At 43.3% G+C, this 61,307-nt stretch overlaps 1 protein-coding gene across 2 annotated transcripts; it reads right to left on the bottom strand.

Moving 5' to 3' along the window:
* Positions 1-10,163: 10,163 nt before the first annotated feature.
* On the bottom strand, positions 10,164-60,364 carry Tm9sf4 (transmembrane 9 superfamily member 4). 2 transcript variants are annotated; one of them, XM_076851680.1, is made up of 18 exons: positions 60,270-60,364; positions 38,546-38,659; positions 36,119-36,218; positions 30,089-30,257; positions 29,858-29,987; positions 28,681-28,804; positions 27,305-27,423; positions 27,097-27,208; positions 25,804-25,874; positions 23,267-23,399; positions 22,369-22,450; positions 22,198-22,273; positions 20,108-20,191; positions 17,953-18,128; positions 17,418-17,481; positions 15,973-16,092; positions 14,706-14,795; positions 10,164-12,164 (listed from the first exon to the last, which is right to left on the bottom strand). In XM_076851680.1, exons 1-18 carry the CDS (start codon positions 60,282-60,284, stop codon positions 12,015-12,017), a joined length of 1,929 nt encoding a protein of 642 aa, XP_076707795.1. In that variant the 5' UTR covers positions 60,285-60,364; the 3' UTR covers positions 10,164-12,014. The 2 variants fall into 2 exon arrangements, with proteins under 2 accessions (XP_076707795.1, XP_076707796.1); XM_076851681.1 differs by lacking the exon at positions 60,270-60,364 and adding an exon at positions 52,257-52,313.
* Positions 60,365-61,307: the final 943 nt, after the last annotated feature.

The raw sequence follows: 61,307 nt of genomic DNA, 5'->3' as shown, positions 1-61,307 counted from the left end.
CCACCTCACGGGCTTCTCTTTTTTAAATTAGAGTTTTGCTTTAGCATTCACCACAGGATCTTATCCAGTACTTTCATTTATGCATTTGCCTTTTTCTCTACACTCTTGGGACTTTATTTTGTTCACTGCCGAGTCTCCCTCCCCTCAGGCTCAGCACAGCTAGAGACTCAGTAGTTCTTTATGGAATGAATGAATGCTCCACATCCTTGAGGCTAGAGAGGAATTTTCAGGTGGGCAGAGGGAAGACAGGTCACCTGACAGGAGACAATGTTTACAAGGCACGTAAGCCTGTTGAAGGACCTTCTGGGCCTGACTCTCTAGGGATAAGAACTCTAAGGCTGGGGCTCAGTGACAGAGCCCTTGCCTAGCATGCTTGAGTCACAGGGTTCGATCCTGAGCACCACATAAATATAAATAAATACAATAAAGGTATTATGCCATCTACAACTAAAAATATTAAAAAAAAAAAAAAAAAAAAAGGAACTCTACCGAGGCGCATGGTGGCACACTCCTGTAATTCCAGTGACTCGGGTGGCTGGGGCAGGAGGATCCCAAGTTCAAGATCAGTCTCAACAATTTAGCAAGGCCCTAAGCAACTAAGCAAGACTCTATCTCTAAATAAACAAATAAATAAATTTTAAAAATAGGCTGAGGATGAGGCTAAGTGGTTCAGGGCCTTTTGGGTTCAATCCCTGGTAACCAAAAACAAAACACTCCTCACCATCCAAGGGGCAAACATTTTCCAGGCAGCCTTGGTTGGAGCAGTAAATACCTCTGTCCCCATTTTTGATCCCTACTACAGAGAGACGTCCTGTGGCTTACATGTGTGCCAAGGGTGGAGGAAGGTGGCAGGGTAAGGAGGGGACTTCCTGCTGTGGTGTGGAGTTCAAACAAGAGATCTGGATCCCAAGGTTTTTCTCATCTCATCTCAGCCGTCTGCCCTGTTCTGTTGGCCTGGAAAAGAACTTTGGACAAGTTATTTTTCAATCTGAGATGTCTCGAAACTGGAGTAATTACTTGTAATCTGCAACTGCCTTGATTATAGCTCAGGGGACTTTGATATTTTCCTCTAAGGACGCTATTTCAGCACAAAAATTCAAGGAAGTCCCTGGTGTCTGCTTGCCTTTGCTCAACAGAACTAAAAGTTGACCTGAGTTGCTAAATCCGAGGGCCTTCTACAGGCGCCCCCATTGGTGCGACCTGGGCACTTGGGCTCCTAGGCACCAGGCTGTGGTGGAACAGGCCCTACTTGGAAGGCTAATAGCCTGAGAGCAGCCATGGCCTGCTCTCCAGGATTCTACATACTTCACAGCCCTTAGCCTGTTTTCTCATCCAGAGAAGAAACTTGGAATTCCTTAGCAGAAGGAAAAACTCCCTTCAAGCTGTCTTCCCTCTCCAGTGCACCAGCCATTTAGGGGGCTGACTGTGGCAATGCTTTTGTTGACAACCATCGGAAACTCTTTTTTTTTTTTTAATATTTATATTTTAATTGTAGTTAGACACAATACCTTTATTTTGTTTTATTTATTTTAAAATATTTGTTAGATGTTAAGGACCTTTATTTTATTCATTTATTTATATGTGGTGCTGAGAATTGAACTCAGGGCCTCACACATGCTAGGCAAGTGCTCTACCACTGACCACAATCCCAGCCTCACAACCCCAACCTCATTGGAAACTCTTTGACTCAACAGATTCCTGTTGTTATTGCTTCTGTAGTGCTGGGAGTTGAATCCAGGGCCTTATGTGTGTTAGGCAAGTGCTGTACAGTTGAGCTATACCTTAAACAATATTTTTTTGTGGGGAGGGGACCAGAGATTAAAGGCAGGGTTGCTTTACCACTAGGCTACATTCCCAGCCCTGTTTATTTCTAAGTTGCCCAGGCTGATCTTTACACTTGGCAATTCTCCTGCCTCAGACTCAACTAACTGGGATTACAGGTGTGTGCCATTGTTTCCAGCTCTATATATGTTTTTTAACCTTCTATGAACATCCAGAGGTGGGACAGCCTATGTAATTTTCAGTTCAATGTTATCTTCAAGGACTTGGGCCTTCTTCTCTGATCTGCCATCCTTTATGTTGGTGTTGTCCTTGGATTGGTGCTAAGTGGTGACCATACCTCTAAGCATTACAATGGGATATAGCAGTTACTGTTGACTTCCCTTAAAAAGAAGAAACCTTTCCAGAACCTACTGTTACTTTCCTGGCCCTGTATCTGAATTGGCTAGAACTGGATCACCTGGCCACTCCTGAATCGACTCTTGGCAACGGGGGGAGTGTACCTTGATCTGCTTAGACCAAGATCAGGAGTGAGTTTTTGTCTGTTCACATCGGTGATGTATCTAGACTGTTGTCTGTGGGAGGTCACACTCACAACTCAGTCCTCCTATGGGAGCATCGGCATGGCAATTTCATACTGTGATGGCCTTCAGGGTTCCAGGGTGCTGACTTCTGAGCCAGCATGGGTCCAACTTCAAGGTTTCTAGGCCTATACATTTCCTTATATTGAGGGGCTGGGCTGTGGTTCAGCATTAGAGCACTCACCTAGTGTGTGTGAGGCTCTGGGTTCGATCTTCAGCACCACATAAAAACAAATAAATAAAATAAAGGTGTTGTGTCCAACTACAACTAAAAAATAAATATTTAAGAAAAAATTTCCTTAAGTTTGAGTCATTACCAAACTAAGATTACTAGCCTTTGAGACTCACCTTTGATGAGTGAGAAGGGAATAGGTGATTGAGCACCTACTACGTGAGGGACTCTGTCATTTAACATGATTCGTAATCCTTTATGGAGCCCTGTGGTCTATTAGGTTAAAAAGGCAACTGTGGAGGCTTTTGTTTTTGGCCATGATGGAGAATGGGGATCAGGTTCACCTGCCAATGAAAATACCAGAAAAGAGACAAACCAGGGGCTGGGGATACAGCTCAGTTGGTAGAGTGCTTGCCTCACATGCATAGGCCCTGGGTTCAATCAAATCCCCCCAAAAAGAGGCAAGTCTTTGAGGCCCTGGATATTGAACAATACAGGACAGTGATTGCAGATAGATGGACATGAGCCCTGTGATTGCCCCAGCTTAATGCCCTGGGAGAGTTTTCAGGCTGCAGCACGGGAAGGAAAAACTGAAATGTCACCATGAGCACCATGAGCTGAGAGAAGGAGCTAGGAATGGGGAAATCAAGGTGTTGAGTCTCAGGACCAGATAGTAGAGAGGACAGCACTATATAAAGAAAAGCCCCTGGAGAGCTGCCGAGGGTTCCGCTGAGTTCTTGGTAGAATGAGAAGTACTGTATGCATGTGAGGAACCTACCTGAGGCCAGGCAAAGAACCATCAGGAAGGGTGGGCAGAAACAGGGCTTGCTGCTATTCCCGCCAGCCATGGTATTGGGCAGGGTGCCATGGGGATTAGGAGAGTACCCAGAAGGTCTTGCTGCCGCAGTGGCTACTAATTAGCTCCAGAGTGAGCACTGGGCTGGATTTGAAAAAAAAATAAAAATCTTGTGAGCAAGGCTCCACAAGATTAAACTGTGTCCAAGAAATTCAACTGTATCAGAACAAAGCTCAAAAGAATTTACAGATTATAATAATATCAACACTCAAAAAGATAAAATTCACAGTGTCTGGCATCTAATCAAAGATTATCCAGCCTTGAAGACATTATGCTAAGTAAGGCAGGCATATATGATTCCACTCATATTGAGGTAACTAGAGTAGTCAAATTCAGAGACAGAAAGAACAGTGGTTAGCACGGGTTGGGAAGAGGGAATGGGAGCTACTGTCTATGGGTATGGAGTGACAATTTGGGATGAAGAAAAACTTCTGGAGATGGATAACAGTGATGGTTACATATTATGAATGTGCTTAACACCACTGAATTATACACTTTGAAAAAACAGTTAAAATAATAAATATTATGTTACATTTTACCCCCAAAAAGGTAAAGACGTGGAAGATATGAAATAAGATGTAAACAATGTCTGAGATGAAAGATACACTGAGGGATTAATGGTAGGTTATACACAACAGATAAGTGAATTTGAAGGCAATAGAAACTATATAAATAGAAACTATATAAAGCTAAATACAGAAAAAAGGATCAAAACAACAACAAAAATGTGGAGGGAGAGAAAAGAGCATCAGTGGGTAGGATATTGGTGGTGGGATAGCTCAAGCAGCCGAACACATGGGTAATCAGAACCCCTGAAGGAAAGAAGAGACTGGAGGCAGAAAACAGATAAAGAGATAATGGCCCAAACTTCCCAAACTTTCTTTTTTTCTTCCTAAATTTATTTTTTAGTTGTAGTTTGACAGAATTCCTGTACTTTATTTATTTTTATGTGGTGCTGAGGGTTGAACCCAGGGCCTCGTATGCGCTAGGCAAGCCCTCTGGTGCTGAGCTACAACCCAGCCCAAACTTCCCAAACTTAATGCAAATATCTCAGAAGCTCAATAAGTCAAAAGCAGAAGAAACATGAAGAAAACCACACCAAGGCACCTCCTAATCAAATGGCTTAAAACCAGTGACATAGAGCAAATCACAGTCAGAAAAGACTTGTTACATGTGAGTAAACAAAGATAAAGACAATAAAGCTGGACACAGTGGCACACACCTGTAATTCCAGCAACTTGGGAGGTTGACGCAGGAGGGTTACAAGTTCAAGGCCAGCCTCAGCAACTTAGCAAGACACTTAGCAACTTAGTGAGACCCTAACTCAAAAAGTAAATTGTAAAATCAACTATAACAACAATAAAAAAAAAAAAAAACTCCAAAAGAATAAAAAAGACAAAATCAAATTTGTTGTTGGAAGCAAGTGATAAAACAGTGCTGGCCGGTTGTGGTGGCGCACACCTATAATCCCAGTGGCTTGGGAGGCTGAGGCAGGAGGATCAAGAGTTCAAAGCCAGCCTCAGCAAAAGCAAGGCCCTAAGCAACTCAGTGAGACCCTGTCTCTAAATAAAATACAAAATAGGGCTGGGGATGTGGCTCAGTGGTTGAGTACCCCTGAGTTCAATCCCCAGTAACCAAAAAAAAAAAAAAAAAAAAAAAACCAGTGGAATAACTTCTTTAAATTATTTAAATTACTAGAAAGAATTAAAAATAATCTGTCAACCTAGAATTCTAGGCCCAGCAAAAATATCTTTCAATTAATGCAGGCAAAATTGAGATATTATAGACATATAAAAGCTGAGAGAGGGCTGGGGTTCTGGCTCAGTGGCAAAGTATATGCCTGGCATGAGAGGCACTGGGTTTGATCCTTGGCACCACATAAAAATCAATAAATAAAACAAAGGTATTGTGTCCATCTACAACTAAAAAAAAAAAAAAAAAAATTAAAAAGCTGAGCAAATTCACAAGCAGCAGATCTCCACTATAAGAAATATTTAAGGACATCTTTCAGGTGGATGGAAAATTATATCAGACAGAAATCTGGATCTATACAAAGTATTGGAAACCACTGGAAATGGTAACTATCTGGTTGGGTATGTATATGTAGATTTTTCTCAATAAATTCTTTAAAGACATCTGTGTAAAAATAACAATAGCATATCATGTGGTTTATAATACATGTAAAAATAAAAAATGAGGACCCTAAGGGCTGGAAGGGGAAAAATGTAAGTATATTATTTCAAGTTTTTAATCTTTTTTTTTTTTTTTTTTTGGTACTTGGTATTGAACTTGGGTACTCAACCACTAAGCCATATTCCCAGCCCTATTTTGTATATTATTTCAAGAGAGGTTCTCACTAAGTTGCTCAGTACCTTGTTGTTGCTGAGACTGGCTTTGAACTTGTGATCCTCCTACCTCAGCCTTCTGAATTGCTGGGATTACAGGCATAAGCCACTGTGCCCGGCTCAAGTTTTTTAATGTTATAAATGAAATGGCATATCACTTGAAGATGGAACATGCTGAGTTAAAGGCATATACTAGAAACTCTAAGGCAACCATTAAAGTAATAACAAGTTTTAGCTAATATACCAATAAAGGAGATCATAAGGCCAAGTGTGGTGGTGTATGCCTGTAATCCCAGCGATTCGGAAGTCTCAGGTAGGACACTGCAAGCTTGAGAACAGCCTCAGAAATAGAGTGAGATTCTGTCTATAAAAAAGGGCATGTAGCTCAATGGTAGAACACCACTGGGTTTAATCCCCAGGGTCCCTACCCGCCCCCCACCAAAAACACACAAAAAAAAAAAAAAAAAAAAAAAACCCAGAAACCCAGGAAGGCACAACATACTTGATTTATCCAAAAGAAGGCAGCAAAAGAAGAAAAAGGAAATAACAAATGGAACAAATAGGAAACAAATAGAAAGATCACAGACCTAAATTTAGCCAAAGCAATAACCACATTAAATATTAAAAGTCTAAAACCACAAAAAGGCAGAGATTTTAAGATTGGATGAAAAAAAATAAAGACCAAACTATATGCTGCCTTTAAGAGAAATGTTTTAGGCTGGATGTGGTGGTGCACACCTGTAATCCCAGCAGCTCAGGAGGCTGAGGCAGGAGGATCATAGGTTCAAAGCCAGCCTCAGCAACTTAGTGAGGCCCTGTCTCAAAAAAATAAATAAATAAATAAAAGGGACTGGGGATGTGGCTCAGTGGTTAAGTGCCTCTGGGTTCAATCCTCAGTACTAAAGAACAAAACAAAAATATCCCCCCCCCCCAAAAAAAACCCACCACCAACAACAACAAACATATTTTAAATATAAAAAAGGAAATAGGTTAAAAGTAAAATGAAGAAAAAGATATACATTAACATTACTCAAAAGAAAGTGAATTTTAATATTAGACAAAGTAGAACTGATCAAGAACAAAGACTATTACCAGAATAAATTCATTTAAAGGATGATATGTGCCTAAGCAAAAACAAAACTATAGCCAGCCATAGCTTGGGAGGCTGAGACAGGAGGATCATGAGTTCAAAAGCCAGCCTCAGCAACTTAGTGAGGACCTAAGCAACTCAGTAAGACACTGTCTCTAAATAAAATGTAAAAAACGGGCTGGGGATGTGGATCAGTGGTACCCCTGGATGCAATCCCTGGTACGAAAAACAACACAAACACACACACACAAAAAAAAAAAAAAAAAAAAAAAAACAGGGAGAAACATACAAATCTACAATTATACTCAGAGCTTTCAGTATCTGCTCTCACTCACTGATAGAATAAGCAGGTATAAGTACCAAAAATAAACAAAAAAAAAAACTTATGAAAATGAAAACACAAGCCACCAGCTAAGAGAAAAATCTTTGCAAAGCATTAATCCGATAAACAACTTGTATGCAGAATATATAAAGAACTCTCAGAATAAAAAAACCAAAATCACTCAATAAAAGATAGGCAAAGACTTCAACAGCTGCTTCATCAAATAAGTCCATGAAAAGATGCTCAACACAATGTTATCAGGGAAATATAATTTAAAATCACAATGAAGCATTATTATGTTACCTGTTAACTAGGCTAAAATAATAATAATAATAAAAAGACTGGACCATATCGTGTTAGGTTGTAGAGAAACTAGAACTCTCATATACTTCTGATAGGAATAGGAAATGGCACAAGCACCTTAGAAAAGAGCTTGATAGCTTTTGACAGGTGCGTGGTGACACTCCTGTGAGTCCATCTGCTTGGGAGGCTTCTGAGGATCACAATTTCAAGGCCAGGGTTGGGGTTGTGGCTCAGTGGTGGAGTGCTCGCTTAGCACGTGAGGCCCTGGGTTTGATCCTTAACACCACATAAAAATAAATAAATAAAATGGAATCATTGTGTCCATCTACAACCAAAGGGTAAAAAAAAAAAAAAAAATCAAGGCCAGCCTGGGCAGTGACACACTGTCCTAAAATAAAATAAAATGGTTTAGGGATATAGCTCAGAGTTAGAGTTAGAGCACCCCTGAGTACAGATCCCCAGTACAACCTGCACCCTGCTAAAAAAATAAAAAAGACCTCGACAGTTTACACTATATCTACCATACGATCTCACCATTCCATTGCTTCTCCCATTCACAGTGACTTTACTCGAAATAGCCAAAAGTGGAAAACGATTCAATTGTTCATCAACAAATGAATGGAGATGGGCATGGTGGTGGTATACATCTGTAATCCCAGTGACTCCAGAGGCTGAGGCAGGAAGATCCCAAGTTCAAAGCCAGCTTCAGTAATTTAGGAAGACCTTAAGCAATATATCAAGACCCTGTCTCAAAAAACAAAAACAAAAACAAAAAACTAGGGCTGGGGTTGTGGCTCAGTGGTAGAGCACTTACCTAGCATGTGTGAGATAATTGGGTTTGATCCTCAGTGCCACATAAAAAATAACAAATAAAGATATTGTGTCAGTCTACAACTAAAATTTTCTGCATAGTGTGTGTATATATAAAGATTTAAAAAATAAAATAAAAAAATACTCTAAACGAAAAAAGGAATGGACCAAGTGTGCTGAATGAAGTCAAACCAAAAACAAATACAAACAAAACCAACAATAAACTGCCATTTATTTAAGTTCTAGGAAATACAATCTATTTTATAGGGACAGATGAATGGCTCCTTTGGGGTAGAGGGGCTCCACTGCAGGACTATAACTAAGTACAAGGAAACTTGGATATTTTTACTATCCCGATTGTGGTGATGGTTTCTTGGGTATAGACGTCAACTTATCAAATTGTGCAGTTTATGTTCATTACCTATAATTTTGTACACTCCTAGAGGTACATATAGGTCTTCAAAATAGCGGCTATGTAGTGGCTGGAAGGACAGGTTGGAGTTCAGCAGAGGATCCTTGACAGCTGGACCTCCACTGCTTGGTGCCTCAGTCACTTTGCCTGTCAAAAGGGCTAATGATAGATAACTGAGACAAGTTATGTTATTGTGGATCATATCCAAGAGTAAATAGGCTAAGGCATGGAAAGTGGTGTAGCATGATCTGGGACACAGGAAGTACCCTATACATGGCAACCTGACCCCTTCTCACTGCAGATGAGAAACTTGAGGCTTGGAGTAGGGTTTTATGTAACTATTATTTTTGTCTTTGTTATATCCCACCAGGAATTGAACCCAGCTCAACCACTGAGCCACATGCCCAGCCCTTTTTGTTTTATTTAGAGACAAGGTCTTGCCGAGTTGCTTAGGGCCTCGTTAAGGTGCTGTGGCTGGTTTTGAACCGGTTACCCTCCTCCATCAGCTTCCTGAGTTGCTGGGATTACAGATGTGCACCAGAGTACCCAGCAAGAAATTGTTCTTTTCCATCACTCATTCTGATTGATTCTAGTGGGGCTGAAATTCACAGTATCCAACATCTTTGGGGAATGTGTTCCATAACAGTACTCTATCCCTCTGGAGATAGTGATTGGTACAAGATATGCAAAACCAACAATGTTCTTCATGACCTCCAAACTAATCAATTCCACTTGAGACTTAAGCCAGTTGACCTATGTTTCTTTTAAAAATTTTTTGTGATACTTAAGATTGAACTCAGGGGTGCTCTACTATTGAATGACATCCTCAGTCTTTTTATTTTTTTATATTTTTAAAGATATTGATGGAACTTTATTTTATTCTTTTATTTATAAGTAGTGCTAAGAATCAAACCCAGTGCCTCACACATGCTAGGCAAGTGTTCTACCACTGAGCGACAACTCCAGCCTCTTTTTTATTTCTTGAGACAGAGGCTTGCTAAGTTGCCCATGCTGGCCTTGAACTTGAGATTGTCCTGACTCAGCCTCTCTATATATCTTTTTTTTTTTTTTTTTGATGCTAGGGATTGAATCCAAGGCCTTTTCAAGTATGCTAAGCACATGCTTTCCACACTCCCAGCCCTTAGACCTAAATTTCTATTGCTTCATTTGAAGATGCCCTACATGATAGAGGGTAAAATGAGCTGGCAATAAAATATTGGAGCTGGGAATCCAAAACCAGGACTGCTTCCAAAACGCACACCTGATTGCCATTTCCTGCTTGTTGGATCAGAGGGTGGTGCAAATGCTTACAATTTGGTGTGGAGGAGCCGAGCAGATGGCGCAAGACTATGGACTTGTACCAGACAGGAAACAGTGTTGGCCTGAACCCTAGAAAGCCAGAGAGGAGACTGAACATCAAGAGCAACACTCAGTTCATTAGGGAAGCTATCACAAATTACACCCCAACCCCTGCATGTGACTTGAGACATCACAACAGGACAATGGCATTTTTATTTACAATTGGACCAAAAAAAGGCATACAGGCATTTAATTAAAAATAATGATGATGATGATTAAAAAAGTCAGAAAAATCGACAATGTTTGAACCCTTTGAGGAGTCCATTTTCCCACTCCCCCCCAAATAAGAATTTCTTAGGGGGAAAAAAAGGTCAAGATTTGAACTATCAATAGATTCCAAATATCATTCCCTACAGCTTGGTTCCCTTTTCTTCAGCCTGATTCTTGATGGACGCCGCTTGGCACCAAGGAGTTGCTATGTGGTGAGGCTGGGAAGTTTACTGGTTTGACTGATGGGGAGCTGGCAGGGCCCTGGGGGACTCTGAGGTGGAGAAGGGAGGGGGTATTCCTGGCTTCACCAGCATCCTGAGCTTAGTCTCGTGGTTGGAGCCCAAGGACTGGAGCAAGGGTGAGTGGCTATTACTTAAACACTCATCCCAGGTGGATTTGGTCTCTTACAATTTAAGAGCAAACATCTGTGACTTCAACAGGGTGGGCATGGGCAAGAAGAGTGGGGGTCTGTGGAGGAGCCAGGCCAGCCACATGAACAAACTCCTTCCAGCTCGGGGAAACTAAACGTCTTGCTTGTTCCTGGTGGAATTTGGGAAGGAAGGACAGAACTTACCATCTTCCTTCTCACAGCAGTTTTCTGGGTGCCCCCAACAAGAACTCAGGTGAGAAGTGGAGGGGATGGGTCCAGCTAAAAGAACTGAGTATAAACACTGCGGCCAAGAAGGCCTCTGCCCAGCCACCTAAAGGAGGAATGTGAGTTCTCCAGGCTCCTTGCTCTGCCCTGGGAGTGGGGGAGAAGGTCCACCACTACCACATGTAAGAAAGAGTGGCACCCCCTGAGAGGAGGACTGGGGGCAGTCCTGAGGGGTGAGGGTCCCAGCGGCCTCTGCCACCCTTCCCAGACACAGACATGTGGGTGCTTCACTCTGGAAATACTTGGCTCCAGGTCCAGGGTTTCTTGGCACAAGAATAGTTCACTGCTTGTCTCTCCTCCTCATTGGTCAGTGCCTCTGGCTGTTCTTCTCAGGGGTGCTTCCTGCTGCCTTGGGGAACTGACCGGGTACTTCCAGGGGATCTCCTGCATCCACCAAGGTGTGGGCTTGCTCGTGGTGAAAAGATGACCCAGAGGCCTGGCTGGAAGCCCTGCCTAGAAGCTCTGCCTTGGGCAGCTCTGGGAAGAGGTTGGGAAAGAAAGAAGAGGAAAGGAGAGGGCAGGCAAAGGCTGGTTGGCACTGAAGGTGCTGTCCAGGCTAGAACTGTGTTGTCGTGGCATCAATGGTGAGGACAGGCGGTGAGAGACTTGGAACCCTCACTGCAGCCCTGGCATTGCCTCTTCCAGTGAGTCGTGGGGTGGCCACAGCCCTGAGGAACTGAGGTGGAGACAGTGACCAAAACCCAGTTATCTTGGTGGATTTATCCATCCTGGATCCATTGGTTAAAAAAAAACTAAGGAAAAAACAAACCCAAGCCAAAAAGAAATCTGAATAAACACATCAGAGAGTTCCAGTTGGAGGGAACTTTCTTAGCACTGAAGAAAAAACAACGCACTAAAAAAAAAAAAGAAAAAGAAAAAACAAAAAGAAAAACAAAAACAAAAAACAAAACCTCATCCCCACAGAATTGCAAGATGAAGAAAAATGCAAGATTTATCTACAGGCCCTCCCACCCTCCACACAGCCCCAGGATCCAGGAACACTGTGCCAGGAGTTACATTCCAAACGAGCAGGAGTTATTTTATTTTGCGTGCCTGCAGTTCCCCACGCAGGTGGCTTCCTGTCCGAGGATGGAGTGGGCGTGGCCATGGTCCACCCCAATCAGTCAATCTTCACAGCAGCATAGATCTTACGGACAAACATGTAGGCTGCATAGAAGCCGATGGTGCCTGTGAGCAGCCAGAAGGACAAGACCATGAGGGCCGTGTAGCCGAAGTAGAGGAGAGAGGGGATGAACTCAACAATGTCCAGCTGGGGCAGAACAGGGAGAGAAGACAAGAGACAGCACTTAGGACCAGCAGCAAGGCAACGGGTCCCACCCTCTTCCTCACCTCACGGTCAACCCACCGCCTGACAAAGGGAAGGGACTCATAGCACAGCTGACCCTCACTGGCACTAACTACGACTGGTACGTCGCCTGGGCTGCTCATGACCTCAGGGGCCAGGGCCAGAATGTCACAAGACCGAATGGCCACAGCAGTGCTACTTCCTGGTCCTGCACAGTCCCCAGAACAGATGGCAACACTCCTGGATGGCTGAAGGAGCAGGAGGAAGTGGGGAGGCAGGCAGAGGAGAGAGCAGTCCACAGCTTCCAGTTTAAGGTCCAGAGCTACCGCTGGCCTGTTTTCTTCCTGAGAGTTCTCATCATTTTTGTTAACATCTCACAGCGTCTTTCATCGTAGAGCATTTCAGACTCCTCTGTGAAAGGGACAGAGTTTGGAGGCCTTGGCAGAGAGGATAGGGATTTGTGTTGCAGTGTTTGTTGTGATAAATGAAGCTAATCTGGGGGCCTGTTCTAGGCTCATGGGCAGCTACATGATCATACAACTGCCAGGAGCCCGGAAGAAAATAAAGGTCACTGTATGAGATCTTCTCCTACGCTTAAGAGGTGACGGCCAGGTTTTCAGGTTCAATTACCATCTCTCATCACAAGCACTCTTGTAGCTGCATATGGGGTAGGAATGATGGCGGGGGGAGGGGGGCAGGACAGTGTTCAAACCAGAAGAAGGTGAATAAGAAGGCAGGTCTGGAAGGGCCCCGAGAGCTCAGGGGGGCCAAGGCCCTCATTTTACAGACAAGATGACAGGGCCAGAGGAGGCAGCTTTAGACAGAGAAGCAGTATGTGTAGGAGAGGCAGGCGGCAGCTGCCATGAGATCTCTGGCTTTGTTTGCCCAGCACTGTTTCCTGTCCCCAAACGCGAGATGTTTTGAGGAAAACATTGGCTACTTTGTGATTCTGTTGGGGTCAGCAATCCTAGTACAAAACCTAAGCTAGTCAATCAGGATATTCCATCCCATTGCTGAAATGAGGAGACCCTGGGCACCAGGGGCTAGCTTTCTACTCTGTGTACAGATCCCACCTGTAGAAGAAGTGAAAAACAGACATACAGAACCAAGGTGTGGACACAGAGCCCAGACTTAACCATGCTTGAAACGAGAAATCCAAACTTCTCAAACTGTCCAGTTATATCAGCTAGTAGATTTTCTTTGTTTTTGAACTGGGTTTTGGTCATTTGCCACTTACAAGAGATCTCTTCACATGGGTTGTAGAAAAGGGAGATCCAATTTATTCTGGATGCTCCAAGGACTGTGATTAAGGTCTGAATGTAGAGGTTACAGGGGGCGACCTGTAATCTAAATCAAGAAGGCCCTTGAAATGACAGACATTGTCCAGAAAGAGAATGGGGAGGGTCAGGAAGAAATGTCTTTTCTGTTACTAGATGTGCAACAGAGGGGTCAGCATGTTTTTCTTAAAGGGCCAGATTATAATTTTTTAGGTTTTATAAGCCACATGGTCTCTGTGGCAACTATTCAATTGCCACTGCAGTGTGAAAGCAGCTGCAGATGATATGCACATGAGCACGGCTATATTCTAATAAAACTATTTCAGGAACACCTCTGCTGGTCCATGGGCTGTAGTTTGCTGACCTCCTGGCTAGATGACCAGCTGCTGGAATTGAAGAGAGAGGCACGGTCACCAGACTGAAAACAGGAGTGTAGCACTGCATTAAATGATCCTCAGAGTCTCTTCTGACATGGAATTTTTGGGAAAAGGTATTCCAAGCTTCAACCTAAGGACCTACAACTCTATTTTGCAAATGTACTCTGATTGCATACAGAGGACTGCTTGCTTTTAGGCTCTGGAGACCCAAAATACTGTGGTAAGAGTGAGTCTTCAGTGTTATCCTTGGAGGTGAGGGGCCTCCCAGAGCCTCCTAAACTCTTCCCACAGTCTGTCTGCTTTATGCGTCATGTAGCAGTCTACCAGTACTGTAGTAGTGCCAGGGCCAGTACTGTGGGGATCTGTTTGCATCCTCACTCACGCCACTCAGAGACAATGAGGTCTGTGAGTCTGCCCTAGTCAGAGAGGCTGGGGTCCTGTTCATTAGCCCACACTTACCTGTGTGGGATCCTGCAGAAAGGAGGTGCTTTTTAACTCTCCTATCACCTACTTTTATTCTTTCCTGTTCTTTTATCTGGTTCCCTGGGAGATACTGTATTATCAGTTTCTCTCACTTCCTATTTAAAAGTGATACAGGTGACATACTGCCTGTAAGTACTGTCCTAGGGGTATCTTACAGATTTCATATGAAGGCTTGACTCCTACATGTACAGAACACAGATTGTTCTTTCCTAAAAAGGCACATTCTAGAGTAGAAAACAACCCTAGCTGACTGTGGTTCTCCCTGCTCTTGGTGAGAAAGATTCAGACACTGAGATTTCCCCCCAGCGTTCTCCTCTCTACCATGCTGCGTGAGGGCACTAAGGGGATCCCCTCAAGGAGGGTGGTACCTTATTAACAAAATAAAAGATGGCATAGACCAGGACGTAGAATGCAGATCCTCCAGAAACTAGGAAATTTCTCCACCACCAGCGGTAATCCTGAGGAGGAAACAGAGCAGGGGTCACTGCTGTCTCCAGGGCCTCTTCCTGCCACACTGCACAGCTGGCTGAAGGGCTCAAGGCTCACAGTAAGAGTCACATTTAGGTGAGGAAAATATTTTATACCTTTTTTGTGACAGTGGTTACACAATTGTGTACATTTCTAAAAAATGTAAAAGTACAAAATAAAAAGGGTGAATTTTACTATACATAAATTATACCTTGATTTTAAAAAACTCAACAACAGAATAAAAAAGTAATAACAATTGATATTTCTTGAGCAAATACATCCCATGTATTAAGTACTTTTTTTGTTTTGGTGCTTAGGATCGAACCCAGGACTTACACATGCTAGGTAAGTGCTCTACCACTGAGCTACATCCCTAGTCCTTTTTTTGTTTAATTTTTTGAGACAGGGTCTTAATAAGCTGCTGAGAATCTCATTAAATTGCTAAAGCTGTCCTCAAATTTGTGATTCTCCTGACTTAGCTGGGAGGTCACCATGCCAGCCTTCAGCCCTTTTTTAAATTTTTATTTTGAGAGAGGGTCTAGCCAAGTTGTCCAGGCTGGCCTTGAACTTGCGAACCTAAAGGCTCGCCTATGAATAGCTGGGACTACAGGCTGCACTATCCAGCTCAGCCTGTCAGGCACTTCATAAGAACTACATACGAATGAACTCAACTCATTTACTACTTAATAGCAGCCCTCCAAGTTAGGTCTATTATTATCCATGTCACTTGGAGGAGCAGCAAAAGGCGCAAAGGTTAAGCAACCTATTCAAGATCTAGAGCTATTAATGCAAGAGCCAGATTCCAGCCCACACTGGTAGTTCTAGGGCCAGACTTACCCACTCTGCAAGAGTTTACTCCTAAAGGAAGGGCAGATTACTAATCTGCATCAGATGGGTGGAGAAACTACTACTAGAGAGGACTCGCACTGATACCATCCTTGTATCAAGTGGAGGGCACACAACTATGCAGTGAGGGAGATATCACCAATCCAGCCTCAAGCTGAGAAATGCAGGCTTGGATAAGGAAGCAACATATTGGTCCAACATTCACGGCCTGAGGCAGGGACCATGGGAAACCCAGACCCAGTTCCCAATGCAGCCTCACTGACCTGTTGCATGCTGGACCCAGCTCCCATACTCCCTGCTTCCTGGCCCCATTCCCCTCACCTCTGCACAGAGCTGGAAGTATACCATGACGATGCTGATTTGTGAACAGGATACCACCAGGATGATGAAAACGAGGAACAGGAAGCCAAAGAGGTAATAAAACTGATTCTCCCAGATTGCCTGTGAACACAGCAGAGCGAGCTTCAGCTGGCCTGCCTCTACTCAGCTGCCCCTTCCCTTGGCATCCCACTTCTAACCAGAGCAGTAATGAGACACCATCGTGACATCATCACAGCCTGTGTGCCTGGCATGTGGCTCTGACTGGCCATTCTTCTCTGGAGCAGGAGGTGAGCCATAATAGTGTTCTTAGGGAGGGGCTATGGCTGATGTAGGTGGCCCCAGCCTGAACATAGTAGCATGAGGAAATAATCAAAAGTACACAGCAGCCTCCGCCACTCAGAGTCAGTTTACCACATGCTGGGTGCTGGGCTCTGTCCTTTATGTTCATCTACAGATACGAGCCCATGTAATCTTGCCTATTTATTTATTTGGTACCAGGGATTGAACCCAGGGCACTCACCCACATACCCAACCCTTTCTAAAAATTTTTCTATTTTGAGACAGGGCCTCGCTAAATTACTGAGGGTTGGCTTTGAACTTGTAATCCTCCTGTCTCAGTCTCCCAAACTGCTGGGATTATAGGCATGGACCCCCACACTGGGCAACCTTGCCCTTTTAGAGCTGAGGAAATTAAGGCTGAGTAAGGGTGGTAATTGGCCCACGGTCACACAGGACAGAATAAACGGGATTTTCCTGGGAGAGACCTAGGGGCCAAAGGGCAGTCACCTCATCCTCTGACCCTTTTCCTAGGCAGGTCTGGGTGCACCAGGGTTTTGGTAGGTCTTGGCTGGACCATTACCCTGAAATAGTAGAGACTTGTCCAAAACTGACTTGGGGTATGGCACCATCTGTGCTGGGCGCCCGGCTGGGTCAACTAGACTTCTGCCGACTTTCCCCCTGGCACTCCTAGCCAGCAGTCATTATTGTCCCAGCAGCAGCACTTTATGCATGTCGAGCGCCTTGACAGCCCACAAGGATCCTGACAACTAGGGATCATTGCCTCCACTTGCCTGAGGTTTTGGGAAATGTTGACAGGTATTCCTGTCTTTATGGGAAGGGCTCAGAATGGAAGCAGATGCAGCAATGCTATTACTCATGGTGCTAGATGATGGAGCATCACTGAAGCAGCTTCCATGTGCGGCACCCTTTACCGCACCAGATGCCGTACAGATGTATGCTGGCACATCTCCTCAGTCTTCTGACTTTTAAACTATCCTGACAGCAGCTCTGTGACTCAATTTCAGGGTAAGAAAGGGGCTTCCAGAGGTTAAATGACCCATCTGCAATTTCACAGGCAGTGAAGAGGCAGAGTGCTGAGGTGAGAGGGAGGGATCATGCTCAAGAGGCAAGGTGGCATGTGGGGGTGGGGACGGGCCAGTACTTACACTGAAGATGAAGAACAGCTCAATGAACATGGCGCCAAAGGGCAGGATCCCAGCCATGAGGATGCTGTAGCAGAGCATGAGTGTTAGAACCGCCTACAACCCAGCCACTGGGAAGCTCAAGCTCCTCCCAAGCCAGTGTGAAGAGAGGGTGGTGGTTCTCAGTCTCCCTGCGTCACTGGGCCACTACAACCTTTTGAGAGAGAGCCACGGTGGGCATCATTCTCCCCAGTTCACAGATGGGAAAATGAGGTACAGAGAGGTGAGTGACTTGCTCAAGGTTCAAATGTAGGTCTTAATTTGTCTCATCACACCGTCCTTCTGACCCCTTCCCTGTCCTGTTTTCTAGGCTGACACTAAGTCTGGTTGCAATCTGGGCCTCTTATCATGGAGTGAAGTTGGGCTTTGTCAAGGCTACTGGTATGGCTGCAGCCACTGCTGGAGTATAGGTCATAGCTCCCTGTGGGGCCTTCCTAAGTAGATGTCTCAGGGGAACATTGGCCTTTTCCACCCAGAAGGCCCCTGCCCGAAGACTCACCCCACAAATCGGTTCATGTACCACCGCTGTTCAGGGATCTGCCGGGGAATCTGGTTTGTACGCACAGGGTTGTCGTATGGTTGCTTGCGAAAGCCAAAGTAGTAGCCCAAGTAGACAAGGGGCAGGGAGATCCCAAACCACATACACAGCAGAGCCACCATGGTGGGAAAGGGCACCTGTGGACATAACACTGTGAGGACCCCATGAGGCCTGATGCCCCATTTGGGGTCCATCCAAGGTGGAAGGTGACCTTTTAGGTTCTAGAGAGGGAAAAGCCACACACACAGCAGGTCTGCCATCTTGGAGAAGGTTCTGCAGATGCCCACTCTCTCTCTAGGGCTCCTGGCCAGAATCTCATGGGGCCAAGAATTTCCTGGGGGTGGGGAAAGCAGAGTGCATGTAGCAGGCCATTTGGGCTCCCAGTGAAGAAGGAAACTTGGCACCCCAGAGCTCATCACCCCGGAAGGAAGTGGGGAAGAACAGGGAAGTAAAGGACTGAGAACCTAAAGGGAACATAAAAGGGCCAGAATGAGAGGAAATTACAAGTGGTCCATCAAATGTAAAGAGAAGTGAAGAAGAAAAGGGAAAAAACAAAAAGCTGCACAAAGCACTTTCAATTTGGTTGAAGTAAAATACCACTAAATGCAAAAAAGCACTTTATATCACTGTATGTACAGTGCTTTTTTTGGTACTGGGGATTGAACCTAGGGGCTCTTAACTACCGAGCCACATCCCCAGCCCTTTTATTTTTTTCTAAATTTTGAGACAGGGTCTCGCTAAGTTGCTTAGGGCCTCACTAAATTACTGAAGCTGGCTTTGAACTAATAATTCTCCTGCCTCAGCCTTCAGAACAGTTGGGATTACAGGCATGTGCCATGGGTCTGGCTGGACTCCATTTTAATGAAAACATAATATTTACACATATATGAGCCTTTAAAGGACTCAAGCAAAAACTTAACAGTGCCTCCTTGGATGGAGTGTGGGGGATTTTCTTCATCTTCTTTTGTGATTTAAGTTTCTACAAAAATCATGCCAAAAGAAATGAATTAATATACATAGTATTTAGAATATTACTTATTACAAAAAATTTAAGTTTCATGATTTAAGTTTCTACAAAAATCATGCCAAAAGAAATGAATTAATATACATAGTATTTAGAATGTTACTTATTACAAAGTAAGCACCATATAAATATTTGTTATTATTTTATAATTTTTAAATTATGTAATTCCACTTAAAATATATCTATAAAAGGAAAGAACAATAAAATAACATATATTTAAATATCTATAAAGTATTTATCTCTGGATGGTTGGATTATGAGTTATTTTTAATTTCCTTAATTTCTCTGTACTTCTCAAAATTTCTATAAGTGTGAATAATGTACAATTGGCATCAGGAGTAACATGTTGAAGAGAACATAAATCCAGGTATGGGAAAAGAGAGACAGGCATGACTCTATTTCCTGAGGGCAGTTTCCCAAGCTGCTGGGAAGAACCCCGTCCTCTAGCTTCCTGAGCTTGCAGCCTCACCAGGGGACCTTTAAAAGGCACCGGCAGTGAAGGGGCAGGTGGTTCTACATGCTAAGGCTGGGGTGGCAAATACCTGCCCTCTAGTACCACAGCCCTGCTCTCCTACCCTCCAGAGTCCAAAGCCATACTCAGTGAGCCTCAGTGTGCACAACTCCCATGTGTGGCTGCCGGCAACACAACCGACTGGTGTGGGTGGGATCCCCACTCGAAGGATAAGACTACCTATTCCTGCCTACCCTTGCTGCTCTACCTGCAGGGGCTAGCTAGGGCAGGACACTAGGTAGGAGAGTCCTATTTTGGGATACTGACCTAGCATATTCATGCCAGGCAGCTCTGCTTTGATTGAGACAAAGGGGAATTCCCCAGCTAGCTGCTGGACCATGAAAACCTCCCTTTAGAGAAGTAAGCTTTGGCCAACTGAGAGCCTACAGAGGCCAGTGCCCAGATACATGCAGAAAATGGGCAGTGCTAGGGAAACCCCAGCCAGCCCTTGACCCCTAGGGCTGGGAACACAACTTTGGGGACTTAAAAAAGGGAAGGGAACAGCAGGAAGTTACCCTGGGGAGTGGGACAGAATACCACTGGCCCCCCCCTTGCTGAGAGGGAGTGGACAGGACACTTACCGCTCCAGATGAGTGCTTTCCCCAGATGAAGCAATTCAATATGAAGCAGATGCCAAAGACCACGCCAGGGTACAGTGTTGCCGTCTGGGAGCAAGAGGGGCCAGGCTGGGGAGCTGTATCCAGGGAGTTCCCACCTGTTCCCAGTGGGGCTTCCTGACCAGTTTCAAATCCTCCTTGTCCTTCAAAACTCAGCTCAAGTATCATTCTTTTTTGAAGCATTCCCCCAAGAATAGTCAGTTCTTGGTGCTACACCTTCTTAGATCCCTGAAATGGCTCCTTCCTTACTTTCATCCCAGTGAGCAATTATAGATAGTCCCCAAATTACGAAGGTTCTACTTCACAATTTTTTGACTTTATAATGGTGTAAAAGCAACAGGCATCCAGGAGAAACCATGCTTGACATTCTGAGGGTTAAGTGTGTTAAATGCATTTTTGAGTCAAGATATTCTAAACTTATGATGGGGTTACTGGGATGTGATCCCATTTTAAATCAAGGAGTGCATTTTTGCTACCTGAGAAGGTGCATGCCTCCCTTTCCTCAATAGTGAGTTCCCTGGGAGGAGTAAGAACAGCATGTTCTCTGATGGACTTCCATCACTTAGAACACAGAGCAGAAAATATACTCATTAAATAAGAAAATGAATAAACTTTCACAAAACATGTATGCCTAGGCCCTGGCCCAAACCACCTAGAATGACAGTTAGCTTTGAATCTTAGGGATAGCAAATGCTGGGACAGGCACTATCTCACCCAACCTCACTATAGGTTTAGAAGAAAAGGACTAACATTACCCCCTTTAAAGACAAGGACACTGAAGTTTGAGGGTTGAACAGAGGTTCACATCCAGGCAGTCTGATTCCTAAGCCAGACTGTAGTTTCTAGTCAGTCAGAATCTTCGGCTGTGTGAGTACAGGGAACCAAAACCTCAGACTTATACGTAAGCCTCCTTCTTTCCATGCTGGGCCAACAGCCAGCCAGGATTTCCAGGCAAGTCATTGACCACAAGGACCATGGCTCCCTACAACCTGGCACTCAACTTCCACTTCCAGTTTCGTTTTGGGGTCACAGTCCCTCCCACCCAGTAATTGGTTGCTGCTCCTTCATGTTCCTGCCCCTGGGCCTTTATACAGTCATCACCTTGAGGTATCTGCTTCCTGCCTAGGCTTCTGCTATCCCAAGGCCCTTACGTGCACAGTCTCTTTCCACCCGTACAACCCCAAGAGGTCGATGGAATTATCCCCACTGGAGAGATGAAAAAACAGGCTCAAAGGGCTTCTCATGATTATCAATCTGGGAAAAAACAGATCCGGGACTGGAACTTAGGCAATCTCAGAGCCTGCGGCCCTTCTGCTGGCCGCTTCCCTCTGTCTGAAACTCCTCTCTAAGGACCAGCTCAAAGGTTACTTCCTCTTTTCATGTTCTCCTTCAATGCAGGATATTCCTCTTCTGCCTTCCTGGCTGAAATTTACGGGCTAGGCACTGTGTCAGTCACCAGTAGTATGAACAAGGAAAAATGTTCCATGGAGTCGGGACTCAGATCCCCCTAGGTGAGATTCACCCCTAGGACTGCTCCTATTTCTATGATCTTTTCTGTTGCTAAACTCTTTCCCCGATCCCCCGGAGGACAGGGAAAGGCAAGGGCCATCCTCACTGCAGATAAATGAAGGCACCACATTTGGGAAACATGCTGGCAGTCATGTGGGCCTGACCTCTTCTGTCCTGGTAGGTGATTCTCTCTACTACCCTGTTGGGCATAGTGTTTTCCTGTGGCATTGCCACTGAAATCCTATCATTCTGTGTCCCCTATTTCTTCTCTTGCTTGAGCCATTGAACAATGTAGACTGAGAATAACCCAAGTCCAAACCCTTACTTTATTATGGGACAACCAGGGCCCTGAGAGGTCCTTCTGTGAGCCTACAGGTAAAAGCCCAGAACTGCTGAACCTCAGACCTGAGTCCTCCCTGCTCCATCATGCTGCTGTTTAGTCCCTGCCTGATCCCCACCAGGGTCTGCCTATGCTCCTCCTGAGGAGCCCAAGAAGGAGCCCCTTTGTTCCCATTAAATGCCAGAGGGGGGTTTAGGAAACTTACACAGAAGGCTCCTTTCTTCCATCGATGGCCTTTTAGAGTGCGGTATAGACGGCCAGCAGAAAATCCACCAAACACCCTGTGGGAAAAGGGCAGAGGGGCGCACACCAAGGGGGGCCTGTTAGTAACACGAAGGAAGCTTGTGCCAGCCCCTGGGAGCATGCTCACACCTACCCCATGAACATGAAGAGGAAACAGGCTGTGGTCATAAGAGCTCCCCGGCTGGAGGGTGACAGCATCCCAAGCATGGCCACGACTGAGGAGGGAAGGGGGACAGTCAGGGTGGCATATTTGCCAGGTCCCCAGTTCCTGCCTCGGGCAGGATGACAGGATCCTGGGTAGATAGGATCAGAAGAGTCTCCCTGGGCCTTCTCAATATCCCTTCCTCTCTACAGGAAAAGTCTAGGTCTTAGCTGGGGCTCACAGGGGTACGGCAGCTTCTGGACCCTGGCTGGCCAAATCTTAACTATAGCTTCTAGTCCAGGTACTTGATCCAGGTACTTGACTGAGAAATGCCACTTCACTGAATGTGCATTCTTGACTTTGCAAGGGGGAGATTAGTTTCTCCATTTCTCAGATGAGAAAACCGAGGCTTAAAATGATTAGGTGGCTCATCCAAGGCCATAAAGCCTGGAGGCATGAGGCTGAGATACAAATTTAGGTACAGTGACTCTAGAGCTGTTTATGACTATTATACACTAGTATTTTTTGTTTATTAAAGAGTTCAGTCCTAATCCTGGTATTGACTTTGGGTCAGTCACTTAACCTGACTGCAAAAGGAAATCAACCTCACAGCAGTGATATGAGGCTTTACTGATAGAGTGGACATAGTGGGGCTCCATAAATGAAGCTAGAAAGTCATGAGGAGATTACCATTCCCAGGGACTGGGTCTGCTGCTGGGATGCTGCCAGCAGTTGTCTGGCCCAGAGAGGTGGAAACGCCTGCTTTTTGTTGACTGCTTAGATCGCCCCTGGAGGCCCACCCTTTTCGAGGCACATGGAAAAAGAGCTAAGCTTCCAGATCAGGTCCTTGGTCCTCTGGGCCCCAAACTCAGCCTAGTGGCCCACTCACAGATGACGATGAGGATCATACAGAAGAGCTGAATGCCTGAGCCCAGCAGGGAGCTAAGAATCATGGGGTACTGGGGTGGCCTGAAGACGTCACCATGCACCAGCTTCCACCCAGATTCTTCCATGGTGTCTTCCTGTAGCAAAGGGCCAGAGAGTGAGACAGGTTTGTGAGGATGAGGACAGCTCCTACTGGAGTCACCCCCAAGGACCCAGGCCCCCAGGACCCCAGACCTGGGTTGAGAGTTCCTCAGGTGTCAATCATTACTGTTCTGACACAGGAGTGTAAAGTGATATGAGAAAACGCTTCTCAGAACTGTCATACAGGAAAGGGATGCCACAAACATGATGCTTGTAGTGCATGGAAAAATAATAAAAACATACCAGCACACTGAGATGGCAACTTAGTCATTTTTAGGTAGTGAGATTTAGGAACACTTTATTTTTTTTTTTTTTGACTACAAAAGAAATAAATATTTGTGTAAAAAAAAAAAAAAGAGGTATATATCTTGAAATTCAAGTAAACAAAAAACAATACTATGGAACAATTTTTTAAAATACAGATAGATATAAAAGTAATGCTCTATACTTAAGTAATGTTTAAACATTAACATAGGATAATGATACTTCTCCCCCACACACACCGTGCCGGGGATTGAATTCAGGGGTCCTACACATGTTAGGCAAATGCTGTACCACTAAGCTACATCTCCAGCCTGATACCATGTTTTGGTATATTTCCTTTAGTCTTTTATATATGTTTGTGTGCCAAGTATACATATGTTTTAAACATTAAAAATGACACCTTCTGTGTAGTTTTTTACTTTCAGTTGGTATTTGATCATGAGCATCTCAAGTCAATAAACACTTCTTTGAAATTATATTTCAAAGCTGCAATAAATGTTTCTAGACCAAGTGTTTGGTTCTTTCCTTAGGAAAATTCTATAATTACTGTGGCAAAGCAAGCTGCTATTTTATAGTTTTTGAGAAGTACTATTAAATACTTTTCAGAAAACTACCAAATTTCCCTTCCATGGGTGGAACGGGAAGGTGCTTTTATATTAATCTTGCAAACAATTAGTACTATTAAAAAAATTTGAGAGCTGAGGATGTAGCTTAGTGGAGAGCCCTTGACTAGCATGTATAAGGTCCTGGGTTTGGTTCTCAACGTCACAAAAAAATCTATGCTAGGGGCTGGGGATGTGGCTCAAGCGGTAGCGCGCTCGACTGGCATGCGTGTGGCCTGGGTTCGATCCTCAGCACCACATACAAACAAAGATGTTGTGTCTGCCGAAAACTAAAAAATAAATATTAAAAATTCTCTCTCTTTCTACCGCTCTATCTCTCTTGCTCTCTCTTTAAAAAAAAAAAAAAAATCTATGCTAATTTGATGGACCAAAACCATTTTCTCATGATTGAATCTGCCAGCTGGGGGGTTATTCCTAAAGCAAAAACAATTTTTCATAAGCTTACTGGCCATGTATTCCTCGTCTATAAATTTGATGTTTAGCATTATATTAATGTTAGGTTTTTGAGTTCTTTAAAAGAATTCTGTACAATTTGTTGTTGTTGTTGTAGCAGTCTGGGGATTGAACCCAGGCCCTTGAACATGCTAGGCAAGTGCTATACCACTGAGCTATATCCCCAGCCCCTCTGTACTTTTTTTTTTTTTAAATAAATCTCTAAAAGTTTTGGCACCAAGCTGATCTTTTTTTTTTTTTTTTCAGTTGTAGCTGGAAACGATACTTTTATTTATTTATTTTTTAAAAATATTTTTTAGTTGTTGATGGACGTTTATTCCATTTATTTGCATGTGGTGCTGAGAACTGAACCCAATGTCTCATGCATGCTAGGCAAGTGTTCTACTACTGAGCCCTAGCCCTGTACTTGTTTATAGAAGTTTGTGAGAAATATTGTTTTGCCATTTCATTTGTTTGCTTTCTTGTATATCTGACATGCAGTTTTAAATTTTTTAATGTCATATTAATCAAGTTTTATTCCTGTGACTTCTTCCATTGCTATTATACTATGATATCATAAATATCAAGCCCATTGTTTTGTGTAGTTAAAATTTTTTGGTGGGGGGGCTAGGCACTGGGGATTAAACCCAAGGGCACTCTACCAGTGAGCTACATTCCTCAGCTCTTTTTTTTTTTCTTATTTTAATATCTTGTTTTTTAGTTGTAGTTTGACACAATACCTTTATTTTGTTTTTACGTGGTACTGAGGATTGAACCCAGCGCCCCACATGTGCTAGGTGAGCACTCTACCGCTAAGCCACAAGCCCAGCCCCTTAGGCTCTTTTTTAAAATTTTGAGACAGGGTCTCCCTAAGTTCCCAAGCTGGCCTTGAACTTGCAATCCTTCTGCCTTAACCTCCATTATAGGTATGTGCCACTGCATGTGATGAGGTCGTTTAACACTTTTGAGGTTTACTGCCTGAATGACTGCAGTCAGAAATTGTGGGCGCGTGCACGCACACACAAACGCACACCCCAGACTGCCCTCCCTTTCCCAGCCCATCCATCCCAAGACCTCATACAATGTCATCCTCCTTGTTATAGTTGGCGATGTCCTTCCTGAGGGTCCGAATAATAATCATGCTCAGGATGCCTGAAACGGGAGGGAGGGAGAGTTTTGAGTGTGGTTAACAGCTGTCTGTATTCTGCACCCTCCAGCAGGACTAGGCCATGTGGCCACTTCAGCTCCTCCGCTGGGCAGAATTCCATTCCAGCTGACTAGAGAGAGGTGTGCAGAAACGAAGGGCTGCTACGATGGGTGGGAGAGCCATAGGACACTCTTTTTTTATGTCAGAAAGGAGAGTATCTCAGCCTCTCCATGGCTTAGTCCTCCTGGCTTCTCTGGCTTCATCTCTCCCAGGCTCGCTCTCACCCAACACTGAGTCCAAGCTCGTCTCTTCCTCACCTCCATGCTGTACTCCAACTGGGAATACCCATGCTGCCCTGACAGCCTCCTACGCACTTTTCAAGACTCATCCCGGGCATCATCGCCTGTTAGTGCCCCCAACTAGCTCGGAGACACCCGCTGCCCCTGTCCTGATTTGGCCTTTCTACCTCCCAAGGCAGCAGTATAGCTGTTAGGAGAGCAACCTCTATGATTCTGATTCACTTAACGCTTTTAGGCTTAGCTCATGGGGATGAAGGACTGAGATATTTGTAAAGTACTAGGATAGCAGCTGGCCCCTTGGCAAATGTTTAATAAATAGTAGCTTGCACAGTCTTTGCTTCTCATGACACTGAAATGATCAGTGTCTCTTTACCTCTGTCCACTGCCCTCTCACCATCAGGCTTCCTGCCAAGCATGTCTCACTGCAGGGCTGCAACCCTGGTTGGAAGAGTTCTTCCCTAGGTCTCTAAATGGTGGCTCTTCCCCTTCATTCAGAGAAGACTTCCCTATAGTAGACTTCACCTTTTCTTCCACTTTTGAATACTTGATCCCTCTCTTTATCTGCTCCATGAAGCATCTGTTACTATCTGGAATACCACTACTTATTTGATGTTTTGTTTCCTCCCATCACTAGTTTGTAGATTCTGGACAGAGAGGACTGATTGGTTGGCTTGCTCAATACCTTATCACCAGCATCTGGCACTGCACCTGGTACAGACTACGCAACAATAAAGTGTTACTGAATTTTCAATGAATGTGTGTGCAAACAGATCCAATTTCCTCTACTGAGCTCTCAGCAGAGACTGAATCTTGTTCATTTCAGTATATTTGGTGCCTAGCATAGATCCTGACCCACACTGGGCCCTGAGGACAAATCAGAAATCCCCCCTCTGGGTCCTCTCCACCTGTTGACCCACAGAGCTCTCACCTGACAGGAAGAAGACCACCACAACAGAGTTGATGATGGAAAACCAGTGGATCTGCACATCGCTCATGGTCAGGTAGGTATCCCAGCGAGAGGCCCATTTGATGTCACTTTCCTGATAGCAAGAGGAAGCAGAGTCAGGCCTCCTGCTCTTAAATCCAGGCCCAGACTAGACCTTCTCCCCTGCCAGTGAGCTCTGGTTCCTTCTCACCTCCCAGTGCACAGAGTAGGTGAAATACAGCTGATTCTCCTTGGTGGGGTCAATTTCTTGGGGTGAGGAGTTGGTACCCTCAGGCAGGGTACATGAGCTCTTCTCATCTGCTTTGAGGTCTGTGAGAAACAAGAGACTCAGTCTGTTCCCATGGTGGCTAGTACCACTATCCAAGGGCTGTTCTGGGGCTCTCCTCAAGGCTACTTACTGCTGGGACTCTGGCCTCAAGGGTCTGAGAGCTTAGCAGGCAACAGTGGCTTTTAAAATTATATCCCCTAGGGCCTGACCTTCCAAAGGGCCTTTGGGGCTGCGAGAGATGTATGCATGGGGGGAGGGGAGGGGAAGGGGGGAAGAGAGGGGTCCAAGTCTAAGCCCCTCCTTTAGGCAATCAATCTCTTGCACTTGATTCAAACATCCACTTACTTATTCAGTCAGGCCCATTCAGCACACGATAGTGGCTCATTCTATCATGTTTGCTCATTCACTCAGTCTGCCCCCATGACTTTAATCACTTAGGTGCTATCTCCATTCATTTAATCGTTTTTTCATTCTGCCATTGCCCCATTCATTCAGCCAACAAACATATGATAGGTACTAAGTATGTGCTAGGAACTGTGCTGGGTGCTAGAGATAAAATGGTGAGAAAAGGAGACAGAGACTCTAATCTCAATGAGTCACTGATAGAGCAGAAACCTCAAAATAATCAAAATAATCTTTGAGCGTGTCCATCATGCTCACAGGAGAGGCAGCATGGTGCCCTTAAAGTATGGGATCTGCTTTATAAGGCTTCTGTATATGACTCTGGCCTGCTGCTTAATTGAAGACCTCCCTGTGGAGTGAGGGCCTACAGGGGAGGGGGAGCTGGATCAGGTCCTATAAAGCCTGTCAGGACTGGGCTAGGATCTCAAAATCCCACATAACTGCTGACCCTGGGCAATTTTAGTCTGTACCAATCACTCACACAGAGGGGAATAAGACAGCTGCTGCCCAGCAGCTTTGCCTGCATCCTTACTCCTTGTACTGCAACCCAGGGTGAGCTGCCTGGTTCTTGTGAAGAGGCTCAACAAAGCCTCACTTGCTGATTGGTCTCACCCAAGTTACCAACCTCTCTGAGCCTCTGACTCCTCATAGGTAATCAACACTCTCCTGGGGTTGCTAGATGGTGGTAAGCTGGTGGGTGCCCAGCCTATGACATAGCAGATGTCAACTTTCCCTTGATACCCACATTCTCTTCTGGGAATACAGTGACCCTTCTTGGCTAGACCCATACTTTACACCTGGGCCTACTGGCCAGTTCAGGGGTGAGAAATGAGAAAACTGAGTGGGAAGCACAGGCCCATCCAGCCCTGCCCCACTGGTCAGACCTCCCCACTCACCCTCCAGCCTGATGCTCTGGGGAATCACCTCGAAGCGGACGACACGGTATGTATGCTCCTGGTCCTCCTCCATGTCCTCCCGGTGGTAGTAAAGGATGAACGAGAGGTGATTGTGAAGGTAGATCTAAAAGAGAGCAACAGAGAGAACAATACAGCTGGCAGCCAAGAAATAATCAGAAGCCACTCAGAGAGACCAGCCCAGGCACTAGGTCCCTCCCCTCGTCCAACATGCCTGGTTGTACCAACCTTCCAAAAACACTGCTTTCTTCTTATCACCCTCCAACTCCGAAGCTCTCCAGGGCTCCCTGGGGCTTATCAGATAAAAGTCCTATTTCCTCAGCCTGGCACTCAAGGCCTTCTACCCTCTGACTGTAACAGAGCTGGTCATCAGCATCTTCTAAGACACACTAGTCCACCTGGCTTCCCTAGCCCCTGCCTGCCTCACAGTCCTCCATTCGCATATTCACTGCAGCTCGCAAGCCAGCACCACTTCCTCTTAGCTCAAGCCTGCCTATTTTCCAAGGCCTACCTCCCCTGTGGCACCTGGATGCACAACAAGCTTCCCTGGTAATCAACCGAGAGGACCCAAGGCCTCACACTGTGAATTTGCTCCCAAATAGGAAAGAAGTCCTTTAAGTACAAGGGCTGCACCTCAAATGAAATCTTTTTGTCCTTTACTCCTTAAGTAATATGTTTTCAGTTTAGAAAACGGGATACCATGTGAAGAGAACAGTTAGTCACTGTCGCCACTATTAGCTTATTCCTGGGGTCTACATCACAAAGCGCTCACAGATTTACCCTGGAGAACAACCCCAGGGGGTGAATATCATTATTATACACATTTACAGATCCAGAAAAGCAGGCTGCCCACCTGCTCATGCTTGCTACATGGCCCTCTTCTGTACACTGAAGAACTTCCAGATTTGTCTGGTTGAATTCCATAAAAACAAATTCTAAAATTTTAGCAACTGGCCTTCTGCACTTTACAGAATTACCAGAGCCTTATCCAAGGCTGCAGATTTCCGACAGAACATCTCCTTTAGAAGTGATGGGAGAAATATGCCTTGGACTGACCCCATCTTTCTGTCATAAGCCTAGAAAGGAATGTATCCCTCTTCTCTGTGGCCCCCAGTGCTTGTGGCTCCCCAGCTCTTTGAACACACCAAAGACACTCTACCTTGTTGACATCTGTGAAGCCGAGCCGGTAGCCATGTTCAAACTGCACATCTTTTTCTTTCTTCTTGTCATCACTGTCGCGGTTGGAGTAGAGCTCCAGCCGGGTGGCCACAGGCAGGTTATCGGCAATGCTGGAAACCCAAGGCCCCACTCAGTCCCTCTGGACCGCCTCTCCCATCAGCTCCCTCCCCTAAGTGACTGTGAGGCCAACAGGAGGCAGAGGACAACTTACAGGTGGACATAGTAGTCTTCCGTGATGCGCTCAGCCACCAGCCGGCTCTGCTCTACTGTCAGGGTCACTGGCTTGTTGGCCTGGCTGCACAGAACTTCACACTTCTTCTCACTGTTCATGAGAACCTGGAAAGGGGTGTTGACAATCCGGTCCCCTCTCAGCACCTCTCCTGCCATAAGAGAGACAGATCGAGCTCAGAGTCTCAGCCCTAAGTTTGCTGAGGTCAGCAGAGTCACAAGTCGTGGGACGGCAGGGCAAAATGGACTTCCCAGGACTTCAGCAGTGCCTTGACCTGGTCAATGCTCTGTCTCATCTGTTTGTGCCCAGCCTGCCCATCTAACAGGCCCTCTGTCGTCCTTCCTTCCTCCTTTGAGTTCTATTACCAGCCTATCAGAGCTCATCACATGACCACACACCTGGACCTGGGGTGCCATGCCCTGTCCCACATGCCTGGCTACACACTCAGCTTCCCTTACACCCTCTCTGAGATGCCCTTCCTGACCTCATCAGCACAGTGTTCTTTACTCTCCCCCAGTCTCCTGTGCAGAGCAGAGGCAGCATCGTGTACTAAAGAGATAACTGACTTCAGGCTATTTGCTGTTGTGCCCTGCCTCTGCCACTTACAAGGTTAACAGTCAATTTCCTTATCCATAAAATGGGATAATAACAGTACCCATCTCACAGAGTTACAGTGAGAAATGGAGTTACAGCGAGACAAGTAAAGTCCAGGCACAGAGCAGGCAGGCCAAGGATACCACTTTTTTAAAATTTGTTTTAATTAGTTACACATGACAGTACAATGATCTTGACATATCATACATTTGAATCAGATGGGGTATAATTTCTCATTTTTCTGAGTGCACAGGTTGAAGAATCACATTGGTCATGCAGTCATGTATATACCCACAGCAATAATAATGTCTATTTTATTCTGCTGTCCTTCCATTCCCCCCTTCCCCTCCCCTCCCCTCCCCTTCCCATCACTTCTCTCTACCCAATCTAATGTGACCCACTTTTTTTTTTTTTTCCCCCTCACATCATCATACCTGTATTCTGTATAACAAAGGGGGTCTCCTTCCCTCTTCCATGCAATTCCCCTTCTCCCTCCCTTTCCCTCCCACATCTTTTCCCTATCTAGAGGTAATTTTCTTCTCATGCTCTTCCTCCCTATCCCATTTTGAGTTACCCCCTTATATCAGAGAAGACATTCGGCATTTGTTTTTTTGGGATTGGCTAACTTCACTTAGCATAATCTGCTCTAATGCCATCCATTTCCCTACAAATGCCATGATCTTGTTATTTTTTAGTGCTGAGTAATATTCCATTGTGTATAAATGCCACATTTTTTTAATCCATTCATCCATTGAAGGGCATCTAGGTTGGCTCCACAGTCTAGCTACTGTGAATTGTGCTGCTATAAACATTGAAGTGGCTGTGTCCTACAGTATGCCGTTTTTAGGTCTTTTGAGGACAGTCCAAGAAGAGGAATAGCTGGATCAAATGGTGGTTCCATTCCCAGTTTTCCAAGGAATCTCCACACTGCTTTCCAAATTGGCTGCACCAATTTGCAGTCCCACCAGCAATGTATGACTGTACCTTTTTCCCTGCATCCTCACCAGCACTTGTTGTTGACTTCATAATGGCTGCCATTCTTATTGGAGTGAGATGGTATCTTAGAGTAGTTTTAATTTGCATTTCTCTGATTGCTAGCAATGGTGAGCATTTTTTCGTGTATTTGTTGATTGATTGTATATCTTCTTCTAAGAAGTGTCTGTTCAGGTCCTTGGCCTATTTGTTGATTGGGTTATTTGTTTTTTTGTTGTTTAACTTTTTGAGTTCTTTGTATACCCTAGAGGTTAGAGCTCTATCTGATGTGTGAGGGGTAAAAATTTGTTCCCAGGATGTAGGCTCCTTATTCACTTCACATATTATTACTCTTGCTGAGAAAAAACTTTTTAGTTTGAATTTGTCCCATTTGTTGATTCTTGGTTTTAATTCTTGTGCTATAGGTGTCTTATTAAGGAACTTGGGGCCTAACCCCACATGATGGAGATTAGGGCTTACTTTTTCTTCTGTTAGACGCAGAGTCTCTAGTTTGAGTCCTAGATCCTTGATCCATTTTGAGTTAACTTTTGTGCATGTGAGAAATAGGGATTCAATTTCATTTTTGTTGCATATGGATTTCCAGTTCTCCCAGCACCATTTGTTGAAGACGCTATCCTTTCTCCATTGCATGCTTTTAGCACCTTTGTCTAATATAAGGTAGTTGTAATTTTGTGGGTTGGTCTCTGTGTCCTCTATTCTGTATCATTGGTCTACCAGCTTGTTTTGGTGCCAGTTCCATGTGTTTTTGTTACTATTGCTTGTAGTATAGTTTAAGATCTGGTATAGCGATACCACCTGCTTCACTCTTCCTGCTTAGAATTGCTTTAGCTATTCTGGGTCTTTTATTTTTCCAGAAGAATTTCATAATTGCTTTTTCTATTTCTGTGAGGAATGCCGTTGGGGAGGATACCATTTTTATCATCAGCAATACCCCTGAACCTTTTCATATGTCAGCAATGTTATTTAAAAAAAAAAAAATTTTTAAGTTGTAGTTGATTCAATATCTTTATTTATTTATTTATTTTTATGAGGCTGAGGATCGAACCCAGTACCTCACACATGCAAGGCAAGTGCTCTACCACTGAGCTACAGCCCCAGCCCCAGCCCCAGCAATGTTATTTTGTACACTGTGTTAATATATTTGTGATTCTGCCTCTTCTATCTGATCATGAGCTTTTTGAGGGGAGACACTATTTCCTGTTTATCTCTGTGTCTTTAGATCCTGGTTAGGCAGAGAAGAAAGCAGGGTGAAATCAAGCACTTGACATTTTTAGCCAAAACATCTTTTTGCTTAATGAACCGGCACACCCCTTGCAAGACTGTCTGTCTTCAGTAACCTGCTGCTAGATGTCATACAGACAGGCACTGAGCAATTAGGAGGTCACCTAAACTCTACTGAGCTTTCATCCTGAGCTGCTCAACAATTCTACTGTGATGATGTGAAACTGGAGCAAACTGAAGGAGAGTGCCCAGTACCAATAGGCAGGACGAATGCCCCCATGTGCGCTTGTTCTAACACTTGCATACCAGTATGGATCTGCTTGATACAGCTGTCTGCCTTGTCACCTAGTCATTTGTTTCTCTATCATAAACACTTACTTACTTGCCAAGGCTTTGAAGCTACAATGTTAGACAATGTTACGGTATGCGGGAAGTTGGACCACGATCAATAATCAGCAAAATGAGAATATACTGAACAACTGCTATGGAGAGTGGAGTGGGTCTAGGAAAGGCTCCATGAGGAAGTGGTGCCTGAAGTGACTTTAAAGGAAGGGAGGAGTTAACTAGTCAAAGAGGCCTGTGTGGCTGCAAATCAAGAGAGCTGGGGAAGGACTAGAGTGAGCTGGAGAGATGGGCGAGAGATGGAATGAAGCTGGACCCAGAAGGCCTGTGGGCCACCCACAGTTCGATCTTTATCTAGAAAGCAATGAAAGTCAGTGAGGGATTCCTGATATGATGGGGGAGATGTTTATCTGACTCTGGTCACAGAAAAATCACTCAAGTTGCTTTGTGCAGAAAACAGAGGATGTGAGAAGATGGTGGGGGCAGTGGCAGCAGTCGTGCAGATGATTGAGGATGCAGCAGGAGGTGAGCATGAGGGGAGCCTGGAGCAGAGGGCACAAATTGAGGAGCTACTGAAGGGATAAATCTAGGGGCCTGCTGCAGACTGGATACGAGGAATGAGGGGGAATGATGCGTGTTAGGAAGACTCGCAGGTTTCTAAGACCAGGCAGAACCTGAAAGCAGGACAGGAAAAACTGCAAACTCAGATGGAAGGTATTTTCAGTTTGGACACACCAAAGAGATATCAAGACTTAAGGCCTAGAGGAGAGATCAGGACAGAGATGGAGGCCATGAGTGGCTGGTACAAAGGTGGTAAGTACAATGGCAGTGCTCAATGAGCAAGGCAGCAGCCTGGCAAATGAGCACCCTGGCAAATGACACCTCAAGTGTGGATGGGTCACCCCTGAGGGGAATGAGAAGGAGAAGCTGAGCCTGGATGAAGGCCTCTCCCCCTTGTGTCCTATTTTAGAAGGTGAGCCTGCAAAGCTCAGGGATGGAGTGACCCAGTAGACAGCAAGGCCATCAATAGGACATCTGTACGGCTACAGCTAAAAGGTCATTTTAAAGACTGAGGACCTAAGAGGGACAGTGGCTTGCCCATGATCATCATGGAGTTGTGATGGTGCCAATGTCCTGCATTCTCTCCCCACACCCAATGCTACTGCTCACTTTCTTGAAGGTCTAGTAGGGAGCTGGCCTGAGGAGAGGAGAATCTGCAGAGAGAGGAACAGACCATGTAAGCTGGTACACTTCCTGATATTTAGAAATTAAACTTAAACCAAGAAAGAGGACATACTAGTCTGAAATGACTCATTTCTAATATGGAAGCATTTTTTTTTTTTTTTTTTTTAAATGGGGGTCTCCCTATGTTGCCCAGGCTGATCTTAAACTCATGGACTCAAGCAATCCTCTCAAGTAGCTGCGACTATAGGTGTGTACTACCATGCCCGGCAATAAGTATTCCTTGTTCACAATGAACCACAAGCCATGACATGGACCTGCTAAGAGCACCTACTACCATACCCCAGCAATGCCACAGATGATCCAACACATATGCCACAATATAAATCGCCATCAACATTGACAGACACAAGCCCAGTCTTCAGATAGCCCTGGTGAATCTTTCTGGAGAAGGCAGCTGGGACAACAGAAATAACTCTGGCTTTAATAAACAAAAAATGAGTTAAAAGCTCAATTTCTCCACCTATTGGACATACGATACTGAATGGGGACAATTATACTCAGCTAGCAGAGTTAATGGAAAGATCAGGCAGGACAATGAACAGAACATGGTGCTCAAAGGTGAACTGGAGCCACAGCTCCCAGGGTTCTGTGTAAGTGGCACTATTACTAGGTGGTCTACTAGGCAAGAGACTTAGCTACTTTGTGCTTCACTTTCCTTAAGAGATTATACCTCATAGGTATTGTGAGAATTAATAAGGTGAAGCACACAGATAATTAGAACACAGTGCTTGGCCAATGCACAGGTGGTATTTAGGGGAGGGGATGCAGCCCACTTTTGGTTAAACTAGCTCCATGACCTGCCTGCAGCTGGTTCAGGACCCTCAAGATCTGGCAGTAGACAAACTTGTCATCTGGGGGTTCTGGAAGTATCTGAGCCATGAGAGCCCTAATAGAGAAGACAGCTCTTTCAGAGGCCTGATCAAGAACCAGTTCTCTTTTTCTCCTTCCTAAGGTATGAGAAAAGGAAAGGCTCTTAAGGTCCTAGAGGTCAGGGAAAGCATTTCCCCAGTCTTAGCTCCAGGACTTAACACACAAGCCAGGCAGAGAGGAAGCACTAAAAACTGTCCTGAGCAGGCACCTTCAAGTGTGGATGCCAAATGGAGAATTACTTAACTTAGAATGAAATGGCTACCATTTATGGAACACCTGTGTCAAACACTGTGCTGGGTACTTTACGCATTATTTGAGGCACCTCTTCAACAGCTTAGCTAATATGGCAACATCTCTGCTTGCTTTAGAGCAAAGGTAATCGCTCCCTCTTTCAAAGAAAGGCAGAACAGGTGACAGAAGCCACCAGAGAGAAGGGGATATTTAGAAATAGAGGGAAGCCAGTCTGAGTAGAAGCCAAGTGCTCCAATTCTGAAAAAGACCAGCTGGGTGGGTTCAAAGCTCAGTTTAGCCATTCACGGTACCACCAAAGGCAAATCACATAATCTGCAAAATGGGAATGAAAACTGCAACTCCCCTCCCCCAAGAGCTGCTATGAAGATTAGATAAGCTAACAGGCACAGAAACTATGAGCAACAGTGTCTAGATAAGGGTCAACGGCTATTATCATTGCAAAAATTGTTCTGGGTTCCCTTTTGGGGCAGGCTGCAGCAGTGTGAGAGAACTTACCCAGATTCTCTGCCTTGTAGGTTATTTTGCTGGGCTGGCAGAAGGGCAATGAGTAGTATTCATAAGGCAGCTGAGTTCGAGAGCTGGTAAGCTTCACAGCCTGGTAGGAGAAGAGAGGCTGTTATTCCTCAACCCAGCAGAAACCAAGATAATTGCTCTAAGAATCCTCCCCACAGCCACACATATTCAGTACACTTGGTAGTATCATCCACCAAGCAAACTAACTGTAGCAGACGTGAATATGGCCTACTATAGTGTCCATAACCCTGGATTATTTCACTTTTCAGTAATTTTAGACTGCAGTACAGATTTAGTTTAAAAATCACAACTAATTTAAGACACTACGAGTCTTGAACATTTTACTATCCTTTGAAAAGATCATTTTATTCTGGGCCTCTTTCCTAAGGAAATATTCCAGATGAGAAAAAAAAAACCCTAGGAACAAAGAGGGCATTCCTTATTCATACCCACATGGCCTTCTTACTCCCCTGCCTCAAGAATTCATCCTGCTGCTCCTCTCTGACCCTTTCTAATGACTTCATGCATTTTGAATGCCCTCATCTGTGAGTCCTTCCCTAACTAATCCACCTAAAGGAATTCCCCATCTTTCCCAGTTCCAACCCTCTCAGTTTCCTTTACAACATATCAAATAAAAATGCAATGATTCAGCTTGGTGTGGTGGTGCATGCCTAAAATCCCAGTACACCTGTAATGCCAGAGTGAGGCTAAAGCAGGAGGATCATCGGTTCAAAGCCAGCCTTAGCAAAATCGAGGTGAGACCCTATCTCTAAATAGAATACAAAATAGGGCTGGGGATGTGGCTCAGTGGTTGAATGCCCCTGAGTTCAATCCCTGGTTGTCTCACCCCCTGTCTGCCAAAAGAGCAATGATTCTGTTTTATGAAACAGAAGCTAAGATTTAAATTCCAGGAGGGCAAGAATCACAGGTGTTTTGGTCATCTTGTTAATAACCCTTGTGCCTTAAGAATAAGGCAGAGTAGGTGCTACTAAATGTCTGCTGAATGAGAAAACCAACCCATCAATAGGCTACCATATTTTCATTCAATTCAATACTGTGTAGCCATTGAGAATGAGGTATAAGATGCAGGAACATGAACAGGAAATGATGCAAGTACACAGAACACAGCTTCAGAAAGTGCACCAGTCACAGAAAACCCATACGGGAATCCTCAAAAATAGTGGAGCTGGGGATATTATCTCAGTTGGTAGACTACTAACTTGCACATAAGGCCCTGGGTTCAATCCCCAGCACCATAAATAAATAAATAAAATAAAGCAAAAAAAAAAAAAATTTTAATATCTAACAAAAATTATCTTTATAATTTGGAAGCTACCCACCATTCTTCATATCATCAAAAAATATAAATAATTTTAGAATTCTAGGTCTATTTATTTAAAACTCTTGCTTTGGAATTAGGCATTTTTTGAACTTCAAATAGGCAATGTGGCATGGGTTTCATAACATCCCCAGATGGGTCCGGAGTAGTACCTCATGGTCCATGACTATTTGTGAAGAGAAATGTAAAAACATTCATACTAAGTGGGATAAATGATGTGAATAAGTAGCTTCATGTTAGTTGAGGTCAGGTCTTGCCTCCAGTAGCTTAGAAAAACCTTGGGTGTCAGTGGGAGAAAGTATTGCAATGGTAAAGAGATGGGGCCTGAAATACATTCTGTATCTTTCTTAACCATGTGACCTTGGGAAACTGGTTCATTTGCCCGGGCCATGTCCGTATCTATAAAATGTACAGAAAATCTGTAAAACATACTTTGCCTCAGAGCATTCTTAGGTAGGGGACATCCTGAGCTAAGCCAGGCCCAAAACCTGGCATGTAAATAACCCTCAGTAAATGTTATTTAATTTTTATTGTTTTCTCAAGATACGAGGAGTCTGTCTCTAAGGAAGATACTTACAATATATAAACAATATGAGCAGATGCTATGAGTTCCACAGAGAAAGCCAGTAAATGAGAGGAGGATGGAGCAGATTAAAGAGGGAGTCAGAAAAGGCACATAAGAAGAGGCAAGTGGAGTGAGACAAGAGACAGAGATGGACGTGGAGACACACACACACACACACACACACACCCTTGACAGAGAGAGAAGGAGATAAAAGAGATCTGCATCAATTCAAACAGAGAGAAACAGAGCAAAGCAGAAGCACAGAGAGGTCACTCAATAGGAGAGACAGAGACACAGAGACAGAGATGAAGAGGCAGGGCAGAATTCCTGGAATGCACGCTCCGGGGCACTCGACTTTGGGTCAGGAAGCATGCACTGAGCTCTCTTTTTCTCAGTGTCAATGGCAGTCATCTGTGTTCTCCATAACCACAGGATGGACACGAACAGCTCACCACACACTCCAAGCCTGACCGCCTAGTGAGGCTCCAATAGTGCAGAGACATACCTTGATTTCTACTGGGTCGTTCTGGTGGAAGTTGATTGGTGCAACCCCAGGGACGTAGAAGGCGTTTGTTTCACACTTGAGCGAGAGAAGTAGCAGGGACCACGGCAACCATACCTGTTCAGAAGAAAAGGCACAGATGGAATGGGGGAAAGAAGTGAACTTTCTCCTACAGCAGACTACCCTCATGCCTGCTTCCAATGAGCCAGTGTCCCTTCCCCTTTGGGAAGGCTGCGCCCTTGTAAATGTTGTCTCCCAAATCCCCAATAATGGGCATGGTAGTACACAACTATAATGTCGGCTACTTGGGAGGCTGAGGGAACACTTGAGCACAGGAGTTCGAGGAGAGCCTGGACAATATAGTAAGACTTTGTCTCTTAAAACAAAAGAAAAAAAAACAAGCTACAAAATGATTCTGTACTTCCAGAAATATGCCACAGAATGGATCAGGTAATCAACATCTGGGCAACACTGCCACACAGGAGCCACACCTCCCTGCTTCTGGATCAGTGGGTTTTCTGACAGCACTAGGGATTGAACCAGGCGCACTTAACCACTGTGCCACATCCCCACTCCCTGACTCCCTTTTTTGAGACAGGGCCTTGCTAAATTGTTGAGATTGGCTTTGAATTTGCAATCCTCCTGCCACAGCCTCCCAAGACACTGGAATTACAGGCATGTGCCATTGCGCCTGGCCTAGATCACTGTTCCTTTAACCACTTCATATATATCACTTTCCACTACAGCTCACAGGAAGTAAAGCTCCATAATGTTCCCATTTCTCTTTATATCAACAGCCTCTCCTTGTCAAGATGCTCCTATGTTACCATTTTTCTATGAGCCTTCTCCCAAAATGGAATAGGCCTCATCACCTCCTACCCTTCTCAGCTCCAGCCACAGGGACCCTCTAGCTTTCCCTTGACCCCAAGCCCTTCCCCCTAAGCCTCAGGGCCTTCACCTTTACTGTTTCTTCTGCCAGAAGGCTTCTCCCACATCTGCATGGCTCCCACATTCCTTATTTCACTCAGGTATCTCAAATGTCACCTCCTCAGACAAGATTCTATCTAAAATAGTGTCCTTAGGGTTCCCATGACCCATTTCTCTAGTCCCTTACTCTACTTTATTATTATTCCTGGATTTATCTACTTGACATGGATGATACAGATTTCTTTGTATATTATATGTCCCCTCCACTTGGACATAATCTCTCCAGTACCATGAATAGTGCCTGGCACAGAGCAGGCACTCAGTAAATATCTGCATGTAGGATATGCACGTGGGAATCCAAGGCAAGCGAGACCAATTTCTGACCTCAATAGGTCTGCCCATCAAAGCTTCCCTTTCCCTCTATTAATATCAGCACTTCACCTGTTCCAGGAACTAGAAGAGTTGCCTCCTTCTGCTCCTCTGCCTGGTCTAACAAGAAACTTTCATCATCCACACATCTGAGTCACCAGCTTGATTGTTTCTGTATCTGCCTTCTTTTTCCCCTTCACTGCTACTCTATTTCAGATGCTAGTTTCTTCCCACTCAGACACTGGCTACAGCTGACTCATTACTTTGCTGCGGCAGCCCCTCCATCCACCAAGTTATTCCCAGCCCCCAAAGACATACTTATGAATCTTTCTGAAGTCCAGTTTTGCAGGCAGTCACTGACTGCCAAGAACACACTCATCTGTGTCTTTACCTGAACTATAAGTGGAAAAACGATGGCCTTAGAAGTTTCAGGTTCTAGCTGGGGGCAATGGTACATGCCTAAAGTCCTAGCTACTTGGGAGGCTGGGTCAGGAGGACTGCTTGAGCCCAGGAATTTGAGGCCAGCTTAGGTAACATAGAGAGATTCCATCTCAAAGACAAAAAAAATTAAGGTTCTGAGTTCAGTGCACTTTCTGTAGATACACAGCTTGGTCAAAGTCTTAAAAGTACCAGGCATGGTGGCATACGCCTGTAATCCCAATGGCTCAGGAAACTGAGGCAGGAGGATTCCAAGTTCAAAACCAGCCTCAGAAACTTAGCGAGGCTCTTAGCAACTTAGTGAGACTCTGTCTCAAAATTTAAAAAAGGGCTGGGGACGTGGCTTGGTGATTAAGCACCCCTGGGTTCAATCCCTGGTACCAAAAACAAAAGAACAACAAAAAGTCTTAAAAGCAATACATTCACAGTGTTTCTCTTCAGGTTTGATGTACATTTTTATTAGTATCTAATAGCATTATGAAATAAAAGTTTGACCCTGATAAAAAATAGCAACATTGGCCAAGATAGGTATACTGTATTTGGTAGTTAGGAAGTAGACAGAATAGGAGAACAGAAAAATCTTTAAAAGAAGGTAGAAAATTGATTCAAGGGACAGAATTCCACACTGAAAGGCAGAACCCCTCCCCACCCCTCCGACTGAACCCAGTCGTGGTGCTCTCCCACTCAGCTCCATCCCCAGTTCTTTTTATTTTGAGATAGGGTCTTGCTAAGTTGCTAAGGCTGGCCTGGAATTTGCGATCATCCTACCTCAATCTCCTGAGTCCTGGGATTACAGATAGTGGTTTCGATCCTACCTTTTATTCTTAAATAAATTTAGATTTACAGAAGAGTTGCAAAGACACCGTGAGTTCCCATGTTATTCTTCACTCGGTTTCCCCTAGCGTTAACATCTTTCATACCATGGAAAAAGCTATTAAGAAATAACCAGGATTTTGACTCAGTGGCAGAATACTTGCCTCACATGTGTGAGGCACTGGGTTCGATCCTCAGCACCATATTAAAAAAAAACAAATAAAATAAAGTCATTCTGTTCATCTACAACTACAAAAAATTTTTAAAAAGAAAGAAATACATGTTTTTTTTTAAAAAAGTAAAACCTATTCAATGAATAATTCAAACACTATCCATGGGAAAAATGAATCTTCCTCCCATTCCAGCTACCCAGGGACAACTGCTACCACCAGTTCTTTTAAATCCCTCCAGAGGCATACTATGTTTGCACAAAGGGAAGGTTTTCAGCGCTGGGGCTTGCCTTGACTACAACGACAAACAGGTTTTGATTCTTTCTCACAGTAATGGAAAGTTGGCTTCAATGTCCGATTTTCTCTCCATGGGAAGATTTCCTCCACTTGACCAGCCATCTGAAGATTCTAGTCCTCCTTCTTGAAAGCTTTACGGACACTCACTTAGTGGTTAGAATGTGTTTCACTTGAGAAATAAACATTGTCCTGCTTTTTTCTCTAATTTCCCTCTATATTTGAATTCTGGTTAGCCAAGATATAAGGAGGACAAATCCTGTGTTACTGGCATAAACTGCCATTCGAAAGTCGCTTAAAAAACTCAATTTTTGAAAATGCAGAAAACAATTGTCACATAAAGATACTACTAGCAAACTAATTTGTCTTAGAGGAAGGATCAAGGGAGGCAAAAAATTACAAGGAATATCTCCATAATAAACTTGAGTTTGTGAGCCAGGTACAGTGGCGCACACGTGTATGTAATTCCAGGGGCTTGGGAGGCTGAGGCAGGAGGATTGTGAGTTCAAAGCCAGGCTCATCAACTTAGCAAGGCCCTGAGCAACTCAGAAAGACCTGACTCAAAATATAAAAAAGGGCTTGTGGCTGGGCTGAGGTTGTAGTTCAGTGGTGGAGAGTGCTCACCTCACATACAGAGGGCGCTGGGTTTGATCCTCAGCACCACATAAAGAGAAATAAATAGAAAAGATAGCTAGATAAATAGATAGTCAGGCAAACAGAGTCTTTGAATACTTACACTGACAACCAAAAGCAATTCAGAAATTCAGCTTAGAATTAGAACTAATCATCATACTCATGCAAAACCGGCAGTGTTAGATTTTTTTTTTTAAATCTAATTTTAATCTAGATTTTTTTTTTTTTTTTTAGAGGGATGGGACACTTTGCCACTGAAGCCACATCCCCAGTCCTTTTTATTTCTTATTTTGAGATAGGTTTCACTAAGTTGCTCAGAGCCTTGATAAGTTACTGAGGCTGACCTCAAATTTGCAATCCCACTGCCTCAGACTCTGAGTTCCTAGGAATACAGGTGTATGCCACCACACCTGGCTTAGTATTAGATATTAAAGGTCACTGCCATGGTATTCTCACATAGTTGGAGGAATTACAAACTGGAACATTTCTGGAGACAACCTGGCATCTATATCCCAAAAGCCCCCAAAAGTATATACTCAATTCTATTTCTAGTCATGTTCAAAAACATATGGCAAGTATGACAAAATCTAAAAGGGGTTTCCCACAGCATTATTTAAGTGAATTGAGTGATGGATTTTTTTCTTTCTTTATGTATCTGTTTTTTCTAAAAAAATTATATAGTATTTATATAACTTCAGAAAAAAATGAGGCCAAAGAAAACGTCACTGTGTGCATGTTCAGGTTCAAGTAATATGATTTTGGCACGAAGAACATCTTCCTGCTGGCCCTAGGACGACTTTCCAGCAGCATGTCCCACCTTTTCTTTCGAAGCCTTGGGGAGATCCAGGAAATGTTCCTGGCCTGGAGAGCACACTGGTGGGCTCGCTTTGTTTTAGACACTCCACCTTGCTTGATCAAGTCCTACCGCCCCGTGGAGGTCCGGATGAAATGTTTCTTCCTTACTTTTCAAGGTGCTTTATAAATATCTCTATGACACTAGAGGAAAGAGAATGGAAACATCACCTGATGCCCAAGTGAACTTTCACACCTATATATACTTCTGAAGATTGCTGCTTAAGTGAGAAATACTCAATTCTCTACTTGTTTAAGGTGCTATTATGGCACTTTTCACGTTTAGTTATGGCCATTTCAGTATCTGCCATCTCTCTCCCTGCACTAGTAGCTCTTCTAGCTTTGTTGATTAGGGTGCTCAATAAATCCTTATTAAACACCAACCAAACTCTGATCTATTAAAATATGAAACCATCCATTCACACACAGGCTTAATACTGTGGTTCTTAATCTTCCCTGTTTCCCTCAAAAAAAAAAAAAAAAAAAAAAAAACTGCCAGGTATAGTGGTGATACTGACAGTAATCCCAGCAGCTCAGGAGGCTGAGGCAGGAGGATAACCAGTTTGAGTCCAGCCTCAGCAACTTACTGAGGCCCTAAGTAACTTAACAAGACCTGTCTCAAAATGAGAAAAAAAAAAAGGGCTGGTAAAGTGTCCCTGGGTTCATATCTTAGCACGCGTGCACACACACACACGCACACACACACAAACACATAAAACGAAACAAAACAACCCACCTCACATTACTTAAGGAATTGTTCACACCTCTTACCTTTCTACTTGTAGAAGCACCTAGATTGAAAATCTCTGAGAATACCATCTCTACACCTTATCTGTGTGTCTAGGATGGTGGTTCTCTGCCCTGTACATTTCAGAGTAACCTGGGGAGCTTAAAAACTACATGCTAAGCCAGGCCCATACATATAATCCCAGTTTTTTGGAGGCAAAGGCAGGGGGATCATAAATTTGAGATCTCAACTTGAGCAACTTAATGACATTCTTCCTCAAAAAAAAAAAAAAAAAAAAAAAAAAAAATTATCCCAAGCGCTGGGGACATAGCTCAGTGGTAGAGCACTTGCTTGGCATGTGTGAGGAGGTCCTGGGTTCAATCCCTAGTATCAAAAAAAACAAAAAACTACCCATGCCAAAGTCTCATGCTAGATTACTGGTCATCATGACCAATGAAAAGTCAGAATTTCTGAGAGATAGGATCCTGTCTTCAGCATTTTTTTCTTAGTTGTTGACAGATCTTCATTTTATTTATTTATATGTGGTGCTGAGAATCGAACCCCAGTGCCTCACCCATGTCAGGCAAGTGAGCTACCACTGAGCCACAGTTCCAGCCCTGTCTTCAGCATTTTTAAAGGGTCACTAGGTTCTTAGATCTTTGGAGAACAGTATTACCATTTTCTGGAAGCTTGTTAAAAAATACAGAACCTCAGGCCCTACCCTAGGACTTGAATCAGAATCTACATTTTAGCACGTTGTCCAAGTCAAAGGATCACCACTCTAGGTAATCTTTTTTTTTTTTTTTTTTTTTTTTTTTTTAAAGAGAGAGAGAGAGAGAGAGAGAGAGAGATTTTTTTTTTAATATTTATTTTTTAGTTTTTCGGCGGACACAACATCTTTGTTTGTACGTGGTGCTGAGGATCGAACCGGGCCGCATGCATGCCAGGTGGGTGCGCTACCGCTTGAGCCACATCCCCAGCCCCACTCTAGGTAATCTTATGTTTAAGGGTTAAGAACCACTGCTCAGGTGGCAGTGTCTATCCTAGATGATATACACCCCTTGGAAAGGAGGTGCTAGGTTTCTGTTTCTCTTTGGTCATGTTTCAAACTTCCTGGCTGGGTGCACGCCTGTAATTCCAGTGGCTTGGGAGGCTGAGGCAGGAGAATCAAAGCAACCTCAGCAACAGTGAGGCACTAAGTAACTCAGTGAGACCCTGTCTCTAAATAAAATACAAATTAGGGCTGGGGATGTAGCTCAGTGGTTGAGTGTCCCTGAGTTCAATCCCTGGTACCCCCCACCAAAAAAAACCCCAAAATTACATCCTGACAATCAACAGGGAGGTGGCTATCATACACTGTGGAAAGTACTGAGCCTAAGGCCCCAAAATACAAACAGGGAATTGAACCCTATCCTTCAGCTTGAAGCTTTGGGCCATCAACTTTGGTTGGCGCTGGTGTCCTTACTTATCGGGATATATTCATGCAGAAGGGGGGGTGTGGAAATGCCATTACCATCACATATGAGACATTATGATCATTAATTCTTGCTAACTAAAAGCATGTGTTCTGAGTTTCCCCTTCTAAGAAGCCTGACACCAGACCTTTTAGCCTCATCTGATAAGTGACTTAAGCTGGGGCAGAGGATTACAATCTCCTTATCAAGCCAATTAAATCTAAGAAGTTACTTCAGTTCTACCTTCTTTTGAAACAGAATCTTCCAAACTTAGATGAGAGACCCTGCCCTGGGGAACTCAAGGGCTCTCTGAGAGTTCAGGTTGCAGAGGAATGAAAACCAAATCCTGAGAGACATCAGCACACTTTTGTTCCAAGGTCTTAAACAAATGGAGCAAGTCCACACAGGCAGGACAAAAACAAAAAGACCACAGTGAGAATAATACTCACCCTAAGGGGAAGACACACCACAAATAAAAAAGAAGACAGTTGCTCGGTACATACCAAGTATAAGGCACTGAGGCAGACATGGTAACTTCCAATTACCATTCACCTAGTCCTGCTGGTTCTAAGTCCTTCACACACACAGTGAGTCATAGCCTTACAACTACCTGTAGATTTTTACCACCATTTTGTAGGTAATTGCCAGTTAACACGAGTCAGAGATTAATAACTTGCATAACTTGCATAAGGTCATCCAGCCAGAATATGGAGGACAGGTGAGTTGTAATAGAAAATGAGAATGTAATGATGCTGCTGATAAAAATGGCAGCTGACATTTACTCAATACTGATTATGTATCAGGCACATAATCAGTTCTAGTTCTTTTCATTTAACAACTAATCATCACAACAATCCTATTGGAAAGGGACTCTTATAATTCCCAATTCACAGATAAGGAAACTGAGGTTCAGAGAGGTGACAAATATTGGATGAGCCAGGATTTATACCTAGGCAGTCTGAGCCCAAAGCCCATGTTTGAGCCAGTACAGAAATGAGTTCACCAACTATTTATTGACCACCTACTATGTGTCAGGTAGTACCATGTGAGCAGCCTCACAGATGCCTACAAGGAGCTTTTAGCCTACAGGGGGACAGAGACAAGACACCAGTCAATCCCACTAGGTGTCCAATGCTAGCAGCTGGTTAAGAGGATAGGAATTATTGGGGAGTATACAGCAACACACCTAGTCTTAAGAGTTAGGGGAAGGCAGGCATAAGGAAGGGAGGAGTGTTCCAGAAAGAGAAAAACACAGGTAACAAAGGCCTGGTGGCAACTGGAAGTTTCTGGCAGGTGAAAGCACAGGCTGTATTCTTCAAAGCTGACAGCGTGGGTAAATCACCCAGCAACCTTGTTAAAATGCAGACTCTGATTCAGTAGGTCTGGGGTGGATCCTGAGATTCTGCATTCCTAATGAGGTATCAGGCAATGACAACAATTTTTGGTGTATGGATATACTTTTAAATAATCTTGATGGAAAGTTTTCTAAGAAAAAAAATCCAGGAGCTAAAAATATAAAGGACATATAAAGAAAGAAAATGAAAAAAAAAATACACACCACAAAGAAATAAAAAAAAAAATGGTTTAGATAAAAACATCTACAACTCACTTGACAAAAGAGTCATTTCTTCAAGATACCAATAATGTATAATTAATGAAGAACAAATAACTCATAACTCAAAAGAATACAATCAGGCAGTTTAAAAACAAAATGAAACAAAAAGTTCAAATGGCTAAGCACAAAAGGATGCTCAATATCATTCATGATTTTAAAAATGTGAGTCAAAATAATGACATCTCATTTTTAACCTATCAGAGTCACAAAGTATAAAAATGTTTGGCATAGTTTTTGGGGAGAGCAAGTTAGTCATGTATTCTTAAATGGAAGGCAGAACTATTATTGAAGGACTGCCAATGTGAGTTATTGGAGAGAAAAAAAGTATGATGCTCAGGGTCTATGTATAGCATGGTCTCATTTGCTAAATAGTTTTTTTTTTTTTTTTTTTTTTTGTACCAGGGATTGAACCCACAGATACTTTACCAATGAGCCACAACCTCAGCCCTTTTTAATATTTTATTTACAGACAGGGTCTTGTTGGATTGCTTAGGGCCTCACTAAATTGCTGAGGCTGGCTTTGAACTCATGATCCTCCTGCCTTAACCTCCTGAGCTGCTGGGATTACAGGTCTGCATCACCATGTCCAGCTTTAAATAGTTTTTTAAAGACCAAGTACCAAAATTTGACAAAGACATCACAAGAAAAGGAAGCTACAAATATCTATCATGAACATAGATTAAAAAAAGTCTTTATCAAAGTTAGTAAATTGAACCAGCAACATATAAAAAGGTCTATATATCATGACCAAGTGGGATTTATCCCAGGAATGACAGAATAACACCATTTGCTGTAATAAATAGCACAGAAGACAAAAACAACACCATTATTGCAACAGAGTAAAAAAAAGCACAACAAAATCCAACACATGGCAATCATAAAACTCAACAAACCAGGGAATTTCTTCACTCAGATAAAGGGCAACTATGAAAAACCTATAGCTGACATCATACTTAATGGTGAAAGACTAAATGTTAAGTTCCCCTAAAATCAGGAACAAGGCAGGATGTCCATTCTCACCATCTATTTCACCACTATGCTATAAGCCAGTACATGGAAGCAAATAAATTAATTAGAAATTAAAGGCAACTACAGTAAAAATAAGTAAAGGGGCTAGGCTTAGTAGTAAAGTGCTTGCCTAGCACATGTGAAGCACTGGGTTTGATCCTCAGCACCACATAAAAATAAATAAAATAAAGGGCATTATGTCCATCTACAACTAAAAATATTTTTAAAAGAAGAGGTAAAAAGTGCTTTTACTTGCACATCACATGATCTTGTATTTAGAAAATTCCAAGGAATCTACAAAATAATAAAAAGTGCTTTTACTTGCACATCACATGATCTTGTATTTAGAAAATTCCAAGGAATCTACAAAATAATTAACTAGAACTAATAAGCAAATTGAGGAAGGTCACAGACCACCAGGTCAACATATAAAAAATTAACTATATTTCTACATACTGGCAGCAATCAACCTGAAAAATATAATTAAAAAAAATTCTACTTAGTATCAAAAAGAATATTTAGGAATATATTTTTAAGAAGGAGTTGTACATTTAAAATTACAAAACATTGCTAAGAGAAATTAAAGAAGATCTAAATAATTAGAGATATTCCATGTTTACGGATTAGAACTCAATACGGTTAGGATGGAAATTCTCCTCATATTGGATTCAACGTGATCCCTATCAAAATCTCAGCAGACTTCCTTGCAGAAATTGACAACCTGACCCTAAAATTTACACAGGAACAGAAAGGACCTAATACATACAAAACAATTTTAAAAACCAAATCAGAGGATTTACATTATCCAATTTCTAAATATTATAAAGCACAGTAATAAAGACAGTATGGTAAGGATACACATACATGTCAATGGAACAGAATTTAAATTCTAGAAATAAATCTTTACATTTATAATAAACTGATCTTCAATAAAGGTGCTGAGGCAATTCAATAAGCCAGTACCACAAAAACAAAAATAAACAAACAAAAACAACCTCAAAGTGAACTATAGACCTAAATAAAAAAGCCCAAACCCTCAAAATCTCTAGAATATAGAGGAGAAAACCTGTGTGGATTAGGCAAAGATGTCTTACACGTGTCACCAACAGTATAATTCATTAAAAAATTAATAAATAGCTGGGCACAGTGGTGCATGCCTATAATCCCAGCAGCTCAGAGGCCAAGGCAAGAGGATTGCAAGTTCAAAGCCAGCCTCAGCAACTTAGCAAGATCCTGTCTCTAAATAAAATATAAAAAAGGGCTGGGGATGTGGCTCAGTTGTTGAGTGCCCTGGGGTTTAATCCCTGATAAGAAAAGAAAAAAAATCATAATTTAGATCTCATAAAAATATTAAACTTTTATACTTTCAAAGACACCATTAAGAAAAGATAGGCCACAGACTAGGGGGACAATCTTTGCAAATCATTTATATAATAAAGGATTTATATCTAGAATAAATAAAGAACTCTCGTAATAATCCAACTAAAAAACAGATGAGCCAGGTACAGTGGTGCATGCCCGTAATCCTAGCGGTTTGAAAGGCTGAGGCAGGAGGCTCACGAGTTCAAAGCCAGCCTCAGTAAAAGCAAGGTGCTAAGCAACTCAGTGAGACCCTGTCTCTAAATAAAATACAAATAGGGCTGGGGATGTGCCCCAGAGGTCAAGTACCCCTGAGTTCAATCCCCGGTACCAAAATACAAAAAACCAAAACAAACAAATATCACCCCCCAAATAAAAAAACTGTTGAAAGTTGGTGATAAAATACTTGTCTAGCAGGTGGGAAGCCCTGAGTCCAATCCCCAGTACCCCCCCAACAGAAGCTAAAGATTTTTTTTTTTAATATTTGTTGATTGACCTTAATTTATATATTTATATGTGGTGCTGAGACTCTAACCCAGTGCCTCACGCATGCAACTCAAGTATGCTACCGTTGAGCCATAACCCCAGCCCCAGAAGCTAAAGATTTGTATAGACTTTTCACAAGAGAAGATATATAAAGATATATGAACGGCTAATAAACACATAAATGTCTAGCTGGTTATGGAGGCACATGCCAGCTACTCAGGAGGCTGAGGCATGAAGAATACAAGTTTGAGGACAGTTTGGGTAGTAAGACTCTGCCTCAAAATAAAAATAAACAAATACAGGCCTGGGGACATAGTTTGATATTAGAGCACCCCTGGATTCAATTCCTGGTACTACAAAAAAAAAAAAAGTTTAATCTCATTTGTCATTGGGGAAATGCAAACCAAAACCACAGTGAGGTAACCACACAAGCACTAGAATGACTCAACCCAGAAATACAGGCAAGCAATATGGACCAGGATGTGGAGAAAGGAACCTCCACATATTGTTGATGGGAATGTAAAGTGGCACAGGCACTCTGGAAAGTTTGACAGTATCTTAAAAAGTTAAACTTACCATACTAGCCAGCATTTCCAACTCTAGGCATTTACCCAAGAGAAAAATATACTTCCAAAGACCTGTATGTGAATGTGCAGAGCAAATTTAATCACCACATAGTAGTTCCCCCTCATATAAGTGTTTCACTTTCCAGTTTCAGTTACCTGCAGTCAATAAAGGTCTGGAAAATTTTCCATTACATGGAAAATTCCAGAAATAATCAATGCATAGGTCTTAAACAACTTTTATTATAGCATAGTGTTATAATGGCTCTATTTTGTTATTTGTTATTTTTAGTCTCTTCCTATGTTTAGTTAATAAATTAAACTTTATCATAGATATACATGTATAGAGAAAAACAGTACATATAGGGCTCAGTACTAGACGAATATCCACTTGGGAACATCAGAATTTGTTCCATCAAATGGGGAGACTGTTGTAGTTCAAAACTGGAAACTATCCAAAGGCCAATCAATTAGTAATGAAGAAACAAAATGTACTATCTCCACACAATGGAATGGTATTCAGCGATTAAAAAAAAAAGTACTACTAATACATGTTAAAGGATGGATAAATGTCAAAAACATTATACTATGTAAAAGAAATCAGATACAAAAGTCTACACACCATGATTCTGCTTCCATGAAATGCCTAGAAAAGGAAATCTACAGACAGGAAGCAGATCAGTAGTTGGCTGGCTATGGAAGCAGGGGTTGACTATAAGGAAAACTGGGGTAATAGAAATGTTATAAAGCATTGTGTCATTATGGTGATAGCTGAAGAAGTCTACATTTACTAAAGTTCAGTGAGTGATTTTATGGTACCAAATTTGCTTCATAAGTCTGCAGAAAAAAATAACTAGCTGGGAAAGGTACAGATGAAACTAGTTTAGCAATATAATGATAATTATTGAAAGCTGGAGATGCGTTATGGGGATTAGCTATGTTATTCTACTTTTACTTATGTTGGAAATTTTTATAACAAAAAGTTTTAAAAAGTAGCCATATGCATAAAAATGTCCTGGAGCAGTGGTGCATGCCTGTAATTCCAGTGACTCGGGATGCTGAGGCAGAAGGATTGTGAATTCAAAGCCAGCCTCAGCAACTCGAGGCACTGAGCAACTCAGTGAGACCCTGACTCTAAATAAAATACAAAATAGGGCTGGGGATGTGGCTAAGTGGCCACATGCCCCTGAGTTCTATCCTGAGTACATTAAAAAAAAAAAAAAAAAGTTCTGGAAAGATATTTTAAAAATCAAAAACTACCTCTGATGAATGGATTACAGGTAGCTCAATGACTTTTTCATTTTATAGCTTTCTAAGAAACTGACACAATTATGTTTTACTATCACAACGTTTTTATATTTTACAACTTTTATACTTTTTTTTCCACGTACATGGATCACTCTTTTTTAAAAAAATATTATTTTCTGTTATAAATTATAAGAATACTTATTTTCAGTTATAAGTTATTTCAGTTATAAGGACACAATATCCTTTTTATTTTTATGTGGTGCTGGGGGTCGAATCCAATGTCTCACACGCGGTAGGCAAGCGCTCTACCTCTGAGCCACAATCCAGTCAACATGAGTCACTCTTATTCAAAATAAATTTACTTGTGGGGGCTGGGGCTGTGGCTCGCCTAGCACGTGCAAGGTCCTGGGTTCAATCCTCAGCACCACATAAATAAAATAAAGGTATTGTATCCAACTACAACTAAAAAATAAATATTAGAAAAAATACATTTATATTTTAAGAAGGGAAGGAAATGAGTTGCCTCTGAATAGTGACAATTAAGAGTTAAACTTAAGAATGATGCAGAAAGGAGCTGGAGCTGAAGGTTAGTAGCAGAGCACTTGCCTAGCATGGCAGAGGGCCAGGATATAATCTCCAGTATCACAAAGAAAGTAAAGAAAAAAAGGAGGAATGATGCAGAAAAGATTCTGCCGCCAGGTTTGTGGGTAACCAGACAGATCAGCAATTCTTTTTTTTTTTTTGAGATGTTGACGTACCTTTATTTTATTCATTTATCTATATGCAGTGTGGAGAATTGAAGCCAGTGCCTCACACATGCTAGGCAAGTCTTCTACCACTGAACCATAATTCCGGCTCCATGCAATTCTGCAGCTCAGGGAGTACCACAAACCTCTCTGAGAACCTTACAGGAGCTACAGACCCTGCTCGCAGGGAAGTGGGGAAGTTCCAATGTACAGAATGTAACATGATTCCAGGAGAATCAGGGCCATAGTAGCTTATGGGCCTTTTGACAAGACTGCCATACTACATGCTGTTCCAATTAGGACTCCATTATCCTCTGTAGCCTTGACAGCCTGAAAGGATGATTGACCCACAGTTCATTTCTGTATAGAAGGCAAAGTAGCAAAGCACTTGCTTCTTTGGAAATTCCTCTGTATTTTTCTTCAGTTTTCAACTGATCACTTCAGTAACTCCCATTTGAGGTTCAGTATGAAAAGTCAGTTAAGTATTTAGCAAACATCTTTTGCATGTTCAGAGCCATGAAAGGAGGGGGACTTCTAAGAGACATGAACTAGCCCATTCAATGTCACTTTGCTTTATTTGGTTTCCAAGTCACCAGACCACAAAGGCAGCTTATCAGAGTACAAGGTGATGGCAATCTAGAAGGCCTCTTGTGTAGTACTCGTACACTTCATCACTGGCAAAGATATGGGTGACCTGGAAAGTGATAAAGCTCAAGAGACCCAAGAATCAAGGTCTTTCCTTCCTTGTCGTTTCTTCTTGGGGATTGGACAATCAGAAAAACCCTACAAACAACAAAAAAAGGGCTGCTAGAACAAAATAGCACTCCTTACCCACCAAATTTTGCTCCACCCAGTTTTTTTTTTTAATTTTTTTTTGTAGTTGTAGATGGACAGAATGTCTTTTTTCCATTTGTTTATTTTTATGCGGTGCTGAGGATCAAAACCAGTGCCTCAATGCATGCTAGGCAAGTGCTCTGCCACTGAGCTACAGCCCCAGCCCTCTACCTAGTTTTAAAGGTGTGAACAATTAATTTACCCAAAGAATAGGAAGTTTCCCCTGAGAACTGAAAAAACGATTTCACTCACTCACATTGCTGTGTGACCAGAAGTTAACCTTTTCTTTTCTGGAGCCCTCTGCCTTGCAATCTACTTTCCCATAAATAGTATCACCCAGCTATACAGTCTGGCCAATCTGAACAGCGGTTCCGCTGGGCTTGGCGGCCCACGCCTGTAAACCCAGTGGCTCGGGAGGCTGAGACAGGAGGATCATGAGTTCAAAGCCAGCCTCAGCTATGGTGAGGTGCTAAGCAACTCAGTGAGATCCTGTCTCTAAATAAAATACAAAATAGGGCTGGGGATGTGGCTCAGTGATTGAGTGCCCCTGAGTTCTGACCTTGGTAACTGCCCCCCCCCCGCCCCCCCAAAGAACAGTGGTTCCTGTTTCTTCCATGCCCTTCCTGCTGCTGAAAAAACAGCACCTTCCTCACAGGTGGCTAGATTCACCTTGTAAAGACCACATCAGTAACTGCTCCTAGATTAAAGAAAAGGAAAAAGAAAGGGCAGGGAGAGGAAAGAAGGAAGCAGAAAAAAGGCTTTGGGGACACAGTTTGCCAACAGTTAAATGAAATCAATTACCCACTCAGTTGAAACTCCCTGAGAATTCAACCCCACATGAATGAAGGCTAATGACAGCTGAAGAACACTTACTAAGAAGCCCATGGAGCTAAAGAACTCATAGAGAAAAAGGAAACAAAAACACCCACAACCAAATTAGCCACTGGGGACTCTGAAAAATGTAGCCTTTATTTCAGGGCCAATAGACACAGAATAGTAGAGACACATAAGACACACAAAAAGACAAAAATTTACTGAGGGAAGAGGAAGACCCCCAATAGGTTGTGTAAGTCCAGATGAAACTAACCATCCACATAAAGCAATAGGCAGCCAGAAATGCCCTGCCCTTCTCTCCTGCCCTCAGGGCTGACCACAGAACTCTCAGCTTAGAGCACCTCTGCACCATTTCAAACCCTGGAGTAGAGTTACAGAACGCCCTCTTTATGCCAGGCCCTTTTATCTTGTGTATCATCCACACATCACAAAAGGGTCATCTCATCACAACAACCCTTTTGAGCAGAGTATCATCCCACTTCAAAAACAAAAAAATAGATTCAGTATGAGATGACGAAAAAAGTTTGGTGATGGCTGCATAACATTGTGAATTAATGTTGGAACCTTTACACTTAAAAATGGCTACCATGGTAAATCAGTCTCTCTCTCTCATGCACATGCTCGCACACACACACACACAAAAGATTAGGAAAAAATAAGGTAATAGGCATAAAGAGGCAAATAGTTTGACCACAGTCACAAAACCAGTACAAAGTCACAGAAGTAACAAGAGTATCAAGAGCTAGAATTCTAGCCCAGATTCTTAGCCCAAGCCTGAGACAGAGATTTCAAACTTTGAGAGCTCAGTTTCATGTGTCAGGCATAGGTAAGAAATCATGTTAGATTGGCACAGAGGAAGCAATGAAGAGGAATGAGATGGAACTGAGAAGTCCTGGGTGTCCCCATTCGTGCTCCATTTGGGAAAGAGTGGTGTCAGCAAATGGTTCAGGGATCAAAGCAGATTTGGAGGTAGGTGGCTCCTGTTATTTGTCTGTGGCCAGATGGCCCTGCTTATCCTGGGTCCTTCCCACCATCCTGCCACTGTCCAGATCAAAACTCAACCTTCTCCAACATTCTGTAACCTGCTTTTTTAATGCCAAGATCAAAGGGGAACTTTTGTTCACGTTGTAAAAGAGAAACCAAGAGGCAACTAAATGCTGGCTCTCCCTCCTCTGTACTTCCTGAGGGGATTAAGGGCACTCCTTTTAAGGGACTCCTCAGGGAAACACATTTAACCAAGGCCTAGTTTCAGCACTTCACCTCTCAGAACACCGCAGCTCCTACAGAGTGTGCATCAGGTGGGGCAACTTGAGAGCAGACAGACACAACCAACACAAGACAACCTGCAAAGATGACAAAAACTATGATCATGGAAAAAAAAAAAAATCTGATGTTATAGGCATATTAGCAAAAAAATCACCTTAAAGGCAAGTATTCTAGACCACAGAATTTTGACTTGTAATTTAGAAATCATAAAGTCCAAGTTTTAATTTCACACATGACAAACTTGGAAAACAGACCAATAAAGCCAAAGTGATTTGTCTAGAGTATACGGAAAATGTGATAGTGTTGGAACCACGCCCAGACTGACCCTGTGCTCCTTTCTTAATAGCTAATGCCCAGCCATACATGAGGTCCAAAGGAGAGAGCAGCTCCCCACATCACGACTGGTGGCAGAGTCCAGGCTTCTTGCCTCCTGTTCAGGTCTTTCCCATCCAAGTGCCCTATGGTTAGCACTAGATTCCATAACTAAAAACTGTTCCTGTGCTTCTGGCTGGGGGGGGGGGGGGCGGGTGCTGGCTAGTGCTGCCTGCACTCAAGAAAACTCCGTGTGTGTGCATGGTACTGGGGTCAAACCCAGGGCCTCCTGCATACTGGATAAATACTCTACCACTAGGCTACAACCCCAGCTCTTTTAAATTTTATTCTTTTTTTTTTTAATATTTATTTTTAGTTTTTTAAGTGGACACAATATCTTTATTTTATTTTTACATGGTACTGAGGATCGAACCCAGTGCCTCACGCATGCTAGGCGATCGCACTATCACTTGAGCCACACCCCCAGCCCATTAAATTTTATTCTTAAGACAGGGTCTTATATTTTATTTTGAGACAAGCTGGTCTTGAATTTGCAATCCTCCTATATCAGCCTCTCAAATAGCAAAGACTACATGGCTGTGCCACTGTGCCCAGCTCAAAAGAACCCTGATGTCATTCTATCCATTTCTCTGCCTCTAAACCATATCAAACCTAAGCAACCTCAAAACAGTGTGAACTGAGCCAGCAATTCCACTACTAGGTAAAGACCCAAGAAAACTGAAGACATATTCATGCAAAAATGTGCCTATGAATTTCTACAGCATTATACCTAATAGCTCAAAAGTGGGAACAATTCCAATGTCTACCACATAATAGAACATTATTCAGGCATAAAAAGGAATGAAGCACTGATACGTACTATAAATGGATAACTTTGAAAACATAAGTAAAAAAATTCAGACACAGAAGACCACATATTATAAATTCCCTTTATATGAAATGCCCAGAAAAGGCAAATCCATAGAGACAGAAAATATGTTAGTGGTTGCTAAGGGCTGCAGGCAGTAAGAGTGGGAGTGACTACTACTATTTCTTTTTAGGGTGATGAGAATGTTCTGGAATGAGACCCAACACTGAATATACTAAAAACCACTGAATTGTACGCTTTAAAAGGACAAGTTTTATGGCACGTGAATTATATGTAAAAAATAAAACTATAATACAATCCAAAACAGTGCGAATGAGACACAAGTAGAGACAAGTGAGACAAGTAGAATTTTATTCTCTAAATTAAAGTTTCTAGACCAGAAATGCCTACAAATATACTCAATGTACATTTCCCAAGTTCCACTAAAATAATATTCCCAAGAGCAGTTTTACATAAAGAATGAGATAGGAGCCTGCTTCTCAATTTAGACCTAGCCAGATCACTTCCATATCCTATAACTTTATAGGGTAGGACGGGAGGAAGGCAAGAAAATTTTAAAAAGAACTTCAGTTTATAGGAGCTACCTTCTCCTATGGTGGGAGAAATCTTGCCCTGCAGGTTCAGAAAACAGCCACTGTGCTAAGACCCCTGGGAGGTAGCAGCCCAACCCTTGGGGAAGAAGAACTATTCACCAAGCTAAAAGAGAGAGGGGAAAGGAGGGCTGTGGATATAGCTCAGTTGGTAGAGTGCTTACCTCCCATGCATAAAGCCCTGGGTCCAATCCCTAGCACTGCCAAAAAAAAGAAAGAAGAAAAAAAAATGGGGTGGGGGAAGCCCTGTAGTCACAACCTGAATTTTCAAAACAAAAGAACAAAGCAAAAACCCCAGCCTGTTCCCATGGCCACTGAATCCACTAGCTCAGTTCCTCTTTGGTTGTATGACCTGCTTCAGGAACATGTGCACCCCAAATTAGATCCCACACACCCCATCCCCAATGGTTGTGAAACAGTCTGTGTGTATGAAGATGTGGGGACCATTGTGACTTCCGCGTAATAAAGTGCTTGACACAGACCAAACTCAGTCTAATTTTAAGTCCAATTTTAAAAATATGTATTGCTAACTTATAACCTCTTAAAAACCTCTGAACAGGGTAGGATTTTCCATTTTGCCCATTACACATACACCCCTGTAACAATACTTTCATGCTTTCTCCCTACTGCACCAAAGTGTAGGTTTTATGCACTCTTCAGACTGGCCTCTGGGAGTCACTGTTTATATCATATACTCCATTTCTTAAAATTGGCTACAGTTTTCAAATGAAAGTGCAGTATAATATTCCCAGATGGCACACTAAATCATTGTGCTAAGGATAAAATCCAAACTCATTTCCATGGCTTGTCTGCAGCATGAGAACAAACTGGTTCTCTTAATGTATTGTCCTGGAGGGACAGGAAGCATGAACAACTTAAGAGAACAACAATCTATTTCAAAATACAGACCGCAGACTACAAACTGTAGGCTACAACTCACCCCGATTTTAAGTCTGCTTCTAGGTACACATTTACTCTTGCCTCAGTCCAATTTCATCTTGTGTCATTGTCTCCTACCCCCACCTATCAACATGCTTCAGATCCTCTACCCTGTGTTCCTCAAATGTGCCAAGCTCTCTATCTTGGCCTTTAGGTTTACCATTTCCTTCGCCTGGAACATTCCCTGCATACCTGATTCTTCCTTGTCAATCAAGTCTCAACTTACATCCCTTTCTCTGAGAAGACTTCTCTAATCACTCAATCCCAAATAGTTATGTCACCCAGTCACTCCAATCACTATTACTTCACCTTGCTGTCTTCACAAACCTAACATTATGAAACATTAAAGTATTATTTTTTAAACTGTTTTGTAGTTGTAGATGGACAACATGCCTTTATTTTGCTTATTTTTATTTTTATGTGGTGCTGAGGATCAAACCCAGTGCCTCACACATGCTAGGCAAGCATTCTGCCACTAAGTCACAGCTCCAGCCCCTGGAACATTATTTTATGTATTTACTTATTTATGTATTTACATATTTACTTGTTCACTGCCTGTCACCTCAAACTAGAAAAGCTCCACAAGGAGCTCAAATTCACAAGCACACCTCCAGTTCCTGGCAGAGAGTAGGAACTCAAATATTTGCTGATTAAATAAATGTGTACCAAAAATATGTATTGCTAACTTATAACCTCTTAAAAACCTCTGAATAGGGCAGGAATTTCCCAGTGCAATGCTATAAATGCCACTTTATTGAACTTTTCCCTATGGTGAGAGGGTGTGACTTCCTGTCAAGTTCTTACACCATCTTTGTTCTGAATGTGGTAAAGGAAAAATAGGGGTTTCAACATATCACTTGGGATTTTCCCCACTTAGGGTTCAAACTGAACCCTAAGTCTGAGAGGGGGAATCAGGTGAGGCTGCAACCCCCCTCCCCTCTTTGGTGGTGCTGGGGATCAACCACAGGGCCTTGTGCATGCTAGGCAAGCACTCTACCACTAAGCTACAACACCAGCCACAGGATGTGAAATCTTTTACCTGACACTTGTGATTCTACAAAGAATCCTTCATCAAATAAACAAACAAAACATAAGTTATCAGTCAGCTAACAGAAGGAGAAAAATCCATTATTGGTCAATAATCTACTGCTGTTTGGAGAAAATCAACACCAAAGAATTGAAGCAAGAATCTACCTCTGCTAAAGTCAAATGTTACATCCTATTCTCCAGGTTTTCCTTATCATTCACTCCCAGGATGAAATTATCTGCTGAGATAACAATATCCAGGAAGACCCAGGAAATCTCTGGACTAAGTGACTTCAATTTTAGTTCTGAACACTTAACAAACAGAATGTGAGCTGAACTTTAGAAGAAAAGCCAGTTCTTCAAAGACTTACTCCTAGGGTTCTGTAGGAGAAGCCCGCACAGCTTTTACCCCCACCTTCACCCACACATAGATTTTATCCTAAGGAGCTTCATCATAATGAGCATTTATCCCTAAGGAGCTGTGTGGCTCTGTAGGGGAATGGGAAGGGGAGGCAGCCTGGTGGGGCCAGAAGTGTTTTTCAGAATCTAGTTCACAGATCACCTCCATCATAATCACAGGAGTGCATATAAAGGTGCAGATCCCAGGGCAATGCCCAGCCCTACGGAGTTAGGACCTTTGGGAAGAAGGCTCAGGAAACTGTATTTTAACTTGCCTTCCCACACTCAACCTTTTTCTTATGCATAGTAAAGTCTGAGAAACAGTGGGATAGAAGGACGCGAGAAGAGGCAAGGAGCTCATTGAAAAAGACAAGGGGTAGGAAAGGATCTGGGAATGGAAGATAGCGGTGGGCTAGGGGAGGGTGTGCTCTACGTTATCAGCAGTCAAGAGGGGTGTGTGATGGGGACAGTTGAGGGTGGAGGTGAGAACAGAGCTTAGACTGGGAGGCTGGTCCGAAGCGAGGTCGCAGCAGCGGACTGGCCAGGACGTTGGGGAGGCGGGGAGAACAGGGTCTGGACGTGAGGGGGAGGAGCGAGGGTGGAAAAAACGGGGATTCTTCGGGGGGTAAGGGCTGAAAGGTGAAATCTGGAAGTGGGGATCACAGGGGGCGGGGACCAAAGTAGGGCTGGGAACCCAGCGGAGGCAGTAGCCGAGGTCTTCCTCCGAAACGGCGCCTCTCCTAAAACTCCGGGCCTTGACAAGCCTGAATGCGGGGCCAAGACCCGGGAGGGGGAATTGGGAGGCGAGCCCAGTCAGGAGTAACCTGAGCAGGGGTTCTGAAAGTGGCTTGGCACCAGGCATGGAGTGCCGGAAGGTCCTGGGATACCCCAGAGGGCCCTGCCTCAGCTCCGGCTCCCGGAGTCTCCTTCACTCACCATCGCCGCCGCCATCTTGGATCCACGTGTCGCCGTGATGACGTCAGCGGAAGTGGTGCTTCCCTGGTTACGGACTTCGAGTCCTCGAGGTGGTCTATCAATTCTAATCTCTCCTGTCGTCGCGGTCAGCGAAAAGGCAAAGGAGACTTAACTCCTGCAAGACAGGCTAGTCCGAGCAGTCATGACACTGTCGAGGTGGAGAGAGAGGCTGGTGTAACTATTGGAGCCATATTAGCTCCTGGCAGAGACGGCACCTCCCCTACTCTCGCTGCCTTGTGGGTAATGGAGTGTGCGAAACACGCTTGCTCTCTGGGTGCCATCTTTACTATTGGCAGAAAGACCCGTTGCCAGGGTTACCGAGACCTTGGTAGAAGGAGGAGGGTGCTCCCGCAGCAGCCGAACTCTGAGAATAATCTGCAATTATGTGTTTATTTACTTGACTAACATATATCCTTTCTAATAGACTATACTCTGCATGAAGTTAGGGTCCTGTCTTTTATTTTACCTTGCTCTACTTCGTTGTCATCTGTAAAATAGGGAAGGGATTATAGTAACTCCATCCTAGGCTTCTGATGAAGATTCAGTCACATAATGTTACATAGGATGCGTTCAATAAATAATTATCATTATATGCTTAGCTACACTCCTTCAGGCCTATAGTAGATGCGAACGGTACACTATGTATTAAATGAATGAATAAATGAAATGCAGCATATTTAGTGGAGGGAGACATCTTTGAATATGGACTTCACCATGTTTGACTAGCTAAGTGTGTGACTTGAGGCAAGTCACTAGGTCTTGCTAAACCTCTGTTTCCAATACTGGTAAAAAGAGACTCAAATCATCAAGTATTAAGATTGAGAGAGCAAGGCCCAGAGGTACATACTTATGATCCCAGCGACTTGGGAGGCAGAAACAGGAGGATCCAAGTTCCAGGCTGGCATCAGCAATTTAGTGATACACTTGTTTCAAAATAAAAAGGGCAGGGGATGTAGCTCAATGGTAAAGTGACCCTTAGTTCAATCCCCAGTACGCAGC

This window comes from Callospermophilus lateralis, chromosome 3 (assembly GCF_048772815.1).
Source record: "Callospermophilus lateralis isolate mCalLat2 chromosome 3, mCalLat2.hap1, whole genome shotgun sequence".
Taxonomy (NCBI): domain Eukaryota; kingdom Metazoa; phylum Chordata; class Mammalia; order Rodentia; family Sciuridae; genus Callospermophilus; species Callospermophilus lateralis.
The sequence above is the reverse complement of the archived record's forward strand: the minus strand, read 5'-3'. Positions and strand labels throughout refer to the sequence as shown.

What these genes read in the sequence shown, in the direction of transcription:
- Tm9sf4 (XM_076851680.1), bottom strand. An exon ending in GCTTCACAGATGTCAACAAG is followed by an intron (nt 28,805 to 29,857) that starts GTAGAGTGTCTT and finishes GCTCTCTTTTAG; the next exon opens with ATCTACCTTCACAATCACCT. An exon ending in GGAAGAAAGGAGCCTTCTGT is followed by an intron (nt 20,192 to 22,197) that starts GTAAGTTTCCTA and finishes TCTTGCTCCCAG; the next exon opens with ACGGCAACACTGTACCCTGG.